Source organism: Salvia splendens, chromosome 16, assembly GCF_004379255.2.
Source record: "Salvia splendens isolate huo1 chromosome 16, SspV2, whole genome shotgun sequence".
Classification (NCBI taxonomy): domain Eukaryota; kingdom Viridiplantae; phylum Streptophyta; class Magnoliopsida; order Lamiales; family Lamiaceae; genus Salvia; species Salvia splendens.
The window spans coordinates 9,601,430-9,671,094 of NC_056047.1; the positions used below are offsets into that span (position 1 = coordinate 9,601,430).

At 39.5% G+C, this 69,665-nt stretch overlaps 8 protein-coding genes across 14 annotated transcripts in view; 4 read left to right on the top strand and 4 right to left on the bottom strand.

The window, feature by feature from the left end:
* Nucleotides 1-2,589: 2,589 nt before the first annotated feature.
* LOC121770560 (E3 ubiquitin-protein ligase RHA2B-like) lies at nt 2,590-3,773 on the bottom strand. The gene has a single exon (XM_042167293.1). It carries the CDS (start codon nt 3,579-3,581, stop codon nt 3,078-3,080), a length of 504 nt encoding a protein of 167 aa, XP_042023227.1. The 5' UTR covers nt 3,582-3,773; the 3' UTR covers nt 2,590-3,077.
* A 456-nt stretch (nt 3,774-4,229) lies between these two features.
* On the bottom strand, nt 4,230-10,674 carry LOC121771812 (nuclear poly(A) polymerase 1-like). Its single transcript, XM_042168701.1, has 12 exons — nt 9,971-10,674; nt 9,167-9,244; nt 8,980-9,087; nt 8,409-8,471; nt 8,176-8,337; nt 7,414-7,527; nt 7,265-7,327; nt 6,811-7,140; nt 5,812-5,976; nt 4,841-5,704; nt 4,605-4,678; nt 4,230-4,491 (listed from the first exon to the last, which is right to left on the bottom strand). Exons 1-12 carry the CDS (start codon nt 10,085-10,087, stop codon nt 4,446-4,448), a joined length of 2,184 nt encoding a protein of 727 aa, XP_042024635.1. The 5' UTR covers nt 10,088-10,674; the 3' UTR covers nt 4,230-4,445.
* A 14,678-nt stretch (nt 10,675-25,352) lies between these two features.
* Nucleotides 25,353-30,851, top strand: LOC121772476 (CDP-diacylglycerol--serine O-phosphatidyltransferase 1-like). 4 transcript variants are annotated; one of them, XM_042169594.1, is made up of 13 exons: nt 25,353-25,662; nt 26,771-26,959; nt 27,202-27,267; nt 27,390-27,449; nt 27,746-27,836; nt 28,315-28,369; nt 28,483-28,562; nt 28,661-28,777; nt 28,886-28,970; nt 29,298-29,389; nt 29,888-30,141; nt 30,226-30,314; nt 30,482-30,851. In XM_042169594.1, the coding sequence occupies exons 2-13, from the start codon at nt 26,796-26,798 to the stop codon at nt 30,607-30,609; spliced, it is 1,281 nt and encodes a 426-aa protein (XP_042025528.1). In that variant the 5' UTR covers nt 25,353-25,662; nt 26,771-26,795; the 3' UTR covers nt 30,610-30,851. The 4 variants fall into 4 exon arrangements, with proteins under 4 accessions (XP_042025528.1, XP_042025530.1, XP_042025532.1 ...); XM_042169596.1 differs by lacking the exon at nt 25,353-25,662 and adding an exon at nt 25,701-25,795; XM_042169598.1 differs by lacking the exon at nt 25,353-25,662 and adding an exon at nt 25,805-26,105.
* A 1,493-nt stretch (nt 30,852-32,344) lies between these two features.
* On the bottom strand, nt 32,345-36,939 carry LOC121770722 (origin of replication complex subunit 4-like). Its single transcript, XM_042167485.1, has 16 exons — nt 36,758-36,939; nt 36,261-36,351; nt 36,111-36,167; nt 35,968-36,015; nt 35,259-35,309; nt 35,132-35,175; nt 34,957-35,020; nt 34,774-34,860; nt 34,397-34,488; nt 34,233-34,314; nt 33,848-33,933; nt 33,670-33,779; nt 33,074-33,166; nt 32,948-33,012; nt 32,703-32,846; nt 32,345-32,533 (listed from the first exon to the last, which is right to left on the bottom strand). Exons 1-16 carry the CDS (start codon nt 36,865-36,867, stop codon nt 32,498-32,500), a joined length of 1,260 nt encoding a protein of 419 aa, XP_042023419.1. The 5' UTR covers nt 36,868-36,939; the 3' UTR covers nt 32,345-32,497.
* Nucleotides 36,940-44,698: 7,759 nt separating this feature from the next.
* LOC121771527 (sec-independent protein translocase protein TATC, chloroplastic-like) lies at nt 44,699-48,136 on the top strand. Its single transcript, XM_042168331.1, has 4 exons — nt 44,699-45,031; nt 46,248-46,552; nt 47,112-47,402; nt 47,621-48,136. The coding sequence occupies exons 1-4, from the start codon at nt 44,776-44,778 to the stop codon at nt 47,828-47,830; spliced, it is 1,062 nt and encodes a 353-aa protein (XP_042024265.1). The 5' UTR covers nt 44,699-44,775; the 3' UTR covers nt 47,831-48,136.
* Nucleotides 48,137-48,208: 72 nt separating this feature from the next.
* LOC121771526 (protein DETOXIFICATION 16-like) lies at nt 48,209-50,974 on the top strand. 3 transcript variants are annotated; one of them, XM_042168329.1, is made up of 8 exons: nt 48,209-48,321; nt 48,850-49,154; nt 49,241-49,785; nt 49,884-49,970; nt 50,035-50,091; nt 50,184-50,541; nt 50,620-50,706; nt 50,835-50,974. In XM_042168329.1, exons 2-8 carry the CDS (start codon nt 48,915-48,917, stop codon nt 50,868-50,870), a joined length of 1,410 nt encoding a protein of 469 aa, XP_042024263.1. In that variant the 5' UTR covers nt 48,209-48,321; nt 48,850-48,914; the 3' UTR covers nt 50,871-50,974. The 3 variants fall into 3 exon arrangements, with proteins under 3 accessions (XP_042024263.1, XP_042024264.1, XP_042024262.1); XM_042168330.1 differs by having other exon boundaries at nt 48,210-48,321; nt 48,878-49,154; XM_042168328.1 differs by lacking the exon at nt 48,209-48,321 and having other exon boundaries at nt 48,375-49,154.
* A 10-nt stretch (nt 50,975-50,984) lies between these two features.
* Nucleotides 50,985-52,737, bottom strand: LOC121771528 (probable histone chaperone ASF1A). The gene is made up of 3 exons (XM_042168332.1): nt 52,359-52,737; nt 51,645-51,760; nt 50,985-51,570 (listed from the first exon to the last, which is right to left on the bottom strand). The coding sequence occupies exons 1-3, from the start codon at nt 52,465-52,467 to the stop codon at nt 51,232-51,234; spliced, it is 564 nt and encodes a 187-aa protein (XP_042024266.1). The 5' UTR covers nt 52,468-52,737; the 3' UTR covers nt 50,985-51,231.
* Nucleotides 52,738-66,190: 13,453 nt separating this feature from the next.
* The window catches only part of LOC121771667 (vacuolar-sorting protein BRO1-like), a 9,677-nt gene continuing 6,202 nt past the window's right edge, over nt 66,191-69,665 (top strand). The window contains exons 1-3 of one of the 2 annotated variants that reach the window (XM_042168500.1): nt 66,191-66,708; nt 67,100-67,407; nt 68,216-69,169. In XM_042168500.1, coding sequence (XP_042024434.1) covers nt 66,339-66,708; nt 67,100-67,407; nt 68,216-69,169 — 1,632 coding nt within the window. In that variant the 5' untranslated portion in view covers nt 66,191-66,338. The remainder of the gene's footprint in view (nt 66,709-67,099; nt 67,408-68,215; nt 69,170-69,665) is intronic. The other variant, XM_042168501.1, reaches the window with a different exon arrangement.

Genomic DNA, 69,665 nt, shown 5'->3' on the forward strand with positions numbered 1-69,665 from the left:
GATGTAGAGGCAGTAAATCTAAGCGGTTGACGAATTAAACGATGTCATTTATCAATTAGCCTACAAATTATTGAACTTTGACCAGACTGACTTTGGACAAACACTTTAAAATTTAAATATTTATTTGGAAAAAACTGAACTTTCAATTTCATCTACTTTTGTTAACAAGTTGCATTATGCCCAGGTTAATGTTGAAATGACCTCTTAAAAATACGAGATGGCCAAATTAGTACTCCACTAGATTAATAACATATAAATTTCAAAATCTTGGTTTTGTAATAAGCCACCAACTGAACAATACATTCTCGCAAAATCACAAAATCTAGTTTGGTAGAATTTGAACCATTTTTCATTGACTCAACTATAAATTTAGTTAAATGGAAGAATGCATAAATAATACTACTACTCCACTAGGTGTTGTAAAAATCGGACCGGACTGGCCGAACCGCGAACCGGCAGTTGGTCCGGTCCGGTTCAGGCCCAAAAACCGTTAGTATGTTAGGCCGCCTTGAATCGGAAACCGGGAAACAATTTTTATGTTTAAAATATGAGACCAACCTAGATCTCTAGGTAAGATACCAACATCTCTACCACTCCGCCACATGATCTTGAATGATATATTGTGAACATTAATTATTGTTATATATTAAATCTATAACTTTTTGTCCACACAAATTAATAATTTGTATTTAGTTTTATACTTTTAAATGATTGTTAGTTGTGATATGTTTAATTTTAATTATCAGCCACTAAATTTTATTTTTATTAGTATAATATATATATATATATGAAAAAAAATTTACCTAAGATCTAATATTATATATATTATTAATATAGTTTATTACTCCATATTTACTAAATATTACTCCAAACTTACTAATAATTCAAGTTTCATTTTATGTATTAACTAATAATACTATTATAGTATATATTTATCCAAATTAACTAAAAATTCATGTTTAGTTTTATATATTGTCTATAATATTATTTCACCACATAAATGTTTTCGAGATAATATGAATTTTATCTATTTATATATGTAAAATATGTACTTTTTTTCTACACTAATTAAAAATTTATGTATTTAATAATTATTTAAATTTTACCATTCACTTATTTTAAATACTCTCTAATATTTAATTTACTTAAAATGTTTAATATATATTTTTGTTATATATTACTATTAATTATAATATATTACTCACTAAATTTAATATATTTTGTTATAGTATATTTAATTTTATATTTGCAAGGTCAAACGGTTCGATCATTGATTGAACCGGTCGGACCGGTTGAACCGTGAACCAGTAGCCTCGTCGGTTCACCGGCCGGTCCGGTTTTTAAAGCATATTCTTTCTTTTTTCCTATTTCTCCACTCCATCCTAAATCGTAAGTCACGGCCTAAAATAGTGAATTGATGATAGCGTAGATTAGGTGGGAAGATGTTTTCCGCCAACTAATTGGTTGGAGGTTCAAGTCACCACAACAAGGGGTAAATGAAGAGCTAACATTGATAAAAATAATTTAAATCCTAAAACCAAAGTTAGACAAATTTGTAAGTCAATATGTAAAATCAAAACTTGGTCAAAATTCAAGATTTTACAAGCTAGTATTCATACATTTAATGTGACGTGTGTGTCACACCACCACAAATGTGCCACATTAGCGATATGTCATTTTCTGATTTTACTAAAATCTGATCTAGTTAGCAAAATCATGTCATATTAAAAATTTCATGATTTAATAAGTATTTCATTATCAAGTCTTATAAAACCTATCAAAATTCAGTTACATTTATGATTTGAATTACTATTATCCGAATTTTCAGTTGGCATGCAAAAATTGTACTCCTACTACTACTAGTAGTAGCAATGGCATTTGCTTCAAGTTGCATCTAAAAATACTTTTGATTGATGCCCTAGCAAAGAGGGTCAAATAATTCACCACAACATACCTTACAAAAGTGGTCCACCACGCATATCACAATCACTAAAAATTAAAATACCAACTATCTATATCTATTGGCTTTTCACTTGGCAACTTGCAACTCTTTCTATTCGTCCATTCCAAATTTGAGTGTTTATGGCTATTATTCCAACTCAGGCGTTGAAATATAAACAAAACAATTTACCTACATAAAATTCTTTTGCTGTTACGCATCTAGTGGAGCAAATTGAACTGGCGAGTAGCATAGCCTTTATTTATACCCCTATGTTCCTTGTTAATAAAGTCAATTTTTATTTTAGAAAATTTCAAGTTAGTTGAATACTACTTATCAAATAATAATAATAGTATTATGTCTTAATATTGAATAAATAAAAATTCATTAATTTGGAAATTCATCCTAGGCAAAGACATCACGGAGGTCCCATAAAATTGGACATAAATTTAATACTCAGTCTTGAACAGTTCAATGCACCTGAAATACGTCACCACTAATATTTTCAATCACCAATTGGAATCCAGTGGATAAAGCCATGGCTATAAATGATAGTAGTGGCCAAATCTTAAATTTTCCCAGTAATTACAAAAATAAGTTAATCACTACTTCTAAACCTTATTTATACAGTAAGTTATTGCACCCAAAAATCGGACAAAATAAATGCATAATGATCCAACAACAAATATACTTAACTAGTAAACACAGTTATTCATATTAAAAAATTAAAAGAAAACATATTCCAAAGTCGGAAAAAACAGTTGCAAAACCAACCCACTTCCAATTGGAAAGGCAAAAAGGAACAAAGTGCCCGCACGGGCTTAACTCAGTTGGTTCCTGGGTGGTAGATTGTCCCTAAGCAGACAGGATCGAATGCTGACAGCCGCAGTGGGTGAGTTTCACCACTGTGGTGGCTCCTTGTGTGCTGGTTACCAGTGTAAGTTCCTCCCACCTAATGGGCCGCTGAGGTACCGTGTTTGAACCCCTCCATAGCGATGTCGGGCCGGGTTATGGGGGCGCCTGGGGTGAGCGAATCACCTTTTGTCCCTAGGCAAAAAGGAACAAAGCAATGCAACTAAAAGGGGTAAAAAGTCTAATGTACCCCCGAAAGTGAAGAGAATAAACGATCACAAAAAAATTAGGGCAAAAAAGGGGGGGAATTCGATTCACGCGCCGTGAGGTGGGAGCCAATCCAGCAGATGGTCTGCCGCGCGCAGTCGACGTGGTCGTCGGAGACCACAGGAGCGCGGCATAGTGGGCAGCTGAAGTTGAGGTGGTGAAGCCAGCCGTCGAAGCAGTCCTTGTGGAAGACGTGGCGGCACGCGAGCCTGCGCACGCGGTCCCCGCGAGCGAGGCGGTTGAGGCACACCGCGCAGTCGGCGTCCGGATCCTGGTAGGAGCAGCCGTGGTTTAGGGCGAGCTGGTCGCAGAGGACGGCGAGGCCGGAGCCGACGACGTGGTTGAAGGCGGAGACGAAGTCGCGGTCGGCGTGGAAGGGCGGAGGCCGGGAGAGGAGGCCGAGGTTGTGGAGGAAGGTGAGGATTAGGGAATGGAGGTAGCTGAAGCTTTTTCCGAGGAGAACCACGGTGATTATGAGTATTGATTCGGAGGAGAGGTCGGAGAGGTGGTTCTGTAGGCCCATTGATTGGTGGAATTGGAATTGGAATTGGTTTTGGATGTGCGATGGAGAATGCGTGTATATATGTGAGAGGAGATATATACGTGGGAGGGAGAGGGAGGGAAGGCCATTGTCTCTGTGTGGGAAACAGAAACACACACACTGTTTTATGTAGAGTGAGAGAAGACAAAAGTGCCGAAAGAGTTGGAGATTTTGCACTTTGCTCATACGTACTACTGTAGTCGGTATATTACTAGTATTCTCACTTATTTTATTCTCAATCTCTTTTATAAATTTATTTCATTTTTATCTAATCCACTATATCGATCACATATTGAGCCAACTAAATTAGAGTGTGTGTATCAATCGATGAATTAGATTCTATAAACTATAAGACCCTAGTCAAGATTAACATGATGGTGATAGCGGTAACTCATAAACTCGTTAATAACCATAATTATGCTAATAAATAAAATAATTATTTGATTGCAAATTCGAGACAATAACCTACAAATTAAATACTAGTAATTTGATTGCATGCAGCTTTATTCATTTTGATTATAAAATTCTAACTTGAAACATCTTGAAACGCAAAATTTTTTAAAATTTGTATTCCCTAAACCTGAATTGTGTGGAACGGACGGTAGAATAATTATAACAAAGAGCATTCAATTATAAGAATTTATTGGATTGCATTTTTAAGGCAACACATTCCGTTACACAGTTGAACATGAAACTGTATAATTTACAACAACATTCCGCCACAACCAATCCAATCTCAACAAAAAGGACTAAGTTTTCGATATTTTATTATATATAGCAACAAGACCTCCGTCGTACCATTCTCCCTTCCTCAAGCTCAAGAGGTCGTTTCATGATTGCACGGACTCATGCACTGTTACCAGTTGCCTTAGGCAGAGAGGTGAAACTGAACCTGTAACATAAGCAGTGATATTTGCTTTTACTAACCACTACAAGCTGCTGCTGCTGCTGCATAATAGATCATCATGATTTGGGATAGAATCATCGAGTTCCATAGATGGATACCTGATAAGCGGCTTCTGAGCTGATACTTTTGCTGATGCAGACGCGATTGCAGTTGATACAGGCAGTTCCAGAGGCTACATACACGATGAAAATGTCAGAAACCCAAACCTACACTTCCTAATGCATCAAGAACATCATGACCTTCAATTGCAACTTTAAGCCAAAGATATGTAACCATGCATCTTCAAACATGAACATGAAATGCACAAGAGCATAGAAAGGTTAGTTGCCAACACCTCTAGCTCCTCTATGTCAGTCTTGGGTTGAATAATGGAGGCGGTGCCATTCCCTGCTATTGCTAATTCTACAGCTTGCTCGTCTGGGAACAACTCTGGTTGTGCAACTCCTTCTGCCTCCGCATTGTTCTGGGCTTCGCTCTTCAAAACACCTTCGAGCCCATCGAATACTTCTGAAGAAGCTTGGTTTGTGAGAGGAATCTGTGCAGAAGACTGCTCAGTGACATGTTTCTCCGTTGCCATTGGAACAGGGAAAGCACCAGCAGAAGCTGAAGGTTCAGCAGCAAGTTCGCTTTGATCAAGTCCTGGAATTTCCTGGGCATGTATAGGGAGGTTCTCAGCAACTCCATCTTCACTTTTGGGGGCACTAATATCAGGTTTGGGTTGTTTACTTAAAATTCTTGGATCAAATGAAGTTGCATCACTGGCACATGCACCAGTGCTTGAAGACTCAGTCAAGCTAGTTCCTCTATTGGGTTCGTCTAGTTTCTTCCTCTTTCTGCTCACAACAGCATCAGACTGAACAGGGTAGGATGCAAGTGATCTCAGAGTCGTACGACTCTCAGAGTTTCTTTGGGGGGGAGATGGTCGGACTCCACCAGGAAAGACAAATATAGGTAGGTCCTTCCGTTTAACATGGCACACATGGATCCACATTGCCGGCTTCCAGAACGAGTATGCATATACATCACGCTTAAAATCCTCGACTGTCATCCTTATATCAAACTGCTGAGCTTCTTGAGGGTTAGCACCTTCCTTCCTTCGCAATCCCATGAAATAACTATGGTGAAATGGCTTAGATTTATCTGAAAATTCACCAGGGTGTGGATGGCACTGAAGTACCCCACTTGTGTCCCTTTCAATCTGAATTATTGACAGCAAATTTATACAACAGATGGAAAACAACAGCCAATCAGAATTACTGATTTAGCATCAAACAACTACGAGAATCAAAAGGTAGAAAGCAGTACCTTCAAGGTAAGCAAACGTTTCCGGGACTCAACCCAACCTTTCCAGCTCATCAAGTCATCATCAGTCTCTGCTGCTATGTCAATCTGCAGATAATTTTTGTATGCTTCAAAGAAAGCAAAAGGCTCAAAGAGAGTCTCCCACCTAAGCTTGTTTGCTTCTATATCCTGCCATGCACGATTAGAACAGTTAAGTGACCAGTAAATTAGAAGAATGCATGCTGAAATCACAAAGCAGAACCATCTGCCTAATATTTCATCAAGACAGGAATCTAGAAGCCAGTTTTAACAAAAGCTAAAACTAAATTTATTTCCAAAAACATGTACAGTATGTCAGTATTCAATACTGTATAGTGTATACGAAACATTGTTAGGTGGAAAGCACAATTAAATACCTTCAGCAAAAAATGTAATCCAGAAAACATAGCAATCGACATATCATGAAATTAAACACCAAGCGTGAAGCATACAACCATAAACATGAAGAAAAACTAAGACGTCCAATTATAACGAACTATTTACTGACGAAAACACTGGATTGGACAACTATGCTCCTTAAGTCCTTACTCCTTATATTCCTTATATCATCACTAAAGCTGATTCCAGACAAATTACTATATTACAGAAAAGTGTCTCTTCTTTTCACTTCCGGATAGGAACCTTTACTGAGGACTAACCATGTGGAAGAATGTGGTTTTGGATTTATGGTTTCCATAGAAAAATATCAGAATTCAGCTCTTATCAAACTGGACCTTTGCAGCATCCTGAGTAATCTAATCAGCCTAGATGAATGACTAGTAGATAAAAGATGAAGTAGGCCAACTCTTTATGAATAGAAGAATTAACAACTATCCTGACTTCCATGACACATGAGTCATATCTGCAGACCTACATTTGAGTTAATAACTTGGAGTCAAGAAAAGAAACTATCATTAGGAAAACAAGCTAATCTCGAATAACAATCATCCAAATATAACTGGGGGGAATAAGGAATTATAATACCTCGCATATCTCATTTCCCCGATTAAATTCTTCCATCATGACTCGCAATGTGCTTGTTGAGACGTTGTAGCTGGAGTTCATGCAGGGATATGCAGGAGTTATTATGGGCATCAGGTGTGATCTGTCCTTATAATTTCTTCTAGGATCCCAGAAAGAAAGTCCTAAAGATCCTTCTTGAATTGGACACAACATTACAGGATTTGGCCACCGCCACAAATTGTAGACCCTAAAAAAGCGGGATACCAACATGCTCGGCAGAGCATTTGGGTACAGCTGGCAGATGCGGGCAACAAGCAATGCCCAATTGATACCACCAAGGAAACCAGTGACCTGGCTAGCAGAAAAGCAGTTTAAAAGAAAGACTGCATATTAACTAAAATGATTGCATACATTATATAAAGTTATAAACACGAGAGAAGAAGCCAAACATGCAAGCATAATTTTATTTCCTCACATTTGAATAAACTCCACGCCGCTTTGCCCACAGCCTCATACATCGCAGTGTAGTACGAAAACTCTATGGATGAAACATAAATTGATATTAAAAACTATTTTCAAGGAGATCATAATTCAACAAATAATTCAAAACTGTACAATTCACACCTGAATATTTGGGACCAGGCGCAATATATGGTCTGTTACTCTACAACCATTGAGACTTCGAACAGTCTGGTCGTCCACATTTTGGAGAATAGATTCTTGTGAAATATCCAAATCCTGAATTAGCATGAGAAAGAAAAGGATCAGACTAATTCAGAAAGGTACTTCAGTAGTCTTTCAAGAAAGACCATATCAAATATTTTAGATATCACCAAATGCTGTTCACAACAGTCTCATCACCGGAACAAACACACACATAGAAAACTGATTGCAAGAACAGATGACATGGGGAAAAAATTTAAAACAAAAGACAAAGGGTCTTCTGGGAAAGCAAATAGTTCATACTGAATCTACTGACTTAAATCAGAGTTGCTTCAATGCATCAGGTCAGTAAATACTAAATATACCAATTGAAGGAACCATATGACGTGCTAGATTGTATCAAATCAGCACTGGCAAATTTACAAAGGTTTGGATTCAAGGAAATCCCCATATAGGATGCCAACAATTAGCTATCATGGATGATAACTGACAATAGTCACAATACCACAATCGAGCAAACCCAATTCTAACTGTTTAGTCATAAAACTTCACTTGAACTTAACAGGAAAATGATAAGGAAAGAAACATAAGATAATCTCAAAGGCAAACATATTGATACATTTTCTATTATTGTATCATTGTACGTAAAACTTGAAGAAGAGAGGAATCAAACAAAAAATGTGTACATACTACAAACTAGTTATGCAAAGAGAAAATCCATACTTCAGGAATAATCCACAGGGACACGTTTGCATAAAGTAGATCTATAGAGACACCATTGAACTTGAACCTCATCACCGGTACATGAGCATCTGGTACAGGATGCAGCTCTTGTACTTCAGGCATATCTGAAAGCATTCTGTGAAGTTCGCCAAAGAAGTCTTCCTGTATATGAAAAAGGTATCATCTTCCTTTCATAAATCATCCGTTAACAAGATGTCAACCAAGAAGCTTACATTTCGAGTAGCATATTTAGGTCCGACGCATAAGGTATCAATATCAGCACCAGGACCATGTACCTATAAGTAGAAGAAAGATGATAAATTCAGTCCTCAAAGGCCTGCCTGTTAATCTCTATAGATTGCAACCGCAATCTCAATAATAAGACTTGATAAAAAAAATCATACTCTATCATATATTCTTCTGGGGTCAATAATGTAATTTGGCTTCTCCAAAGTCATGTTTAAAACCTTACCAACTTATCAGTCATGAAAATCCATTGAAATCACCACTTAGCCATAGAAAGATCAAATACCAACTCTGTTAACACTTTGATGAAAATATAGCTTCAGCAGAGAACTTTTACAATTCTAGGTGATCATGTTCTTAAGATAGTTGGTAATCAGAACAACATCCATACAGAAGATTACATTTACTGACTTTATCTTAACTACTAAAGACTCCATCTTGCCCAAACAATTGAAGGAACTTTGGACTTTTAACTCTTTTACCAAAAAAGTCATCTCAGATTATTGAAGGAAAATTTTAAAAAGTTAAACAAGCATGTAAAAGTGATGGAAATCATACACCAAGCCGGTAAGAACCGAATGTGAAAATCTTTGCATTTGCCTCTTGAATTACTGATCCATTATAACCTCTAACACGGCTAACATTCTTCACCCATGTCTTGACAATCTGTGAAATAATCCAATATCAATATTCATATTTAACAACTGTAAAACAAGTAAACCATTTGAAGTTTAAAACAGGTGACCTGGTCTAATCTACCAAGAACTTCCTCTCTTTTGATAGCTTCATCATGACTCTCATACAATCCCGCATCTACAAGAAACTGGCAACCCATAGAAAAAGAGGGAGCAGTTAGGCTACATTAGTTAGAGAGAAAAGGTAAAAGAGAAACAAAAAAAGTATATGACGTTAAAAGAGTTATTAGAAGTTCTAGAGTATAGAAAAAGCTGCCAACAACAAGACCAGATGAGCTTTTTTCTTTCTACCCCAGAACCCCCTCAAAACAAAATTGAGCTCATCACAAGAAGCACTTGTGCAGAGTTGGGCTGGTAAGCAATTTTACTACACGATGAACACAAAGAAGCTGCTATTACTACGCTAGTACAGTGATATGGTCATCAACAAATTAGGTTCTACTAAGTAGCAAAAGTTCAAGTTTCCTACCCTCTCTGATTGCTAACTAACCATCTACTGGGGTTTGATAAGTTTGATTACTAATGTAAGGTAAGAGAATAAAGCAAGCAAATAAGAAACAACAAATTCTCAGGTTGTTGTTCTCTAAGTAAATTTATAGGCAATGGCGCCAAGAGGGGGGGGAATTGAGGAGGTAATATCCCTTCATTGCCTTTTTTTCTTCTTTGTCGAACAGTTTGCATAAATTTCCCCTTTAGTTATCTTTTCTCCTGTTCTTTCAACAAAACAACCAAACTATTCTTTTCAATTTTCCCCTTGGTCCATTCTAGCAATCATGGCAATAAGAGCAATAACCTCTCAAACAAAGTACAGCTAAATAGTGCATAACTAATGTTGAAGAACGTAAATAACCAACCTTTTCTAACTCACGAGTCTTAGAAACGTCAGATTCTGAAGGGCCACCAGTCGAGATGGGCTCGGATAATCCGACACGAGTTGCAGTTGCCAAAGCACTTGATCCAGGGCTACCCATTAACTATACCCTTCTCAGCAATTCAACGCAGTTCCTTCTCTTTGCTAATAATTTTTATTTCTTTTCTTTTTTTCACTCTCTCAGAACATCAAAGTGAAATAACAAAGAAAATAGCCACAGAAATCTCTCTTTCTTATTTCGATAACAGTTAACAATCAGCTCTCGTGAAAAAATAGACAACAATTAGGTTATCGAACAATCAATCAACTGAAAAAAATAAAAATAAAAGCAGTATTACTCAATCTTTTTATTGAATTCCAGATTCGCAACAGGAAAGTTACAAACGAAATTGGAAAGGCAGAACCCTTGAGCAATAGATAAACCTCTCCCTCAAATTTTGTCTCTCTACTACACAGCTACGCTGTAACTAAAATCGAAAACCCAAAAGTACATCGAGCGAGACCCCGGTAATCGATTTTTTTTTCTTTTTTTCTGGATTTCGTTCTCGATGAGGCCTTTGGGTCTTCTGGAAACAGTATAAATCCCTAACGTCAATGAAAACGCTGGAGTTACCCGCAACTGTAAACCAATTAACTCGTGAGAGGTGAGCGTGTGTGCGCGCGCGTGAAGAGAGAGAGAGAGCTTACAGGAGGACACCTAAAAAGAGTATAATTCGCTCAATTAGAACTTAAGATACGTTTGATTTTATAGATAAAATAATATTAAGATATAATTTAGAATATAGTTATGAGAGTATTTTAGTTATATAAAGTAGCTATGACTAATTATCTTATGATTATTCATTTATGTCTGAGTTAATAAATCTCATGAACCAAACACTATATATTTATCACGAGATACGATATTGCAAACCGAACATTCCATATAAGATCTGAATCATAATAAATAAGAGAATTATACATAAATTATAATAATATCGCATATTAGATAATTCTCTCTATTTGTCATTAAAAGTTCTACTATTTCTTTGAAGAAATGTAAAAAGTGGGTAGAACAAAATTAGCGAAATATGGGATCTACTTGCATTTATATATTAATTTTTTTAAAATGTGAGTAAAATGATTTAGTGGAATGTGTAATCTATTACCATTTATACTAGAAAGAAATTGGAATTCCTATTTGCAAATGACCAAAATGGTAAAAACATAATTTTAATCGCGGACGGAGGAAGTAATATACATTTACAAAACATGAAGGTAATGACGTGAAATGTGGAATTTGTTTTTAATATGTTGACTATTTTGACATCTATTATGCCGTATCTCGTGCTAAATATGCTCTAAAAAAAGATGATAGAAGCATCTCTAATCTATACTAGTTTCTGAGATTCAGTTTACATAATTTAGAATTATATTTCTTGAATATGAAGGAAAACATTATTGTAATATTTTTTAGACATAACTTATCCCCCATAAATTTCAACCAACTTGTTTATTTGGCATATTACCCCTAGAAACGGTTTTTATGTATTTCTCTCTTAAAGTATAAAAAGGTTCATAACAGATCATCAATACCACCATTTTATCTTTTTCTTAGATATAAATGTAATGCAATTAACTGCTTTTAGAAATAATAATAATTGAAAATACAGATTCATGTATATAACCATGTTAAATATAATAAATAAATTCCAACTTATAGTTATTCATTATTATTCCATGTGCAAATCAAAAAAATTCTACCCAAATTATAATTGTCTATACAATTGCAGAAGAGAGGATGCTAGAAAAGGTAATATGTTTGTTAAGGGCCACACGTACTAAGGCCTTTTTCTCAATTTTGTCTTTTCCCTCTCATATCATCAAAAATTATGGAGAGTGTTTTTCATTATCATTGGAAATCAGTGACTTTGTTTTCCCAAATGTTGGATTCTTGTCGTGACTTTGTTTTTTGTCACTCCCCCTCGCACTAACACAAGATTATGGAAGAAAAATGCCCAACATTATATTGCATGTTGTCGAATGGCCTTTTATTTCTTTTTGCACAAAGACATTTTAGAGGCTTTGTCCGAGACTATCAATGAAGAGAACTCATTCTTGCTTCTCTTTATATGCAATGCAATCTATTTAATTTTAGGTTAGTTATTAATTTGCCACCTAATCTTAAGCTAACCAAACAATGTATTTTGATTCGTTCCATTTTTAAACCATAGATTGATAGTTCATTTATTCAACCCAAGGAAGTGGCTGTGAATTTATAGCAATGGCCCAATATACACAGTCCAGTAAGAAACGCATCAGAAGCCCACTTCAAATATGTTGAGTTTTATTCAAAGGAAATGATGACTTTAAGCATAGGTGGCGCAGCATTACACAATCATTTCAAACACAAAAAGGAAATAATAATGAAGAAAATTATTGTTAAGAAGTGATTCAGAGTTGATGCACCAACTTTTGGTGGTAGTGAAACATTTTTATTTAAGAAGGAATATGGAAAACAAAAGCAATAAAAAAAAAATAAACAGACTTGGTAGTGCATGATTGATATGGCTGTCGGAATCATGCAAATTGATTAGGTAAATAATGTTGAGAGAAATCGAATCTGACCATATCACATCCAGACAGCTCGGGGACCTTTGCTTCATCCTGTCCTCAAAATTAATGTCTCATGTATTAGTGAAATTCTATTGACAAACAAAAGTTGCAAATTTTGATCTTGTGTTGATCAATTTTAAGATTGTCTAAACGAAAAACAGATCGGTTTAGAACTGATTTTGAGAAGTTGGGTAATTTGACTGGTTGGTTTGATTTGCATGCATTAAATATTAAAACTCCCAAGTCATGGGCCTTATGGTTAAATGATATACTACTGTCTTTCTTGCTTTTAAAATGGGTGGGGAATATAAATTGCAATTTTCTTATCCTTAGATTAAATTATAGTAGTAATTGTAACTTTATGTACTCGTAATTTAATTTGATGCCAACCACACACCCAAACTCTTCATTTAAAAAAAATCAGGATGGATCTTGGAGAAAATAAACAGCATAAATTTAACTATATATTCAGAGACAATTCAATAACACCACTTAAACCGTTGGGATGATAGTGATGTACATCAGAGCATCCGCAGCGGTGGCGAAAGACGCCACCGCCGTCCGCGCCGTTGGCAAGGCGCAGGACCGCCGCCGCTGCAGCCGCGCCGCTGGCACGGCGCTGCTCGATGTATCGAGCACGTCCGTGCCAGCGGACGCACACGTGGCGCGCTCCCATTCGTCAACGGCATAGCCGTTGTGTTTAAACTTTTTTTTATTTTTTTTTTTTAAAATCGGTATTTAATTATAAATAATGCTAAAAAATAAAAAAAAAATATTTTCCAAATCCCAAAAATATGGCCGTTTTTTTCCCGTTTTTTCTGAATTTTTTTGATTTTTTTTTATTTTTTTTTCCCCCAAAATCATCTATAAATACACACATTCATCATCCATTTATCACATCAAATCATCTCTCATTCATCTCTCATTCATAATTCTCATACAAACTATCAACACATTCATCCCCCACTCAAAATCTCAAATGGATTTCACCCATATTATGGCGGAAGCGGAACGCGAAGAACAAGAATACTACGAACAACATCGTGCCGCTTACGAAGCATATGTCGCGGCGAATACCCCTGCTCCTCCTCCTCAACGAACCAGATCAAATCGACGGTACATCCATCGTGACCGGGAGGGAGCCCACGAAAGGCTCGTTGCCGACTACTTTGCCGACCAGCCGCGGTTTCCGGCAGATTACTTCAGGCGCCGTTTTCGCATGTCAAAGCGCTTGTTCATGCGAATTGTCAACACATTGTCCGCACGTGTTGAATACTTTCAAACAGGTGTAGATGCAGTCGGCCGGCAAAGTATCACGGCGTTGCAGAAGTGTACGTGTGCCATCCGACAACTCGCTACTGGGCAAACGGCCGACATGTTCGACGAGTATTTGCATATCGGTGAGTCCACTGGAATCCTATGTTTAAAGAATTTTTGCGAGGGCGTTCGTTCTGCTTTTGGGGATGAATTCCTTCGAGCACCCACCACTGATGATTGCCAACGGTTGCTTCGTCTTCATGAATCAGTCCATGGCTTTCCCGGAATGCTTGGCAGCATTGACTGCATGCATTGGAGGTGGAAGAATTGTCCGACTGCTTGGAGGGGGCAACACTTGAGCGGTCACAAAGGCGGCGGCCCAACGCTTATCCTTGAGGCGGTCGCCGACTACCGCCTATGGATTTGGCATGCATATTTCGGCGTTGCTGGATCCAACAACGACTTGAATGTGCTATATTCGTCACCACTCTTCAATGATGTGATGAATGGTGTAGCACCGGCGATCGACTTCACCATCAACGGAAATATATACCGCATGGGTTACTATCTCGCCGATGGTATCTACCCAAGGTGGTCGACGTTCGTGAAGACGCTCCACAACCCGCACGACCCGAGACGGGTTCTTTTTGCGCAGCGTCAAGAGTCAGCGCGGAAAGATGTCGAAAGAGCCTTCGGGGTCCTTCAAGCTCGATTCAACATTGTGAAGGCCCCGGCTCGGCTGTGGTACGTGAATAATATCGCCGACATCATGTTCACGTGTATTATATTACACAACATGATTATAGCCGACGAAGGGCCGAGGGCGGCTAGCTTCTACGACGAGGACGAAGCCGGAAGCTCAACAGCGAGGTCTCCCCTACGCCGAGGCGAGCATACGACGGTTGGCCAGAGGATCGAGACAAGACACACAATGCGCGATACTCGAATCCACAATCAACTACAAGAAGACCTAATCAACCACATGTGGGCAAAATTCGGCAACGAGTAGTGTCATTTTTAATTTTTAGGATTTTAATTATGTAATTTTTAATTTTTAGGATTTTAATTATGTAATTTTTAATTTTTAGGATTTTAATTATGCAATGTTTAATTTTATTTGTCATTTGTAATATTTATTGTGGGTTTTAAATGAATTTTAATATTATGGAAATGATTTTATGTAATTGAATTTTATATTAATTGTGCTCGTCCTTGCGGAAGAGCACAGTTGTGGGTGTTGTGCTCTTGCCAGAGAGCAGGCATGAATAGTACCGCCCGGGCCCACAACCGTGCCGCTGGCAAGAGCACGGTTGTGGATGCTCTCATAAAGTTTGATAAACTATATTCCAACTCTCATAAATTTAAAAACCAAATAGTCTTAGATAATAAGTTTTCAATTTTCCTTACTTAGTACATGTATAAAACGATGACTTTTGATTATAGTCGAAACAAAGTTGTTTCACTAAATTAAAAAAAAATAATATGAACGAAAAGACAAGAAAATTTACTTCTTTAAGCAAATGAAATCATTTTGACTTTTGAGCATTATCAAAGACACTGTTTTATACTCAAACAATTGCAAAAGATAATTTTTTGTGACTTAATATGTTCTTTTCAAATTACTTACAATTTTTTATAGTTTAAATGATTATTATTCTTGAATATTTTTTAAATAATGACGACAAGTAATAAACACATACACCCATGGCTTACGTTATCATCACCGGTACAACAACTAGGGCTAGGGCACACCATTTTATCTAACCCAACACTAAATTGTTTTGCCCACCATAATCTCAACACACTCACACACACACATAGCTTGAAGTTAGTGTTCACTTTTTTCAACTAAATTGACACTAAAGTTTAGGGGGCATTTTTCAATATGACAGCTTCTAGTGTGGAGTATAAATCACTCCCGATCATAATTTCATAGTAATAAATTAAGTTAAAAAATTATAAATATAGAGATGAAAATTAAGAATTTGGTTAAAGATCGATAATTTAAGAATTACTAGTACTTCCCTATTTTAAAAATCCAAATACGATGTGATTGTGAATCATGATATTCCATGTTCTCTTTTAGGTAGGGCTGATAATTCGGTCATCGGTTAGTCGGTTAACCGATGACCGAACCGAACACCTCGGTTCTCGGTTAACCGAGAACCGCCCCATCTCGGTTATCGGTTAATTTCGGTTCCCATCTTCAAGTGTTGATCGGTTATCGGTTAGAACCGATAACCGATCGGTGTGACCGAATTTAGGACCGAAAAACCGATTAAATACCAAAAACGCAATATAGCGCAAGTGGTGGCTAGGCTGGGAATTTTTCGTATGAAATGTCCAGGGATCGACCCCCATGAACTGCAAAAACTTTTTTTTTAAAATTCGGTTCCGGTTCGGTTAATTGGAACCGAACCGACCCTATTCGGTTAGGAACCGAACCGAACCGAGGCCAATTCGGTTTCGGTTCCGGTGCTTCAATTTCGGTTTCTTTTGATTTCGGTTAACCGGGTATTCGGTTCGGTTAGAACCGAACCGACCGAATACCCTGCGCTACTTTTAGGCCATCCACAATAGGAATAGCCCAGCCATAGCTTAGCCACAAACTCCTCATGCCACATCATCAACACTAAAAATCCTCATGCCACATCATAAATAGCCCAGCCATAGCCTAGCCACATCATAAGACCATCCACAATAACCGCCCAGCGACCGCCCAGCCGAGCGCCGGCGCTGGGCGGTTCGCTGGGCGGTCTATTGCAGCCGCCCAGCCGCTGACTGGAGAGAGAAACCGCGCAGCGCTGGGCGGTCGGCTGGGCGGTCCTTTCGGCGCTATTGCAGCTCCCGGATCGCCCAGCGCACCGCCCAGCGCGAAAATTATTTTTTTTTTCCGAAACACTATATATACGCGCTTTGCTCGTCATTTTCATTCGCACCACTTGTTTTAACGAGTACTCTCTCTATCTTTCTTTCTGTTCAAGATCAACAACGGGAAATGGATCTCAACAACGAGCCTAGTTCAGGGAGTAGCGGGTCACAAACTCCGTCGATCCCTGTGGGAAGTGGATGGGGTCAGGTGCCCGGGTACTACAACATGTACCCATGGCAGCAGATGATGCCCGGGGCCCCAATGGGGGGGAGTCCGCCGGGGGGGTTTCCGCCGATACCGGGGTGGGTACCCGGGATGCAGATGATGCCCGGGGGAGCACCGGCGACACAGTGGACTCCGGGGGTCGTACCGGCGACACAGTGGACTCCGGGGGTCGTACCGGCGACACAGTGGACTCCGGGGGTCGTACCGGCTACACAGGGGACTCCTGGGGGGTCCCCGGCGACGGCGGGGGATGTCTATCGCCCTAGTTTTGATTTTTCGACTGGGTCTTCGCACACATCGACCCAAACACCCTTGGGGTTTGATAGTTTCTCCTTGGATGAGTTGGGGTTTGATACTCTCGGAGCTCCGGAGACTCTAGTTCAGGGGGGGCAGTGCCGGGGCATGGCGCCCCAAAGAAGAAGGTCGGCGAGTCGTCGCAGCCGGGTGAGGAGGAGGTACGGAGGAGGTGGACGGACGACGAGAACGTCGCTCTCAGCAAGGCGTGGGTGAGTGTTTGCGACGATCCTCTCGTTTCGAACGAGCAAAGGATCGTCAACATGTGGGGCAAGATAGCAGCAGCCTACCAGAGATTTTGCCCGGAGGGGAGGCCCCGCAACGGGGAGGATTGCCGGAAGGGCTGGAACCGAATCAGGGCGGCGGTCTCCCGATTTTCGGGTTTGTACACCAACGCACTCCGCATGATGAGCAGTGGCCAAACGGAGGATGACTGCAGGAGAATAGCGGAGAAAGCCTTCCCACTGAAGGGTTTATACAAGGACTTCACCTACTGGAACTGCTATCTTGTACTGAGCGAGTCCGAGAAGTTCCGAGTAGGTGTCGACTCTGGTTGGCCGAAGAAGCAACGACTGAACTACACCGGCGATTACAGCGGCAGCAGCGGAGGTTCCCACGACCTCCCCGAGACGACGCAGGAGTTCCCCACGCCGCGTTCGGTCGGTGGCCGACCTCGCCCGATTGGGCGCAAGCGCGCTCAGCAGGTGGCGAGAGGGAACGCCGGAGCTTCCCAGGAGGTCCAGTCGGCATCCCCCCTTGGCCAATCCACCCAGGAGCTCAAATTCTTCGCTCGCGCCCAAACGCGCGCTCAGTTGATCAAGACGATGGCCGAATGGCGGGTGGCGACGGATCCCGTGGAGAAGAGCGTGCTTCAAACCTTGCTCATGAGCCTGCAGGACGAGTTGGAGGCTATACGGAGGAGACCGGTGGCGGCGGCGGCGGCGTAGGCGGCGGAGGTGACGGCGATGGTGGCGGCGGCGATGGTGGCGGCGGCGATGGTGGCGACGGAGGCGACGACGACGGAGACGAGGAGTGAATTGTCACTCTTTTTTATTAATGTATTTTTTTTTAAAATTAATGTACTTTTTTTAAATTATTGTACTTTTTTAAATTTTAATAGTATTATTAAACTTTTCCCGTATATGTCTCGTAAATTAAATTTCGTATATTGTGTGATTGTTAATTATGTCATTTTATATAATTGTTATTAGTGATATGGCTATTGATGTGGCTGGGCTATTTATGATGTGGCAGGAGGATTTTTAGTGCTGATGATGTGGCAGTGGCTGGGCTATGGCTGGGCTATTGCTGGGCTATTCCTATTGTGGATGGCCTAAATAGCCCAGTCACACCAATAGCCACATCACTAATAACAATTATATAAAAATGAAATAATTAACAATTACACAATATACGGAATTTAATTTACGAGACATATACGGGAAACATTAATAATACTATTAAAATTTTAAAAAGTACAAAAATTTAAAAAAAGTACAATAATTTAAAAAAAAAATACAATAATTAACAAAATTAAAATAAGTTGAAAAATTATTGTAGATCAATGGATGGGAGCACAAGAAGGCCTGCTTGTTGACGCCTCAAATACTACTATTGTATAGTAAAAGTTGTTGTTTTTTTATGATGTGAATGTATATAATATGATTAGACCTGTAGTTCGGGTTAAATGTCAAGAACTATGTGTGGTTCGTCTTAGTTGCGTCAAATCATAATATTCTAATTTTTTTATTAATAATCAATATAATGTGTACACTTTTTTTTATTTAACCAGCACAATTATCAAATAGTAAATGGTTATTGGCATGTAATATCACATATTTTTTAAATTTTAATTTTATCGCAAGTTTCAAAATTGACAAATAATATCACGAACTTTAATCGGTGAGTATTTTTTCACTTACTATATATAGATTCCAGCTTATTAAAAATGACATGGAAGACGAGTTGTCATTTAATTGATTACGTGCAACATCACTTAATATTTATTTTTAAAACAATGACATATCATTAATAATTACTAGGATTTTTCTCTTTCATTATCATTCATCTCCATCTCCACCTCATTCTCTATGTTCTCTCTCTCTTTTCAATATAGTTCTCCATAGCCAGTATCAAACTTCTCAACAAGCCCCAACAAGCCACCTATGCAAAATTTTGTTACATTAGCTAACAGTTTGGAAATTGACACATCATTCAAGGTTTCTGATATTATTTCTCTAGTTTAAAGTTTTTGGAAAAACAACCATGCCCTAATAACTCATTAGTAAAATGGAGTATAGGACTAATTTCCTTTCATCTATTGTATATTTTCTCAGTTCACATGAGATGGATACATTTTCCACTAATAAATTATAGATATATAAGAGTAGTAGTAACTATTTTTGTCATTCATTACTATAATTATTATTTGCAATGGATACAAGAAGTAATTAGAAGCTTAACTAATTACTTAAAAACGTTGATGTAAATCAAAAACTTGTAATTCCCGTGTGGCCCACTTTGCCGAATAAGATTAGGCCATTCGCAACGCTGTCTCTTATCCGTCTCTTAACCGTCTCATCTCTTCACTATTCATGGACCCTAGTGTACTTTTCATCTCATTTCTTAACTAAAAGACAACACCTGCAACCCTCCATTTCTTAACCATCTCATCCCTTAACTATTCATTCAATTTCATTTTTTATTTTTATTTCCAACAAATTCAATTAATAAAAACACACTTCATTAAATAAAATAAAATTACAACTTAAAATTATAAAAAAAATTAAAAAACCACATTAATAAAATCCTAAAAAAATAAAAATTACATAATTTAAAATATTCCGCTCACTCTCTCTAAATTCAAAATCTCAAAACTCAAAGAAGCAGAAGAAAGAGTTGTCTAATGGCGATCATGTGCGTCTACTTGTTGCCAAATTTTACCCAAATGTGCTCCATTAGATCCTCCTGGAGTTGGGCGTGGGCGGTAGAATCACGTGTCCTTGCCCGAACAGACAACCGATCTTGCATAGACGGATGCACTCCACTACGAGGCAGTCTACTTGCGGTAGAGCTTCCCGAGGTTTCAGGGTCGAACCAATTTCCCGCCTCAGGTCCTTCGTCGGCGACAATCATGTTGTGCAAGATTATGCACGTATACATGATGTCGAACATATTCTCCATAAACCACGTACGAGCCGGGGTTTTGATAATGTTGAAGCGAGCTTGGAGAACCCCGAACGCTCTCTCCACATCCTTGCGAGCAGCCTCTTGCTTCTACGCAAAAAGAGCATGTTTTTCGTTCATCGGCCTGTTGAACGTCGTCACGAAGGTTGGACACTTCGGATAGATGTTGTCGGCAAGATAGTACCTCATTTTATACTGCCGGTTGTTACCGATGAAATTGATGACCAACGCTTTACCATTCAAAACTTCGGTGAAGAGGTCGGATTGGTTGAGCACGTTGATGTCGTTGTTCGATCCGGGGTCCCTAAAACACGCATGCCATCAATGCATAAGTATTATTTGTGGGAATGATTTGATATTTATAGAAGTGATTGGGGGCTTAAAAAAATGCAAAAAAAAATAAAATTTGTAAAAAACGGATATAAACGGCTAGTATAATTTTGGGATTTTATTTATTTATTTTTCGAATTTTTTCTGAATTTAAAAAAAACAAAAAAATACATTTTCAACGGAAATAAACGACGCCCACTCGCGGGTCGGCGAGTGGGCGTCACAGACGAACCACAGCTCGTCACGTGGCCAACGCGCGTGGCGAGACAGCTCGCGGACTGCCTCTCCACGACGAGACACGGGACGGGATGGGAACGAGACGGAGCCCGCAACACTGTCTCGATGCACGCGTTGCGGATGCTCTTAGAAACTTTATGTCCGTATGTAAAACTGATGATGTACTAATAAAATGGAGTTGTGTTATTAAAGAGCAAAACACAGTGTATGAAATTAAGGTTAGTTAAAGCCGAATACATTAATTTTGTTTAGCCTTTTTGTTATGGGAGAGATGTAACCCACCTTCTGTTTGTTATACATTTATGAATTTTAGGTACTTCCGATAGATTAAAGCTGCCTAATTATAGTCAATCACATCATCATCCTATAAAAGTGGACAACTAACATTGTTTAATTGTATACAGAGGATATAACTGTGCATGTCAGTATATCACTGTCTACTCAAAGTGATAAGTACTTTATTCGTTATGAAATTTTATACTCCAATTTAATCAAGTGAAAAAAAACAGAATAATACTAGTATATTATTTTAAATAGGATAGAAGAAGTAGTACTTCTTAATATATGTAAATAGTTAATTTATTCCATTATATTTATAAAATAATATCGGTTTGGGTTCTACTTCATTTTTGGACTAACTCTTGTTTAGATGTTACTCTATTAGTAATTAGATTTAAATATTAACACCGTTAATTCGTCGGAGAGTCTCGAGTTTTTGAATTTTTATCCCAAATTTGTTACATATTTACTCTTTGAAGTGTAGCTAATTTACACTGTGTTTACACATATCCGATTGGTACAATATTCATCGCTTAATTAGCAAACACTATAATTTCTTTTTTATTTTACTTTTGCTCTTATAGTAGTACTACTACATCTTAACGGATTGGTTGATTGATATCATCAATTTTACCAATAACTATGTAAAGGTTTACAAAACCCAGTTTATTTATTTTGTTAATTCATTCATCCCTCCCTCCCGTGAGAAAATTAAAGAAAATCACGCTTTTAGTTTCATTTTAATTTGAACTTTTATAATTGATCGCAAATAAGATATACGGAAAATGATAGTACATTAATATTTAATGACAAACAGGCAAAAGTGGAACATTTTTTTATGGACGGAGATAGCAAATGAGTAATCAATTTGTTGCCGTCAAGACTAGACAATTGGCCTAAAATAGTGATTTTCTTGTTCGTTCAACTAAACTTGAGTTTTAGTTTAGTAGCAAAACTGTCAAGACACATACACCCCCTGCAGTTTCACTAGGTACATTGATACTTACTAACCTAATTTTATTTTGGCAGTATCCCTTTAAAATTAATCAATGAGCAACACAATTATTTTAATGACCTATATTTAGTACCTTTATTTAGTCAACTTATATCACATGGAATTAAATCATTTTCAAGATTATAATCATAATGACACATCCAATTATTTGGTCAAAAATCCTTATCTTGAATGCATAGCTGTAATAATGAAAAAGCATACAAGATTAGTCCAAGATATTAGCAATCATAATTTTGCAATTAAACTATCAAAATGCAGAGAGCTGTCAGCATCTTGTTAACACATTATGGTTTTACAATGTCTCAATCAATTTTGCGCATGCCAACCATGATAATTTCAATTTTAAAAAATAATAGTAGAAAATTGATCGTGTGGTTTCAGTCAAACCTCGATAATTTTAATTACTAACCCACATCTCGAAAACCATACATTTAGTCGATTTGCCACATAAATAGGTAGAAACTTTTGAATTTATAACATTAACCCACATAAATATAATTAAGCAAGAGTTATCTACAATCAAAAAGAAAAGAAAAGAATATCACCCTTACTCATTTAAAAAAGCTTACACATAGAAGCATTAATTAAAAAGTTTACAAAATAATATTAAATTCACGCGTTGATGTTAGATGAGTAAATAATATTAATATATACATGATTTACTTTAATTTTGAGGGAACGATATTACTATATATGATTAAGCAATATGAGTTGTAAAAGTTTGGTAGAAAATAAAGAAATGAAAATAGGGTAGAGGGTAATGATGAAAATATTTGGAAATAAAATGGGAAAAGGTCAGCTAGCAAAATTAAATGTACGAGGCAGGCATATATCCTTATCATTAAAGCTTATATAATCCTGTAAATAAAAATTGTCTCGTGCTGTGTAGAATCTTTATGATGAATTTGGTCTTTCACTTTAATTGTATTATTATTATTATTATTAATATTATTATTATTATTATTATTATTATTATTATTATTATTATTATCATTTCACATGGCTTTTCTACACTTTCTTAAATACTTTTGGCCTTTTGGGCCCATTTTGCATTTAATACTTGAAAATGCGTCTCTCTCTAGGATTTATTTTGTTGGGTGTTTATTTGAGTGGAACATACCACTTTATTAATTTTTATTTACGTGCCAAATTAGTATGGCACACTAGCTATTTATTATAGATAAATATCTCACCTATTTTGGAGTTATTTGACTTATACTATAATTTAAAATGTACACCCTCCGTCCGCCATTAGGAATTTCATTTCTTGGCGGCACGAGTTTTAAGAAATGTTAAGAAAAATTGGTGGAAAAAAGTTAGTGGAATAAGGATCTCACTTGTATATATTAATTTTAAATGAAATGTGAGTGAAATGAGTTAGTGGAAGGTGGACCCTATTACCATTTATGGTAAAAATGAACCGTTACTCCTATTTGCGGACCGACTAAAATGGAAAAACGAGACTCCTATTCGTGGACGGGGGAGTACTAGCTAGTAGTTTATTTTTTGTATTAGGGTTTTCTTGTATGTTATTTTTTAAATTATAGATTTGTCAAGAAGTGATCCGTCCGAAAATATTGGTTCAATTTAGTATTTTTTTTAGCTTAGGTCACTTTGTGTATAAATGTTTTTTCAATTGGGGTCAGTTTTTTTTTTGTTTTTTTACAAAAATTCCTGACCAATCGACAACTCCAATTTTTTTAATGCAAACTTTTTTACGAATTCGTCTTTTGTTGGCGATTCTTTATTAGATTGAATTTAACAACTCAAAATTATTAACTAATGATTCAATATGGGAAAAAAAACTAATGATTCAGTATGTGTATTCTTTTAATTAAAAAATTGTACTTGCATGATGAGTGAACGAATAATTAAACAGCTAAAACTTGCTAATAAATGATTGAACTGCTTCGATAGTACAATATGAACGATTTCTTTCTACGGAAATTCTTTGATTATCGCAATTATATTTTGATTTTATATGTTTACATCAATTCATAAACTAGTGTAGTACTAGTATATTACATTAGGTACATCGCCAAACCATTTTTGAAATAACAAATAATTTGATTTGAAATCTTAAAAATCCGCCTAATATGGCCATGCCGCCAAATCAAATTGTTGTAACCCAATAACCTTACCAAACACGTGATATATTTCTTTGATTAATTTGATTATATGCCTAAACTTCAAAGATTTGTTTAGATCTCAAAATGTTATCTTTTTCTAATGTTGAAGACAAAAATTGACATCAGTTTAATTAGCATTTGAATATTTAATTAATAATATTATTTAAGTTACCAATCAAGTCAAAATAGTTTTGATCTTCAAAATTAATGGCAGTCACTTTTAAGATAAAAAATAAATCAAATCACAATGTTAGTGATTCGAAACTATCAAGAATTTGTAAACGATAGAAAAGAACATACGAAGTCTGTCAAATGCCGTATCAACAATGATATCTACTATTTCAAGTATTAAATCGACAAAACATGTAAACATTAAACACCCCAAGATTAGGTAAAGGGGTAAATTGGTCGAACCAATTAACTGTAATATTTTAATCTACGAAATCTACTATCTAAAATAAAAAGTACAAGTAAGTAATCAATAGTATAATTTTTATTATAATAAAATTTATTATAAATTGTACATAGGTAAAAATATCTTTGTTCTGTCAACTAAATAAAATAGTACAAAATTATTAAAATATGAATAATACAAAAAGAAAAAGTTATTTGAAAAAAAAAAACTTGTTAAAAAGTTAACTAGTTAGAAAAACAAGATCATTAGTCGCGGACGAAGGTAATATACTCCTTGCATCTCAAAATAATTGAGTCATATTATATTGTTGGATGGTTCTAAATTAGCGATGAGTATATTTTAAATCTTGTTGAAATTAGTAATAAAAAAAATATTTTATTAAGGAATAAAATTAGAGGTAGTTGTAAGAAGAATATAGCTTTGGGGGCGTGACAATAAATCGAAACATTAATGTGAAATAAAATGGAATATCCCCACTCGATTTCAAAGCAGTAACCTTAATTGATTGCCCGCCTTTACTACAGAATTAAACTCACCCACTCCAGATATTCAAAATCCCACTTTCTCTCTCTAAAACATTTGCCCTTTGACCGCCGTACCTTTTTAAAACGTCACCGCCTTTTCGCCGCCTCTTCTCTCTCTCTCTCCTTTTCATCTGAGCACTAAATTTATCGGTATTCAGCCGCACATTTATACGTTCCCGACTCTCACTTCTCTTTTAGTACTTCTCTACTCATTCTGCTCTTCCTTTTCCCCCTCTCTCAAATCTCGATGACCTCATTTCCATCCCAGGGCTCAGATCCTTCCCTCGCCCCAATCCCGCCATTCTCTATATAATTGAGTAAGTGAATGTCATTATTTGATTCATTTTGTTTCCTGCTCTTCTCCTCTCTTTCACCTACCTGTCAAATCTTTCTTCTTTTTTTCTTCCCTTTTTTCCCTTTTTAGGGGAATAAAATTGGCATTACTCCAATGTATGTATTGATTGGCTTTTCTGCTTCTCATATGCAAGCAATGTGTGTTTCGACTGTTTAATCTTCAGGGTGAATGCGGAATCGGATTCTTAGCATGCACTGAACTTAGTGTTGGATATTCTCGAATTGATTTTTCCACGTTTGTATCGACGAATTAATCGGTTGAAAACGACACTCGAAGTCGTGGATTTTGATTCTGCTGCCTCTTCCATTGCATGCGACGATTCACTCTTTTGATTTTTTTTTTCTAGCTTTCATTTGATTCCGCGTCTTCAATCAATGTTTATTGACTGAAGTCTACGCAGGATTGGTACTGTTTAAGTTGAAACTTTTTCACTGTTTATGAATTAATTAGAGAGGCGTGTGATTAGGGTTTATAAGCCGCAAGGTTTTGTGAATAAACCGGAGCCTTTTATTTAGTAGCAGTATTATATTGTGTTATGGTAGACGATTGAATAAAATTGGTAGGTGTGTGGAAACTTTTCTTGTTGTAGGCTTGTAGCTACTTTTTTTTTTGGTTGACTATTACTTTTATGCTCAAAGGTTCTGTAGCTCAGTATATGTACTAGTACTAATATGTTTTACTCGGAGAAAATTTGGAGGGTGTGTTTCGAAATTTTGATACTTGTATATTTTTATCAGCTTTTGGCGTGCCACTAAGTCTACTTTGCCTCTCTACTTGAACTCTGAGCTTAAATAGTTTTAGGTGTATATTTGTAACTCATATCGTTGTATGCATGGAAAAGGCTTGGACTTGCATTAACCAATAGTATTATCTTTGCTGTGTTTTTTTACTTGTTGAAGTACCTTGGAATTTATCCGTCGGATGCTCGGATAGCATTTTATGATGTTAATTTTTTTGTTTATGTCATGGGGTGGTTGGCAAAGTTTTCTTCTTATTATTGATAACTTTTAATGTCCTCTATCTTGTAATTATGGAGGTCTTGAAGCTCATTCTTTGAATTGTTCTTGCAGTGAGAAGTATCTTATATCATAGAATATGGAATTTAACGACCATTGGAGAGCTTGGCAGACGGTTCATGTGGCTTATCAAAATGGTGATTTGAGCACATCAAGTAGTGAAGACGAGCATGATCCGTGGACTGCCTGGGCTTACAAGCCTCGCACAATTACATTATTACTAATTGGTGCATGCTTTCTTGTGTAAGTTGGTTAAATTTTTTGGTTCTTTCATAAGTTTTGGTGGCAATAGAAAAATGGACATGTTAATAATTATTCTTTCTAGTGTTTTTCCTTAACGTATTTCTAGTTATAAGTTTAATATATGAGGTTTCACTTGGAGATGCTAGGAAGCATAATAGTGAAACAGAAGAGAAGCACTTCATGGTATGAGCAATTATTTTTCAATAGTCCTGAAATAACTTCATTTTGGAAATATTCCTCAGATGGGCAAGTGGAGCTCTTGATCCTGAACGTGGTTCAGAAACTGAGCTTGTTACTTCTGTGAAAAGGTGACTGCTAAAACCTTTGAATACCACATAAAAAAGTGCACATATGAGAATCGTATTGTCCTATTTGCGCATCCTCCATGTAAATTTTGAAGGCTAAGTATTGCATTTATGCCTTTTGATAGGGGTTTATGGGCGATGAGCGCAGTGTTCCTTGCTTATTGCTTATTGCAGGCTCCTTCAACGTAAGCTATTCTCAACCTAACCTGTGAATTCTGCTTGTCTTTGCATGAGCTAATTGGTTCTGTAAAGTTTCTTCTCTTGTTGAGTGAAGAACAATTTTCTTAAATCATCAATTTGACTTCTCTAGTATTTAGCATTTCAGAAGGCATTAACTTCAGTCAAAGCTAAATGGCTTAAAAAATATAGTCTTGCCCCGTGATGTTCTTGGAATACCTTATGTATATTGAACCACTCAAAACTCTACTTTTGACATGCTCATGTGTCTGGACAAATTATCATGGACCACATTCTTTTTCAGGATACTTATCCGGCCGCATCCTGCAATATGGCGACTTGTTCATGGAATGGCTGTAATATACCTCGTTGCCTTAACATTTTTATTGTTCCAGGTAGCCCTTTATGTTTTTGTATACAGCTGTATTTTTCTTGGCCTATTTTGGGCTTAAGTTTAGTTTAGCTATATGGCAAGTGTCTCTATGTTAATTTAGTATTTTCCTGATAAAATCAAATAATTTACTCCATCAATTCAGCATACTGAGTTTGTTGGAGAGACAGGCTAGAGATATTATGCATAGCTGAAATTATTTTACATGTTGTGGGCATTGCCATAAGTAGCCTGAATATGGATTCCAAAAACAGAGACTATTGAAGTGTTATTCATAATGTTCAGAATCATTTTTGTTTGGTTAAATCATAGTATGATTCTTTTAACACAATTTTTTAAAAATTAATATCTATACAGCTTTACTCATTATTTTATAGCTCTTTTGTGATTTCTTCTTGACTGCGTCATAGCTTGGATTTATCACTCTTTATGAATTTTCTAAACAGTTTCTGATATCTCTTCTCAATTTTTCGTTTTTGTAGAAGCGTGATGATGCACGGCAATTTATGCAATTCCTCCATCCTGATCTTGGTGTTGGTAAGGTGTTTCAACTTTTACTGCTCCATTGAACGCAAGCTACATGTTTTCCACCATTATACTCATTAGTGGATATGAGTTATTACTGATATATTCTATTGTCATAAATGCAGAACATCCAGAAAGATCATATGGCGCCGATTGCCGAATTTATTTACCTGAAAATCCTACAAGCAGGTTTAAGAATGTTTATGTATGTTATCTTTGTATTTTTAGTGTTTATTTTATGTACTTGTCAAGTAAATATGCCTATGCAGCTAGCACTGAAACTTTGATTCATGTTGTTCTTAGGACACACTTTTTGATGAATTTGTTTTGGCACATATCCTCGGCTGGTGGGGGAAAGCTATAATGATTCGTAATCAGCCACTTTTGTGGGTACTTTCTATCGGATTTGAGTTGATGGAGGTCAGTTTTTATTCTTGCCTACTAAATTTACTCTGTTCAGTTCCGAGCAAGGACTGAGGACATATTTCTTTGTTCATTAAAGGTGGTTTTTGTATCTGGTGTTTTCAGCTGACTTTTCGCCACATGTTGCCGAACTTCAATGAATGTTGGTGGGACAGTATCATTCTTGACATATTTATCTGCAATTGGTTTGGTAAGCTTTTAGTTGCTTCAACTCTGGTTATCATTTTTGGGTTTTTCATATTACTCGAAAATATTTTACAGGCCCCTTTTTTTAGAGAAGGTAGTAACACCTTTTAGCTTAAATATGATTTCCTGTTACAACTCTCGTCTGCCATGACATATAGTTGGTTTATTACCTGTGGATCTTATAAAAAATTTTTAGCCATACCAGTACCCGATTTTCTTCTATTCTTGTATTTTTCTGCTGGCTTATCTTGGTTACCTACTTACCTTAGATATTCATTTTTACTTCTTGTGGAAAGAGGGCTGTCACTATGTTTCTTTTTTTGCTTCACAGGTATCTGGTCTGGTATGCGCACAGTTCGGTACTTTGATGGAAGAACTTATGAGTGGGTTGGGATAAGCCAGCAGCCTAACATCATGGGGAAAGTACGTCAGTTTGCATGACCTTCAAATTACATAAAGTAATATCTTTAAAGTTAACTGCAGATTGGCATGTATTCTGGTTGGTTGTCTAAGTGGGTTGGATGTTATTGTTATGTATATATTGTTGTGTCCTGGTGTTTAGCTGGCAGGTTGTCTATCATGCTGCTTATAACTGAATATTTTATAGAAGTCTCTGGTATGTAGGAGAACTTTAGATTCTAAAGTGACGATATGTAAAACATGCACCAATTGAGATGACCACCCACATATGATATTCCAGCAGGGCATTGTTCTCTTCATTTCTGAAGATCTAATTTTAAGCCAATTGGGTTTCTTTCATCTGGATTGAGTTTGAATGTATTGTATTGGTAACTTCGCTATAAGTTGTTTATGTCATGCTACACCGAGGTCTAGTTAGGATGTTTTATTCTGTATAGAGCCATTTATAATGTTGCACCATCACTGTAAACAGAAACTTATGGCATCCTCTTTGATTTTCAGGTCAAACGAACTCTTGGACAGTTCACCCCTGCCATGTGGGATAAAGACGAATGGCACCCATTTCTTGGTCCATTCCGCTTTGTTCAAGTTCTGAGCCTTTGCATTGTCTTCTTGACCGTGGAACTCAATACTTTCTTTCTGAAGTTTTGCCTTTGGGTTCCTCCTCGAAATCCTATAATTGTATATAGGTTGGTGTTGTGGTGGCTTATAGCAATACCAACAATTCGCGAATACAATTCTTACTTGCAAGACAGGTAATTCATGTTTCCCAGTTTCTGGGGTCTAAAGTAGGAAAGTTTTAATGTTTTCCAACGGTCTGATCTTTGCTTTGTTAACAGAAAACTAGTGAAGAAAGTAGGTACCTTTTGCTGGCTCTCACTTGCTATCTGCATCGTGGAACTCCTCATTTGTATCAAGTTTGGACATGGTGAGTATCCGATTCAGTTGGCATCAACGCTCTCTGTCTAATATTTTTGCTCCTCAATCATCTTGTTTCAACTTAAATATAATGGTGTAGATTTATGTTTGTTTTAGTTTGAAACTCACATTTTCATTTGCTAGAGGCTTATTGAATGATATATTATGGTCAATCAGGACTGTTCCCTAATGTCATGCCGAGGTGGGTGGTTATATTTTGGACGACTGTCGGAATTGGGCTCGTCGTATTCTTGGCTGCATGGTCGTATCAACTACACAGGTCAATGAAGAAAAAATGGCAATAGGTTCATTTGGGGGGGGGGGGGGATTCAACAATTTTCTTTGAGATCTCCATGTTTTCTTTGGGTAATTTGAGGTTGTGTAAATACCCACTGCAATTTTAATTGTAAATGTTTTACTTTTTAGGTTAGATCCTACTCTTGTTGAATTTATAAATCTTAATTCTTTGTGGGCAAATGTTGCCAGTGCCACATTTTTTTTTCTTCATTCATATTTTAACATTTAAGGAGTTTTTCGCATTGTGTTATTTAGAAACTTAGAAGAGATTTTTGTTCCTGCAGTTTGAATATCTTGTCTGCTGATAACTAACAAGTGCTTGTGGGATGGTTGAAATAAAATTTAAGAAATTGAGTTTGAAGGTTATACGGAGAAAGAATTGAATATGAAAGATAATGAGAGATTAAAATAAACGATTACATAAAGTTTTTGTTAAAAAAATTATTGCTTAGGATGACCTGAATGGAATATAGTGCAAGTAATTTGGAATGGAGGAAATTCTATAATTGTAATCTTTTTGAATAAAACAATGATGTGGCTTAGACCTTAGTGATGGTAGAGTATTCCGTTCATCACAGATATGTATGGGTTTTTCTTTTTTTGTTCTAGACCACAGATAACATTCCTCGAGTGTACTGGATTTTTTTTTATTCCGCCTTTGGGAGAGACGCATGACCCTCATGCGTCTCCTTTTAATGAAATACATGACGGAGATGTGTCTTTTATAGAGACGCATGAGGGACATGCGTCGTTAATTTTTTTTTCTTTATTTTTTTAAAGACGCATAAGCGTCATGCGTCACAGGCAAAGAGGCATAAGCGTCATGCGTCTTTCATTTTTTTAATTTTTTTTATATTTTATTTATTTTTAATAGTAAAATAAAAAAAATGAAAGACGCATGACGCTTATGCGTCTTTGCCTGTGACGCATGACGCTTATGCGTCTTTCAAAAAAAATAAAGAAAAAAAAATAAAAATTTAACGACGCATGTCCCTCATGCGTCTCTATAAAAGACGCATCTCCGCCATGCGTTTCAGTAAAAGGAGACACATGAGGGTTATGCGTCTCTCCCAAACCCGGAACAAAAAAAGTTTATTCTAGAAAAAAAAAAACCAGATATGTATCATTGGACTGAAAAGCAAATGATTTTAGTATGACATCTCAAAAATAAATGTACCATTTTAATTTGCCAGTTGTTTCATTAATTTCGTTTTTAATTTTACACGTGAATTCAAAATCCACCTCTCTTATTCAAATGACTCAACTGTCATCAATTTTGATTTCAAATGTGTGATAAAATCCCAAAAAAATCAAGATTATTTTAAAGTTTGTGTAAAATAAAAGACGGTACAAAATTGAGCATTTTAAAACATTTGATCCGTATTAAAAACAATAGTACTTTTTTCTACTATCTAAATAATCACAAAATTATCACTATCTTTCATGTTGAATCCAAATATAGTTTAGAGCAATTCCAAGGAAAGAGGTGAATTAAAATGTTAAAGAGAAATAATTGTTGTTTATCTTTTATTCATAAAAACTCATCCAGGAAAAGTATTTGATGAAGTCTTATACCTTCTTCATTTTTGAAATATATATTTACCTCTTCTCTACACAAAAAGGAAATTTAATAATCATTTCTTTTTATCTTGCCATTTACATTCTTCCCTTAAAATTCATTACTAATAGGAGTACTTTTTAAGAAGATATTTTTATCTTTATAAATTGTTAATAAGGCATATATCATCTCAATTTAACACTTTCCTTTACGGTTGCTAGTCTTGATAGTTCAAGTGGTTTCATACAAGATTACAAGAAAAGTAGAATGACGAGGAGAAAGGGAGGAACAAGAACATGGGAAGAAGATTTCAATGACAGTTGTCCCTGTTGACCTGCTTAGCCTTCGCGAGCCATCAATTTATGTAGGAGTACCTGTCAACACAAAATTATAATATATCAAATTCTATATAACATCTGCTGCATGAATCAAGATGTAAGCTAACTTTGCATGATTACATTTGAAGATTCAAATTTGGCATCATCAAAATATAGGAGAAGAAAAGATATTCATATCAGCATTTTAGATTTTTGAGAGACGCACCGGGCAAGAGGGGAAGGATTGCAACCCCTGCTGCAGTTCATGCCACGATATCAAAAGCTTCACTGGACGGAACTCAGTGGATTGTCCCTGCCCTCTGTTGTCCTGGAACGAGACCAGCCCACGTTGCAGAAGATGCTCAAAGGCCTAAAAGAAGTCAATCAATGTCACTGGTGTGCATAGAAGGTGGACAGATAGCAAATATTCTATTCGAGATGTGCACGGTTTAGACAGGAAGTGATACACACCCGTAAGCAGACATTCCTTGCAAAATTGTCGCACGTTTGGAAGCTGTCGGGTATGCTTTTGTACTCTACAATGAGAATAATGGATCAGGGAGGGAGGTGAGAGAGAAAAGAGCAATTTCAACGCACCTTTCATTATAGAATTGAAGTTGCATAACTCCACCTCTTTGACTTCCAGCCTCTTCATGCAAACTAGAAGATAAAGTTGCAAAACAGAGCAATCTGCACACACGAATCAGATTTTCAATTAAGATAAAGAGCAAGAAAGAGTTCAGGTTGGACAGTACAACTAATAAGCAACTCCTAGAAAACTAAGTTGCCTTTTTCACTTCTTTGTCAGTCAGAAAGTTCATCGACTCATTTTTATCATATTTCATTTTCCTTATCTCTCCACATTTTATGTTACTCATAAGTTGTGTTTTATTTTGAGGTTTTTACTAAAGGATCTTGTCCAGATAACTGAAGAGCTCAGTACAACAAAATCATAAGATGACAAAATTAGATGGCCAATATAGTAAGGCATAAGTAGTTTAATCCAATTGAAAAAATTTGCTAAAACTCCGGTTCTATTGGCACCAGACATTATGGACCGTGTATTAAGTACTCGTAAAATTCAGGTAGCCCCAAAAATGGAAGTTCCTCAAGAAAAAGGAAATGTCTTAATTTATGACAGTTAGTGCCTCAGGAAAAGATGAAACCTAGACAATGGCCAAGTATGCACTCACCTTTTAGAGCCTCCTGCTTTGGCTGCCTTTGTATGCTTGGAAGTGCTGATTTAAAATTTTGAATTGATAGGGAACCAGAACTCAAGTCCATATGACAAACAGCACAGAACCTAGTGATAACGGCCACAAAGTTATTGAACAGTAATTAAAAATGCATTATACATAAAATAACACTTACAAAAATCTCAATAGATGGCTGACAGTTGAATCAGAATAACATAATTGATCGACGACCCCTTTGAATTCTTCACCAGCTAAAATGTTCTGGACACGTCAAGGAATTGTAACCATATATACTAAATGCAGAAGATTCATGAGTCAAGCAAGGAATCATTGTTTCATGAGCTGAGATTTTTTGTGAAGGGCCCTATTCTCATATTTTCTTGAGATGGAAATTTTGAATGTAGTAGAAAAACATAAAGGAGCAAGAGGGAAGAAAAGAGGAAGAGCAAGCAGGTTAAGCCCTTCAGCATATTTACTGTTAACTTAGTGCAACTTCCATTTCATTTTTAAGAAAATAACTTGAATAGAAACTCGTGAGGATGACTCCAAGGAAAGGATACGAGTAGTTTTTCGTTGAAAGAAGCTCTGAAATCGTTAGGAAGCCTTGAATCCATTGGTAATAGTAAAATGTGCTCTGCAAGTCTGCATGTTAACACTGAAGTCATCATAATAGAATATCATGATACAATCAGCAGAGTAATTAAAACAAGAAACAATAATTCACCTTTGAAAATCTTCTCCAGGGGAAGAAAGAAACAACAGCTTCCTGTGAGAAAAACGAGATCTAACTCTTTTCTCCAACAGCTGGTCAGCATCCTACAAACCACAAAGCAGGTTCAATCCTTTTATTATTGACTGGAGTACTTTTCAAATGAATAAAGTTTCTTATTGGGTCATTTTATAAATGGATGCATCAATATAAAACAGAAACAGAAAAGAATAGAAAAAGTTAGAATTATGGGTGCTAGTATCAGACACAGAAAAACTAAGCAGCTATAGTAGTCACTATTGTACAGGTAAGAGAAGGGAAGTCATATTGAACATAAATATCAAAGAAAAAAAAGATTGATATATGTATATTGAGAGAGAGGACCAGCTTACCAGTCGGCAACTCACTCCAACTACAACCGCTTGTGACGAGACAGATTGCATTGCATCAAGCAAACTATAAAGCAATCGTTGTTTTCCCTGCATATATAGTTCAATAACATAAGTGATTGGTACATAAATGAGCAGCAACTCGGCATACTTTGGGAAATTTTCTTCTTCACTTGAGGGCATTACCTCTGTAAAAAGATCAAACTCTTCTAGCACAAAAACAATTGTTTTATGTGCTAACCCACACTCCCTGGTCAAAATAAATGTATGGATCAATACTCTCTTGCATGAATAGAATATCAAGATTCAAGAACAATCTGTTCATTGAAGACGCTGACAGAAACCAAACCACCTTACGTACCGTAAAATGGATAGCAAGAATTTAGAGTTCTCGTCAAATGAGGCCTGCCAAGTTATTTTTGTAGACGCAGAAAACTTGTGAGACTAGAAGGGTATATCGAAACTTAAGACTAGTACAATAATTTTACCATTTTAGAGAACTGCAACTGATGCTCCATACACACTTGCCTAGCTATCTCCTGCATGAGAAATTGCACAAAAACATGAGTCCCTAACATAATGTTTACTGGTTTTGGTATATGAAGAAGCATGGATTGTAAATACAAATTTCGAATGACATTGTGACGTAATCACCAGATAATCCAACTACACCAAATGATCAAACAGAGGAACGGACCAGAATGCACTAGTTATAAGCACTTTTGATACTTATGATGAAAAAACAGAGGCAGTAAGGCTTCTGTAACCGCTTTGATTTTGCTATTATATAGATAGATATCGACAAATATGTTTCCTTTTACCAGAATTTCAAGTTTCTAAGGACATCTTTAGTAGAGATTTTGACTCACATCATTGTATAAATTCCAATGAGATACTTCTGCAACTGCAAGGCTTGACAGGATTATTAGCTAGTTTGGCATTTAGAATCATTGGTGATATGACCTCACATACTTAAGAAACAAGTAAGCTAAATCTAGCGTATCTCAAATTATACACTCAAAATTTTATAAGAGTATAACTAATTGACCAATGTAGTTGATCAAATTGCAACGTCTCTATTTCATTGGCCAGGCTCCAGACTTTGGGTTATATACCTTATCCTAAAAATTTGTATTAAAATCATATGCACGTTGCACAGAAACACTATTATAGTAAGTGAAATAATGGTAATTTGACCTTCAATGCGCAATTGTTATCGCTGTGCAGGAGTCCATTCAACTTAACCTGAAACATTAGAACAGTGCTTATCAGGAAAGAATGCAGACAACCTTTTTCAAAGACATCGATATTTGAATTGATTAGTAACTACAAATTTATACCACAGAAATCATGTCTGGATGCTCTTTAAGTAGGTCTTCAAGAACCAACTCCAGCACCTAACCAAAAAAAGGGCCAAAAGCTCACGAACACAGACCATTGGCATCACCAAATACTCCAGACAATCAAAATAAATGTGAAATTTGACGCACCGCAGTTTTCCCACAGCCTCGAGGACCCAAAAGCAGAACTGAGTTGTTACATGCCTCGGTCACTGAACTTGATATTATATACTTCAACTTGCTGAAAAATAATCGAGAACAAAAAATTAACTTTATGCCTCCGATCTTTTCTACCAATAAAAACAAGTCCTCAAAGTCCAAGAGATAAACGAAATACAGGCTTATTATAAAAGCACAGCACGTCAACGTATTTTTCAATTAACCCGACCTGTGTCAAAATCGAAGCAATTAAGTAATCAAACTAACTTCTACTGATGAGATGGATCAAAACCGTAGCGTAAGCACTTGAAACAACAAAAGGCACCGCACCGATTGACTCTGGGAAACGACAGTTCTCGCTAAATTAACTCCGCCATTCCCACGAATTGATTGCGAATTTTGTACTCCATTTAGAACAAAGTAATTCACATTCGGTTTCACGCTTTTTTCATACACAATAGAAAATACCATAGAGAGGGATAGAGAACCTGTAGTTGGAATCGGGTAATTGGGAGAAATAGGAGTAGACAAATAAGGGATCGGCGATTCTGCTTCTGATGATGAATTTAGCTACCTCCGCTGGATTTTCCACGCCCATTGCTGCTATTGCGGTTTCTTCTTCTTCGTTTCAGAATGCGCTGAAATAAAGATATTGGGAATGGCGGGAAAATTAAATCTGCACGGTGCTGCGCTGTGGCACGGTGCATTACGCTATAACTTCCAAGTTCTAAGTACATTCCTGTTCCCATTTATCCATTTTAGTCCGTCCATAAATAAAAGTTCCAATCATTTTTACGGTAAATAGTAATAGGTATCACATTCCAACAACTCATTTCACTCACATTTCATTTAAAGCAGTGACAGACGCAGAAATAAATGTTGGCAGGGGCTTTACTAAATTTTTTTAGTACTACCTACATTCATAAAAAATAGAAACTTTTGAAACGGCATGCTGCACAGATTTTAATGTACAATTGATAAAGTACAAGAGAAGAATTGATAAAGTAAGAGAGACGAAAAGAAAAATAGGTAAAGTAAGAGAGAGGAATAGAAAATATAGTGAAAGTAGTGTTAGTGGATTGTGAGGTCCACAACCTAAAATAGAAAGTATTGAAAGTTTCTATTTTTAAAAGACGGTCCAAAATGAAAGTTTCTGTTTTTAAGGGACGGAGTAATATATATTTCATTCGTTCCATAAAAATATGCATTTTTGGTTGGGCATGGATTTTAATGCATAATTTGTAAAGATGTAGAAAGAATAAGTAGTTATTAGTGGAGAATATGTCACAACTCATTAGAGGGAAATTTTTTTCAAAAATTAAAAGGTGCATACTCTTGTGGGACGGAGTGAAAATGATAGAGTGCATACTCTTATGAGACGAATAGAGTAGTATATTATAAAAATTCCCAATATTAAAAATTATAAAAAAAATTCAATAAATAGTTCTTTTGAATAAAAAACGTTGTCAAATTTAGGAAGCAATTTATAAAGTGTTATAGTAATTATATTAAATGTAGTGACACATTTCATAATAGTAATTGTATAGCTAAAAATGTGCCATCCGTTTAAATAGGGAGTACGGATTTACCTTTTCTATTACTACTATTAAGTTAAAAGTTTAACAGCTATTATTTTGTTCATCTTCTTCCTCTTCCCTTATTCCCAATTATATGCGGCGGCCATTGTTGTAAGTAGTTTGCTCTGTAATTTTAATTTTCAGCCCCTCCTTCCCATTAAACTTCTAACAATTTAGACATCAAAGATATTAACTTGGCGAGGGCTGAACATAGTTTCTGAAAATTTTGAAAAATTTTGAAGTAGAAATTTATTTTTTAAAAAAAGTTTGGGAGGGGCTTAAGCCCCTCACCTCCTCCACCTGTGTATGCCGCTGATTTAAAGCTAATATATACAAGTGAGACTCATAATCCATTAACTTTTTTTCCACCACTTTTCTTAACACTTCTTAATCTGTGCCGCAAGGTGCCAAAATATGGAACTCCTAATGGCTGACGGAGGGAGTACATTTGATGGGAAGTGGGGTCGCTCATCGATCCAATAATACCTACACTTCGGCCCATTTGTGTAAAAAGTGAAAGTGGACAACTAATGAGGGATGAACAAAAACGGCAAAAGTGGACAACTAATGGCATACAAAGGCTACATAAGTCAGATATGGTTATCCTTAGGTGGATTTTGTCGTTAGTGAAAAAATTCAACAATTGTTTATATACGTTAAGTTTAAAGTTTGTGAAGAAAAAACTTAATTTTCAAAAAGTTTCATGATATTAAACATCAAGATCTAGGTAGTATTAAATCAAATTTAGGGTTTTCGCTTTATAGGCCACCAATAAATACAAAATTTGTTTGCCACCAATAAATGGCACGTTTTTGTAGTGTTCGAACACAAAGTTTAATTTTTCCTTCTCAAATATTGCAAGAAATTTATTTCTAACATGTTAGTAGTAAACTTTAGCCACAAAACATGAAAGATCAAAATACTCGCTCCGTCATCAGAATATGCACTTTGGAGTCAACACAGTTTTTAATGTAAAATCGATAAAGTAAGAGAGAGGTAGAGAAAAAAAGTAAATAAAGTATTGTTAATAGATAATGAATCTCACATGAGGGTTCAAACTTTTCAAAATTAGAAAGTACATATTCTTGTGAAACGAACCAATATTAGAAAGTGCATCTCCTAATCAATATGCAAAATAAAAATTATTATTAAAATGTTTAATTACACCAAAATTTTAATTCACTAACACTACCGGCGGTGCACGTTAGAACACCCGGATAAAATTGCACCGAGCTTCGCACCCAAAATATCGCCCATCACGCTCGACTCTAAGAGCATCCCCAACCATGTTCTTACCAAAGAGCATGGATGTGGGCCCGACCCTACATTTATTAATTTTTTACTCCATGCTCTTCCCCAAGAGCACAACACCCACATCCATGCTCTTCCGCAAGGGCATGCTCAAGGGTCCCACCATTCTATTATTCAATTTAGATAAAAACATTTCCACAATATTAAAATGCATTAAAAATATCCAAAATACTATTACTAATTAAAAAAAATTAAAAACTATATAATTAAAAGCTTAAAAATTAAAAATTCATAATATGGTCTAAAAAATAAAAATTACATAATTTAAATCCTAAAAATTAAAAATTACATAATTAAATTCATAAAAATTAAAAAACCCCACTACTCGTTGCCGAATTTCGCCCAAATGTGTTTGATGAAGTCATCTTGTAGCTCAGTGTGAGTTTTGGTATCGCGTATTGTGTGTCATGTTTGGATCCTCTCGCGCACCGTCGTATGGATACCTTGGCGTGGGGGAGACCTTGCGGTTGAGCTTTCGACTTTATCCTCGTCGTTAAAGTTAGCCGACATCGGTCCTTCGTCAGCTATAATCATGTTGTGCAAGATAATACATGTGTACATGACGTCGGCAATATTCTTAACGTACCACAGCCGAGACGGGGCCCTCACAATGTTGAATCGGCCTTAAAGGACCTCAAAAGCTCTTTGGACATCTTTTCGAGCAGCCTCTTGACGCTCCGCATAAAGAACATGTCTCGGGTCTCGCGGATTGTTGAGCGTCTTCACGAAAGTCGACCACCATGGGTAGATACCATCGGCGAGATAGTAACCCATGTGATATGAATTTCCGTTGATGGTGAAGTCGATCACCGGTGCTACACCATTCAAAACATCATTGAAGAGTGGTGAAGAATAGAGCTCGTTCAAGTCGTTGTTAGATCCGACAACACCAAAATATGCATGCCAAATCCATAGACTGTAGTCGGCGGCCACTTCAAGGATAAGCGTTGGGTTGCCGCCTTTGTGACCGCTTAAGTGTTGCCCCCTCCGAGCATTCGGACAATTATTCCACTTCCAATGCATACAGTCAATGCTGCCAAGCATACCAGGAAATCTGTGGACTGTTTCGCGAAGATGAAGCAACCGTTGACAATCTTCGATGGTGGGTGCCCGAATGAATTCCTCACCAAAAGCAGAATGAACGGCGTCGCAAAAGTTTTTGAGGCATTCGATTCCAGTTGACTAACCAACATGCAAATACTCATCGAATAGGTCAGTCGTTTGCCCAGTAGTAAGTTGTCGGATGGCACAAGTACACTTCTGCAACGCCGAGAGACTTTGTCGACCAGTTGCGTCTCTACGTGATTGAAAGTATTCGACACGGGCGGACAATGTGTTGACAATACGCATAAACAACAGTTTTGACATGCGAAAACGGCGCCGGAAGTAATCTTCCGGAAACCGCGCCTCATCGGAAAAATAGTCGGCAAGGAGCCTTTCGAGGGCTCCCTCCCGGTCGCGAGGGATGTAGCGGTGATTTAATCTAGTTGGTCGAGGAGGAGATGCAGGGGTAGCGGCGGCGACATAGGCTTCATATGCGGCACGATATTGTTCATAGTATTCTTGTTCTTCGCGCCCCGCTTCCGCAATGATATCGCTGAAATCTATTTTTGAATTTAGAGAGGATATGAGTGAGAGAGAAAGATGTAGATGAGTTGTATGAAAAAATATTAATGAAAGATTATCTGATGTGAAAAATGGATGATGAATGTGTGTATTTACAGATGATTTTGGGATTAAATTTTTTTTTAAAAAAATAAAAATAAAATAAATAACGGTAATAAAACAGCTATATTTTTTGGAATCCAAAAATATTTTTTTAAAATTGTTAATATTATTTTCGATTTAAAAAAAAATAGAAATTGCAACGGACGGCGTCCTTCCCCAAGAGCACCGTAGGGGATGCTCTAAATAGCAAAATCAATACTCAATAAATACTAGTATATAAATTCAACAGCCTAAGAGCATCCACAACAGCGGACGTCCGACCGGCGTGCTGGACGTCCGTGCGGGACGTCCGCCATTAGACGTGGAAGGGACGGATACGGACGTCCGTTGCGGACACCGGAGTTCCGTTGACGTCCTCCATTACGGGTTCCCGACGGACGTCCCTAATTTTCATTTAAACAAAACTCTGTATATACTGCTCGTTGAACTTCATTTCATTCGCACCACTTGTTTTAACGAGTTTCTCTCTCTCTCTCTACGTTTCTTTTATATATCCAGAATGGTTAGTGGTAGTGGTGCGGGTGGTAGTCGTGGACGATGTACATCGGCGAATTAGAGAACAGTTGTGGGCCGTTACGTCTAGGGAGATAAATCGCGTGATACAAGCGTCCTTGCAGCAGCAGCAGCAGCTGGCGGTACCTCGACCCATCCATCGTCGAACTATAGTACCCCGGGACCACATCACTGCACACCGTCGGTTGTATGAGGACTACTTCGCTCCGGAGCCGCGGTTTGGGGAGAACATGTTCCGGCGACGTTTTAGGCTGCATCGTCCGCTATTTCTGCGTATCGTGGGCGCTTTAGAGCGTCGATACGAGTATTTCAGGATGGGGGAGGATGCGGTTGGTAAACCCGGTCACACGCCCATACAGAAGTGCACTGCCGCAATCAGGCAGCTGGCCGACATGTTCGATGAGTACCTCCACATCGGCAAGACGACTGCCCGCGATTGTCTGAGGTATTTTTGTGAGGGCGTTAGGGAGATATTCGGGGATAGGTGTCTTCGGAAGCCTACCCCCGAAGATTGCCAGGCTCTGATGGATATGCACGGGAGTCAACACAGGTTTTCAGGAATGTTGGGCAGCATAGATTGTATGCATTGGGAGTGCAAGAACTGTCCCGCCGCCTGGAAAGGGGTGTACACTACCGGTTTCAAGGGAAAGAATCCCACGATGATTCTTGAAGCGGTACCTGACTATCGGTTGTGGATTTGACTTGTGTATTTTGGAGTAGCCGGGTCGAACAACGACATCAATGTCCTCCAGTCATCGCCCATTTTCAACGACCAGTGTATGAGTGGTGGTCCGACCGTCAGTTTCGTCGCCAACGACAACCAGCACAACATGGACTATTATTTGGCGGATGAGATATACCCACGTGGTCCGTCTTTGTAAAGACGATCAGATGCCTCACAGAAGAAAAGAAGGTCTATTTTGCGGGTCTTTAGGAGGCAGCGCGCAAGGATGTGGAGCGGGCATTTGGTGTGCTACAGGCTCGATGGGCGGCAGTGAAGGGTCTATCACTGCTGTGGTATATTGACAGCATCGCTGATATTATGTACGCATGTGTTATCATGCACAACATGATTGTCGAAGATGAAGGTCCAGCACTGACTGATTGGGCCAATGATGATGTTGACGCTGCCGGTCCAAGCCACGGCGTGACCACTGCCAATGTACGTATGGGGATACCCCATGAAGAGGCCGATCGAGTCCGTGCATTTTGCCGACATGTGCCAACGACAAGCCCATATTCGACTCCAGAATGATATTATTGAAGAGATATGGACGCTGATGGGTCGTCGTTGATATTTAGAATGTAATTTGTTTAGACTTTTTTTTGGTTGAAATGTACCTTTTTATTTTTTTTATTTAATGAAATTATCATTGCACTTTCTCCGTCTGTATCCGTGTCGAAATTTTAATTCCATAAATTGTTTAATTTGGTGAATTTGTGAATTTTTATTATTGTGGATGTCTGTCGGAATGTCCTTGGGAATGTCCGCCATTGTGCAGTGGGATGTCGTTAGAGCATCTCTAATGGCTGCGTCGTCACCGGCACGCCGATTTTTCGCGGACGCCGGTGCTGACGCCAAACTATTGCGAGCGGCGTCGGCGAAATCGGTGTCAAAATCGGCGTGCCCACGCCGATTCTTGGGCTGACGCCGATTCTCACGCCAATCCTCACGGCGCCATTGTAGGCCCCGGATCGGCGTCAGACCAGCGTCAGATTTTTAATATTTTTTTTAATTCTTTGAAACACTATACATACGCGCTTTGGACGTCATTTTCATTCGCACCACTTGTTTTAACGAGTACTCTTTCTATCTTAATTTCTGTACAAGATCAACAACGAGAAATGAAGAACAACTACGAAGGTACTTCAGTGACGACCGGGTCTCAGACTCCCCCGACTCTCGGGGGAGGGTCTCAGACTCCCCCGGTTCCCGTGGGAGGTGGTTGGCCTCCGATGACCGGGTACTACAACATGTACCCGTGGCAGCAGATGATGCCACCGATGGCCGCCGGGGGAAGTGTGCCCGCCGATGCAACCCCCTATGCAGATGATGTCACCGCCGCAGCGGATGATGCCACCGGCGCAGCGGACGCCCGGGGGGGAAACGTCTATCGGCCGGCTTTTGATTTTTCCACCGGTTCTTCGCACACATCGACCCCAACGGATGCACAGTACACGCAGTATGAGACCTTCTCCTTAGAGGAGTTGGGTTTTGATATTAACGAGGTTCCGGAAACTCCCATTCAAAGCCGGGGAGTAGGGCGGGGTTGGAGCGCCCCTAAGAAGAAAGGCAAGGCCAAGAAGGTCGGCGAGTCGTCGCAGCCGGGTGAGGATAGCCGGGTCCGGAGGAAGTGGACGGACCCGGAGAACGTTGCGGTGGCCAAGGCGTGGGTGAGTGTCTGCGATGATCCTCTCGTTTCGAACAACCAGAGGATCGTCAACTTGTGGGCCAAGATAGCCGCAGCCTACAGGGCATTTTACCCTGAAGGGAGACCGCGCACCGGGGAGGAGTGCCGGAAGTGCTGTGACCGAATCAGGTCTGCCGTCTCTCGATTTTCGGGTTTGTACGCCAACGCCCTCCGCATGCGGACCAGTGGCCAAACAAAGAAGACTGCAGGAGGATTGCGGAGAGAGCCTACCCGGATCCCGGGAAGTACTATGAGTTCACCTACTTGAACTGCTACCTTGTGCTCAACGAGTCGGAGAAATTCCGGGCAGGTGTCTACGCTGGCTGGCCGAAGAAGCAGAAACTGAACTATACCGGTGATTATAGTGGCAGCAGCGGTGGTTCCCACGACCTCCCCGAGACGGTCCAGGAGGTCCCGACCCCTCGTTCGTTCGGTCGCCAACCTCGCCCGGTTGGCCAAAGGCGGGCGCAACGGGATGCGAGGGGGGCACCCCTAGTTCCCAGGAGGTCCAGTCGGCATCCCCCTCGGCAGGTCCACCGAGGAGCTCAAATTCTTCGCGCGTAAATTTTAATAGTATTATTCAATTTTCCTATATTTGTCACGTAAATTAAATTCCGTATGTTGCTACGATTGTAAATTAAATTATATAATTGTTATTAGTGATGTGGATAGGCTATGGGAGGGCTATTGCATGTCCAGTTGCATGTCCAGATGATGTGGCAGGAGGATTTTAGTGCTGATGATGTGGCAGTGGCAAGGCTATGGGAGGGCTATTGCATGTCCAAAACCACTGGAGATGCTCTTATGACATGGCAGTGCAATGGAATGTCCTTATGACGTGGCATGGGGTATTTTTGGGAAGTCTGTCGGGATGTCCGCCGAGACATCCGTCCCACTGTTGATGCTCTAAGCACTGCAAGTCGGTGAGATCTTCTCACACAACACACACTAGCACCAAACCAAGTAATGGGAACTGCAGGAGCCGCCGTCTACAGTGCTCATCTCAAGAGTAACACTACTTGTTTTAATTGCTTGAGCTCACATCCCCAGCCGAGAGCGCTATTGCGCATTGATCGGAGGAAATCAAGGTCGCTAGTCTTCTCGAGTAGAAAAGTTTTGAAGAAATTAAGCAGAACCGTTTGCTCAGCTGTGGAAGATGTCACGAAGAAGCAGATGGATATCAGCGGCGGCACCTTAAATGGCGCTGCTGAAGATAGAGCCGGTAAAGTTGACCTTTTTTGAAAGATTACATTCAGAAAGGGGTATTAAATTCAGGCTTCTATTATGTGCGTGTGTGTGTTTGTAGGGATCTTGATATGGCGATTGTTGATTTTTTGCTATGTGAAAGGAGTTAGGTTCAAATGGTAAGATGACAATTATTTAGGCATAGTTGAGAATTAAAATTATCCAAAAAATGTTGAAGTAGAAGCATTGCTTGAGTTGCTGATTTTATAGCTTGGTTATGTTTCTAGTTTAAATTTAAGCAATTAGAGCTACCGCAAACTAGTATTCGATGTAAATATTGGAAGGCGATCGATGTTTTGTGAAATTGGGAAAATGTTCACCATTACCTGGTTTCATGGCTCTATTTATTCCACCTCTCGCATTTAGATTATCCCAAACTCATGAATTTGGTGTATTGAAACACCATGGCCATGTACTGAGGATCTAGAAACTATGGATGCAATCGAAAGTAATGAAAATACTTTCAAGTTATGGTAATTGTGCTGCCTAAGTTGCGCAATGAGAATGTCTTCAAAGAGGGGTAAAAGATTCAAACTTCTTTTTAAAACCAACTCATTGAGTTCAATGAGAGGATCACCCACCCAATTTGAAGTTTTTGGAAGATATGATATGGTATCAAATGTTGTGGAGCAGGCCGCTCCTGGGTTTTGGCAGGCTTCCATTCTGCTCACTGATTATTGTCTCAAATGAGCTGATGTCGGACAACGAGTCGGCTTCGTGTGACTAATTTCTGTGCATATATCAATTATCTAAATATCTAACGATCTCTGTTTCATTTGGCTAATTATATCTGTATTCGCACATTGTCGTTTGCGTATGTTTTTCTACATCTCGACTTGGTCTGAACGTTTTTTTTGGCTATCAGGTTTGTGTTAGATGAGAAATACAATTGTGTTATTAGATTATAACATCAGCTTTGCAAATATTGGAGCTTATAAGCTCCTGTAAATAATCTTAGTCAATCATCTCTTAGATAAAAGGTCTACCTCAAACATCTCGTTTTCACTTGATAATTTTTTATCCTTTAGATGTCCACCCATATCACTTAAGATCTCCATAATTTTGTGCTCTATTGTGTGTAGTTGTAGGATATTTCTAATTTTAATTGCTTTGTGGTTTTTTAACTGCCCTAATTGAATATCTGTACTTTCCCAAGGCACTTTTGGTTCTAAAAGATGCTTCTTGTGCTACAGAGTCTAGTGATAAGGCTGAGAATCCTTTATTGGACAATGAGTTGGATGATAAAGGAAATTTTATTTACAATTTCCTTTACCCTAGTAAAGAGCTTCTCCCAGATGATAAAGAAATGAGTATATATGACCATCTAGAGGAATTGAGATCGAGACTCTTTGTATCGGTTTTGGCTGTTGGAGGTGCTATGGTTGGTTGTTTTGCATTTTCAAAGGAACTCATTATGTTTCTTGAAAAGCCGGTGAGCGCGCAAGGAGTTCGCTTTCTACAGTTAGCTCCTGGAGAATTTTTCTTTACATCCCTGAAGGTTTGAGATTACTTTACTCTGTCGTCCGTTAATTGAACCACTTAGTCTTAATTTATTCTTTTGTCTTCAGTTAATCGAGCCACTGTCATAATTTTACTTTCCTGGGCACTAAAAGTAGAACATAAGATTTTTCAAATCTTTTATTCACTTGGTCATATTATAAGATTCTAGTTTGCTGAAATTGCATCGTATATTACACAAGTCACACCTCATCTAGTCATCTTATTGTATCATTCTTTTATCCTTAATGGAACTCTGTGTTTTTTTTTTCTTTTATCATTTCTTTGTAATGTTTAATCATCTCAATTTTGAAGTCAAACTAATTATTCCCCCCTGAAACATTTTGTTATGGTGTTATGGTTCATCGAAGGGGGAAAACGATTACACTGACTAATTTCAATCGGTCTTGTGCAAACTTGATTAAAACCAAAGTTTACAATTTTCCATTGTTTAAACCAATGTGACCTACTATTAGTCCAAGAAAAGTTACTCGTAGTAAAAAGATTTTGCAGCTGAGTCACAGCTTTTGTGCACTAAGACAACATCATCTTCCATGCAGGTATCGGGATACTGCGGCCTTCTGGTGGGCAGTCCCATAATCCTCTACGAGATCATAGCCTTTATACTCCCAGGGTTGACTAAGGACGAGAGAAGATTTCTGGGGCCCATTGTCCTAGGGTCCTCAATTCTTTTCTATATAGGCATCGCCTTCTCTTACTACGTCCTCACCCCAGCAGCCTTGACATTCTTTGTTAGTTACGCGGAAGGAGTTGTTGAGTCATTGTGGTCCATTGACCAATACTTTGAGTTTGTCCTCGTGCTCATGTTTAGTACGGGATTGTCTTTCCAGGTAACATCTTTTTTTATGCATCATATTTCCTTGGCAGTAGGGACAAATGGAGATTATAGCTTTATGTGCTTCTTTATCATCTTTGTGTTAGTAACTCTAAATGCTTCCACATTCTGACATCTACTCCGTTCTACCATGTTCTCGTCTGAATCCTAAAAAATTGAGCATATTACACGGTTTTATTCGCACAAAGCTGAGAGTCGAGTCTGCATGTTCAGGTTCCGGTCATACAACTGCTTCTTGGGCAAGTTGGGTTCGTTTCGTCCGGGCAAATGTTTTCGATATGGAGATATGTGGTGGTGGGCTCAGTGATTGCAGCAGCTATACTCACGCCATCGACAGATCCTCTTACTCAAATGCTCTTGGCCGGGCCCCTTATGGGTCTTTATTTAGGTGGCGCGTGGACGGTTAAGCTTCTTGGCCGATGATTTTTCAGCTCACACAACTACCCGTTAGCAAGATATTGGTATAAAAGTCCCAGAATTCAGCTATGTCTCTAGTTCCAGTTGTATCGTGCTGTTCCTCTGCTTTTGGTTCAGTATTCTAGTAGTGCTATTATGAGCTTAGAATTGCACTTGATCTTGTTAAATTGGAGTACTCTGTGATTCAAATAATCTGTCTCCAAATATTGTATCTTTGGAGCCTCTGTTTTTGCACACTAGTTTTTTTGTATCAAATTTTTATCTCTGGTTAATTTTAAAAATGGTGGTATGAATTGTTAAAATTTGAAATTACTATTAGTTCGCGAAATAAAATAAACGGGTACTAAATTTCAATATTTAACCCAATAAAAATTTGGTAGAGAGAATCTATGGTTGCCAATTGGCATTCTCAGTTTCACTGCGTTCTGCCCTCTCCTCTCCTGAAACCCGAACCCTTATCTCGTCGCCGCCTCTGGTCTGTCACTCCTCCGCTGCTGGTAAATTCTTAAACCCCCTTTACTTTGGTTAGTTGTTTAGAAGAAAATTGAAGAATCCTAATTATACGCATAAAAGAAAATTGGTTGGAAAAACTAAGATAAGAGTTATTGATTTGGTGTGTTAAAAATCAGACAGCGAGCTCTACACTATCAAAATGTGCTTGATTCCAATCCTCGGATGCAAAATCCAAAATCTGGAGTTTATTGTGCAGTGCTACTGCGAGTTTTAGATGCTTCCGAATTTTGTGTGCGCACCAAAAGCTGTTAGAATTTGGACTTTTTAAGCTGGAGTAGTTGCGAAATGATTTTTTAATCACTCTAAGCACCAACCAAACCCCACCAATAATAGAGCATCACATGTCACCACCCTACATAGCGTAAGTAGGACAAAATATAGACTTTTGTTGCACCATCTTGAATAGACTTATTAACTTGCTTCCTATTGGTTTTGCATTTCGAATTCGATTTTCCAATGGTACTAATTCAGTTTGGTTTTTCAAAAAAATTTGAATAATTATTTTGATTCAGTTTCGTCACCGCGTCATTGCAAGAGCAGGAATCTAATGTCTAGTTGAGAGAGAGTGGTTTTAAAGATGAGTGAGGAAGGGTCAAAACCTCTTATTGATCATGATCATGATCAAGATGAAGATCAAGATTTTCTGGAGGAAGTAAAGCATCAGCTGCAATTGGCAGTACCGCTAATAACAGTAAACATACTTCTCTACTGTTTACAAGTGATCTCTTTGATGTTTGTTGGTCACCTTGGTGAATTGCAACTCTCCGGCGCTTCTGTAGCAACTTCTTTCGCTGCAGTCAGTGGCTTCAGCGTCTTGGTTAAGCCCTCTATCCCTTCCTCTCACTCGCTTTCGCCATCACTCGAGATTTCAACTGATTTTGTAACTGACCTCAAAACTTGTAGCTAGGAATGGGGAGTGCGTTAGAAACTCTGTGTGGCCAAGCTTATGGTGCGAAGCTGTACCAAATGCTCGGTGTTTATACTCAACGAGGCGTTGTGGTCGTTCTAGCTTTGAGCGTTGGCCTTGCAGTTGTGTGGTACAACACCAGCTTCATTCTGGTTGGTCTAGGCCAAGATCACGACATCTCTGCTGAAGCCGGCGTGTTCAATCGTTGGATGATACCCAGCCTCTTCGCATATGGCATCCTCCAATGTCTCATCAGGTTTCTGCAGACACAAAACATTGTACTTCCAATGGTGGTAACCTCTGCAGTTACTAGTGTGTTCCATGTGTTCTTGTGCTGGCTGCTTGTGTTCAAACTCGAGTTTGGAAGTCGAGGGGCTGCAATGGCGACTGTTGCCTCGTACTGGATCAATGTGGTGTTGCTGGCATTGTATGTCAACTTCTCCTCAGCCTGTGCAGAGTGTTTCACTGGTTTCTCAAGAGAAGCTTTTCATGATATAGTTGGGTTTCTGAGGCTTGCAGTTCCTTCAGCTCTCATGATATGGTATGTCTAAAAAGTCTATAAAGTTTAACATATGCATCATAACTAGACCTATACAAACATGGTTAGAACACTAACTCTGTTGATTCTGTGAGTTGCAGCTTGGAATACTGGTCATTTGAAATGGTCGTTATTCTATCTGGACTTCTTCCGAACCCAACTCTGGAGACATCAGTACTATCAATAAGGTTAGGTTTGTGGCCTTCCATTTTAAGACAAAAAAACTCAAATTTTCATTTACTTTTTGGACAGCCTCAATACCTGCTGGATGGTGTATATGATATCTGTTGGTCTTGGAGGTGCAGTCAGGTTAGTCTCACCACACACCACTGTTACTTATGTTCTCCCATTTCTAGATAATCTCAATCCAAGATTTTAACATTCCTGTAATGAACTCCTAGCACAAGAGTGTCAAACGAACTGGGAGCTGGAAATGCAGCTCGCGCTCGTCTTGCTGTATATGTAGCAGCAGCAATTGCTGCCTCAGAAGGAGTGGTCATCGGAGCAATCACAGTTTTGGTTAGAAATGTCTGGGGAAAGCTGTACAGCGACGAAGAGGAAGTGATTGTATATGTGGCCAGAATCCTGCCCTTGTTGGCACTATCGGACTTCTTGGATGGTTTCCAGTGTGTGCTATCAGGAGCTGCTAGAGGGTGTGGATGGCAAACTTTGTGTGCAGTCGTCAATCTTGGGGCTTACTATGTAGTAGCCATTCCTTGTGCTGTGCTGCTTGCCTTCGTCTTTCACCTCGGGGGCATGGTAGGTATCTGCATTAGACTGTTTACAAACAAGAAAATCAAGCTACTTTCTCACTGAAGCTGAAAATTGTGGTTGCAGGGCCTTTGGATGGGGATCATATGCGGGCTTTTAGTTCAAGCTGTGGTTTTGATCGTAATAAATATACGCACTAATTGGGATGATGAGGTGAGTTGCAAATAACATCATCTATTTCCTTGACTGTTTCAAATATTCAAACTTGGAACAGAGATCTCTGTCTGTACAATCTCAATATGCTTTGTTTTGAGAGTGATATTTGGATCTGATAATTTCAGGTGACAAAGGCTGTAAATCGAGTTCAAGCAACTTAGGGAATGGATTCATATTGAAGCTGCAATGTCCCAAGCCAAACATTATGGAAGAATTTATCCATTATACACTGTAATTAGTGTATAGCACATGTAGAATTGCTGGAATAACAAAGATAGTCATTAGAAATCTATTTTTTCAATAATAAAAGTAGCATAAAAAAACAGTACTAAATGTAAGTGTTCTTCACTATTGACAAATTGTTTAAACAAATTCAATCTATTTCACTTCTACAGAATAAAGCATGTTCTTCCAATTAAACAGGCGCTCATATGGCAAAATTTCTTCAACTTCTGAATGCTCATAGTTTCCTTGCAAACAGTTGACAGAAAATAACTGTGACCTCGTCGCTTCTGACTAGGTTCAAGAGCACTCGATGGAAGACTCGTCTGCCTGCTTGCTGGCTTCTGCAACATGCTCCGGTGAAGGACAAGGCTGCTGTTCTTCATTTTCATTCTTTTCTGGACAGAAATTGATTGGGAACTTCGTAACTCTGGGTTTATCATGTAAGATGTTTCTTTGGACTTTATCGATTAGAACCTTCTGAGGTGGCTCTGCTTTTAGCTGCTCGTCCTCGTAGTCATTGTTCACATAGTATCCCACTCTAACAAATTCTTGACCCTGATACGAGCAAGTCAGCAGTAGCACAGTGACTCCAATAATATCCTCCTCTTGAATTTTTGATGGGTCCGGTGAATCAGCCTGGAATTAATCAAGTTAGAACTAATGCATGATTGAATTCATAAAATCAACAATTTAAATGTCCAACTCATTACCTGAAATACAAAACGGTAATTACCAACATTAACAGGTCCAACAAGCACGCTTTCTAGGACTTGGTCGTATGTTTCATCCTCAGCTGATCCAACGTAGATGAGCTTCCACTCCAGATCTGAAACAGATGTGAAAATATTAGACGTTTGAATATGGCATGGATTTGAGTTTGTTGCAAAAGCTCAAGAAGAAAAGATGAATACATGATCTGAATCACTTAATCATAAAGCAAACAAATTGATCAATAGCAATGTAATGCTCCATCTTTAATGAAGAGATATTCTGCTCCATCTTTAATGAAAACAAAACCAGAATTCTACCTGCACCTATGAACTTGTAACATAACTCTGTCAAGTTAGTTTTCCAAAATCCAAACAAACGTGTCATGGTTAAAGATTCATCACGATTAGCTAAATATCCAATGAATAAGAAAAATAAAAGGATAACACTATAATTGGGTTTCACATCAATAGCCATTTACTTAACATCAGAGTCTATCTAAATGCTTCTAGATTCGACTGAATTCCTTGGTTTTCGTTCTCATTCTATTCAGATTCCAAGTGAAATCTATGCAATGCCACAACATATTAAAGCCTAAAACCAAATTCGTCAACAAACCCTATGGATCAACCTATTAATTTTGAGAATAAAGAATTTTCAGTGGATTTACCGAAGGAAAAAAGATAGACACAAAATATAATCGAAAATTGGTTTACCGTCTTCAAGGGGAGTCAAACATTCGTACGAAATCTCGAATTGGAAGGGGTCAACGAAGGGAGCCGGATTGGCCAAAACGGTGACGTCTTTCAAGTTGACGGCGCTCATGGTTTGTCGACGGCGAGTTAAGCTTCAACCCACGCGAATTTGTGGGTGGATTTGGAACACTGATATACGGAACCCTAGAATTTGAAAACTGAACGAAAGCTAAGCAGCAAGCTGAACGTTAAGAATCTACGCCTTATACGCAACGTAGCGGATTTTGTGTTTGGCGGGAAAATTTCAAGCGAGAATTCAGGCAACCGCGAAAATCAAAATCGAGATTACATATTTTCTTCATCTGCCAAGAGATTAAAAAAGGAAAATAAAGGGAGTAATAAATTTGGCGATAAATGATGACAGTATTGCGTTGGCTTAATATTGTATTTGTAAAATATGAAATCTCTTTTTTTTTTAATTTTTTACTTCTTCTGCCAACGGATTAAAAGGGAAAATAAATACTAAATGATTTTGGCAGTCATGACCATAATGCACTTCCAATTTATGAATTAGAGTTTCATTCTGCAAAATATGGAAATAAGAATAACTATGACCCAATAGTGTATTTTTTTATTTTTTTTAATTATCAATGGTATCCACGTGCGGGTCTAGTTATTATACCCCGCGTTGATTTGTAGGCATCTTAATGGGTGAGATAGTTCTCTTATAAAGTTTAATTTCTTTTAGTTTATTATTCTATCTTTCCCACATAGCATGTGTACTCTTTACTTCTTAGTTCGTCCTACAAGAATAAACACTTTTTAATTTTGAAAACTATTTTATCTCTAATAAGGTGGACTCATTATCCCCTAACGTTACTAATTACTTTTCCTTTTATTTTTTTCTTACTTTACCAATTTGTGCATTAAAGTTGCCCAACCAAAAGTACATACTATTAAGTCTTGTGGATCAAAGGGAGTATGATTTTATATTTTCTATTTATAATGCATTTAAAAAAATAATATATTTATTTTACTTATATCTTTCTCAATTATTTTATAAAGTATTTTATTTCTCTTTCATTTTATGAAAATAACTAAACTTTTCTAAATGAGCTAAAATATGATTTGTCATTAAAAATAACAAACTCTACAAAAGCTTAGATAAATTATAAAGTAACAATTCATTTGCTCCATGTTATTCACACTTTTCATTTTAAGTTAAAAATTTGGGATTGATTTTTCAGCATAATTAAATTATTAGTATTTTAAGTGTAACGAGATTACAAATAATATGAGATTGTTCAAATAACTCTAACAGAGGAAGTACATGAATCTAACAACTAAGACGGAGTACCAAAATATTCATTTGAATACATTTTCGACAAATCACGAATGGACTGTATTAGGTGTTGTCTTATTGTAGTTTATGTATTCTATGGTATAAACTACGAAGACATATTCTAAATAAGTTTAAACAAAAAAATTAGTCACTAAAATTACGGACACTGAAATAGGATGATGATAAAATGCAAACTCTAAATATTACAAACTTCAAATTATGATACGGACTGTTAGAAAATATTTAAATGACAAAATATTAGCAACAAAAAATGTCAACGCAGTTAAACACAATACCAACACAACATTAACCGATGACACTGTGCTGACATTTTTTGTTGTTATTATTTTGTCATTTATTGATATTTTCTAACAATTCATATCATAATTTGGAGACCGCACAATATTTAGAGTTCACATTTGATTAAATCCCCGCTGAAATAAGTCTAATTCTTTCTTCAAATGTGTACTTTCTGCTATAAGTCTACAAATGACGATAAGATATTCTCAATAAGTTTAACTAAAAACAATTAGTCACAAAATTACCAACATTGAAATAACGTCCAATTCGTTCTTCAAATATGCACTCATATGAATGATGACCAGACATTCTTCAAAAACAATTAATCACTAAAACTATATATAGACACCGAAATAACGTCTATATTCAATGCGGACTACTCCAACACTTGATATAATAAAATAATAAAATAATACTTGTAAGCGTTGGAATAGGAATAAAATAGGAATGTTGGAATAGGAGATCCGGTCTATATCACTAGAAAATGTAATCTCAGAAACCTATCAATAGCCGCCACGTCAAACCTACCGCTCCTCGAGTACACCCACACGCACCTTAGTAAGGGCATCCACTATAGGGGCGGCGCGCCGGCCGCCCCCAATCCGCCGCCATCCCGCTGATCTATAGTGCATGGAGCGTCCGCATCGAGGCGGACGCCATTTTTGGGGCGGAAGGCCCTCCGGAGATAAGGGTGCGAGGACGTGCCGGTCACGCCTCGTCGCGCCTATAGGCGCGCCGGCCAATAGTGCGCAGGTCATCAGCGCGCGGGCCACCCCCGGAATTTTTATTTATTTATTTTTAATTATTTTTGAAAATTGTATTATAAATACCACTCATCCACCACCCATTTTACACCATTTTCAAACATTCTCCATTAATTCACTCTCTACACTTTCACTCTAAAAAAATGCACAGTGGAGACGACGAATAACCCGACACTGACGAATCGGGATATGGCGGCTATCCTTCCCAGCCGTGGGGTTGGAGTCAAACTCCCCCTCCGTGGGGATCGAGTCCAACTCCTCCTCCATCTCAGCCGTGGAGGTCGAGTCCCACGCCCCGACCTTTTCAGAGGAATTTGAGCCGCTCGGCGTTTGGAGATTACGGACCCAGGACGCGCTTAACCATCCGCGGCCGGAGACCCCTTTCCATTCCAGCCAGTCTCCTTTCACCGATGCAGATCGAGACGCACTGGAGACGATGATGGGTCTGCTCAGTCCGGGCGTACCGGATACGCCGGCAGCAAGCGTGGATACGTCCGTTCCGACGATAGTCGGCGAGTCCAGTGGGGCGGGTGGAAGCAGTGGCGGCGGGGGCGGCGGAAGAGGTGGCAGCCGCGGTGGCAGCGGCGTCGTCAGTGGCGGTGGTGACTCGGGCAGCGGCGCGGGTAGCGGCGGTGGCGGTAAGGACAGCGGCGGCGGCAGCGGGCGGCGGAGTCCATTGTTGTGGCGCGGGCGTGGGATGCCGTCACATCGGACCCCATAGTGGGCACCGATCAGACCGAGGGGAGCTTTTGGATGCGCGTCATGTTGGCATACAACGAGTTCAAACCTCGAGGCGCCAAACCGCGTGACGGGGAACAACTCCGCAAAAAGTGGTCTAGGATTCTGCATGCCACCAAGCGGTTCGCGAGCATATACGAGAACAACATGCTCAGTGCTGAGAGTGGCCGAAGCGAAGCCGACGTGAAGGCGCTGTCTATGACCCAATTCAACACGGATGGCTGGCCGAAGTTCACCGTGTGGGATGAGTATCTTGTTCTCGAGCACTGTCTGAAACTCAAGGCCATCTGTGCGCAAGAGCGGGCAGGAGCTCCTGGGTCGAAGCGTACTAGACACAACATAGCAGGGGACTATTGCAGCGGCAGCGGCTCGCAATCATTCGACCTCAACGACGAGCAAACCGAAGAGCCCTCCGCTACACACTCTAGGCGCCCACGCCCTCCGGGACAACATGCCTTTATCCGAAGCGCTAGAGTTGCTGGAAGTTCCTCCCGCATATCGTCGATCGCGTCTGGATCGCGCATCCCGCAGCCCGCCCCTATACCGCAACCCATGGTGCCTGATCCCCACGAGGTCTTGAGGGAGAACCTAGATGTGCAGTTGATGAAACAACTGCAGGAAAACTGCCGTTTCTACGAGACCGCAACCGACCCGGTCATCAAGGGTATATACTGGAAACTCATAAGTCGGATCCAGCGCCGGCTAGGCTTGTCTGATGAAGATTTGGCAAGGGCGGCCGGCGGTAGCGGGGGATGCGGCGGAGAAGAGGAGGAAGAATCCGACTCCGCCACCGAGTAGAAGGTGACGGCGTTTTTATTTGTATTGTTTTTAAATGTTTGTTGTATAATTTTATCGTTTCCAATACAACGAATATTCGGTCTCAATTACCTCGTTTTCTAATTATTTAATTCTTATAATTTTAATTATAATTGATTTAAAATAAATGAAAAAAAATAAAATGAAAAGTGGCTAAAAATTTTGGGGCTATTGGAAGTGTCCATCTTATAGCTGCAGACACTTTTTTTTGTAGGTGCGGACAAATAAACTGGAGCTGTGGACAAAAAGGGGGCGGAGCTATTGGAAGTGTCCGCCTTATAATGGATGGATGCCCTTAGTTCTTATCAAGAATTTTAAACAGTATTTTGCCCTTTTCTGTTATTATGTCAATTCATTCTTAGTAACAAGTCGTATTATAGCGCCGCGTCAATCAGGCTTGCTTTGCTAGTCCCTTTGGATCTTCAGACCCCCTTTTGTATCTATTTGGATTTGAAGAAACATTTAGGGCATTAGCAATAATAGCCCATGTCAGAGCCTATCCCCATTTTTTCTTGTCACATTAGCAGGCTCATTCCAGAGCCTATCTCTCTGCAATGAGAGTTTATCCCACAGCATATCTAAGAGTCTATCTCATTTCCACATCATTACTATTTCACTCTTTTAATTTTTGTTGATGTAATAATAATTAAAGACAACGTAAAATATAAGACAACAAACATATTTCATGTTAAAAACTAAATAAAACATAAATGTCTAAGTAATATAAATAAAATTACATAATAAATTCATTTTTCGATGTATTACAATATTGGAAAACAGAATACAACGAGAAACGAATTTAAATAAAACATCTGCCCCTCTGTGACCAAAGTTCTTCAATCATATCACGTTGGAGTGCATGATGGGCTTCGGCTTGGTGCATGTCAACAAATGCCTGAAGACGCTCATCATCGTTGTATGGTAGACCCTGGCGATGAGACTTGCTTGCAACACCGTGACTTGGTCCAGCAGTGTTTTCATCGACGACGTCTGTGATTCCTTCACCTTCATTTTCGACTATCATGTTATGCATGCATACATGATATCACCGAGATCTCCAAGGTAAAATAGACGCGATGGGCCTTTAACTAATGACCAACGCGATTGGAGCACACCAAAAGCCCGCTCCACATCCTTTCGAGCGGTCTCTTGCTTTTCAGCAAAATAAGCTCTCTTCCGTGAAGTTGGGCATCTGATCGTCTTCAAAAAAATGGACCACGACGGGTAGATGCCATCAGCTAAGTAGTAACCCATCTTATAGGGATTGCCATTGACAATGAAGTCAACGATCGCTGGGCCTAAACCCCTGCACTGCTGATTGAAGAGTGGCGAGGACTGCAGGACTGATACGATGAATCTCGTATCTGCGATGGCGAAGACAATTCGCCGAGGAGTTGATAGGATCGTTCGCGGAAACCTTCCGTCGAGCGCCTAGGGTTTTCGTCCAGCCGGCGGCTTGGGCGAGAGAATTCTTGTCGAGGAAGAAAAGTGCAAAAAAAGATCAGGAAAATTATGTGTATTGATTCTTGAGATCTCAATTTACAGAATCCCTATTTATAATTCTACGGACCCTAGGTTTGGTTCGACTCGATCATTCCTGGAAAGAACCAACAAGAAAACCCGAAACAGAGCTTATAATACGCTCGACGCAAAAAGTTTAAAATAAATAATCCAACAAAAATAATAATAAAAATAACAAAAACTCAAATACTATATCTAACGTGAAACATAATCGTCGAGCCAATTCGGCTTCTTTGACAGCCTCGAGGACCTTCTCGGCTCATCCATCGTGTTGCCGTCTTCGTCAGAACTGTCCGTTGGTGTAGCGTCTCTCAACTCCGGTAAGTCCTTGGCCTGTTCGTATGTTATATCCGTATCAACCCCCCTCTTGATAAGAAGCTCCTTGTCCGCAAGGAGGGAAGGAAAATGGCGAGCGATAACCTCTCGCGGCTCCCAAGTCGTGGCCGCACCTTCCTCGTCAGACCATTTGACCAAAACTTGCTCCACCGGCATGCCATTCTTCAACGCGACACGACACTCCAGAACCTCCATCGGGCAAACGACCGAACGGCCACCAACAAACTCCTGGGGCAGTAGCGTCGCTGCCTCCGACGAGCCGCCATCAACATAAGGCCGAAGTAAGCTCACGTGGAAAACATCATGAATCTTCGATCCAGGTGGCAATTCCAGCCGATAGGCGACCTTACCAATCTTCTCGATGACGATGAACGGACCATAGTAGCGGTGAGCGAGCTTAGCCGACAATGGTTTGGCCACCGAATGTTGTCTATATTGTTGTAATTTGAGAAGAACTTTATCACCAATATCAAATTGGACGTCAAGCCTGTGCTTATTCGCCGTATCTCGTATTCGTTGTTGAGCTCGTTACAAGCTCTTCTTCAAGTCGACCAACAAGGCAGAACGTTGAGCGATCAACTCAGCAACTGCCGGTTCATGCTGAATCCTCCCCGTAGAAGGCTGCATCGCTACGAGAGCAGGGGGCTCGCGACCATAGAGAGCCCGATAGGGTGAAGTGCCGATGCTCTCGTTGTGGAAACAATTAAGAGCCAATTCCGCCCAAGGAAGAAAATTCGCCCACTTCGTCGGGTGGTCCGAGGCAAAGGCCCGTAAATACTGTTCCAAGCCCCTGTTCCTCACCTCCGTTTGACCATCGGACTGAGGGTGATAAGCGGTCGAAAAGTGGAGCTTCGTGCCACTCAAACGAAGCAAATCCTTCCAAACATCCCCCCAAAAAATAGGATCACGATCAGACACGAGCGTCTTAGGGAAACCGTGATGCTTGACAACCATTTCCACAAATAAACGGGCAACTCGGAGGGCATCAAATCGTGCCGGAAGCGGGGCGAAATGCGCGTACTTTGACAAACGATCGACCACCACCATTACAGTAGTATACCCTTTCGAAAGTGGTAACCCCACAATGAAATCCATTGAAATGTTCTCCCAAACTTGCGTCGGTATCGGTAAAGGTTGAAGTAAACCGCCCAGCTTTTGCGTGGAGTACTTCGTTGTCTGGCAGGTGACGCAAGATGCCACAAATGCCTTTACATCGCGCCTCATATGCGGCCAATGGAAGAAACCGTTCAAGCGACGAAGAGTCCGGGGTGGCCAGCCTGTGGCGTGCTATGATGCTCATACGAAGAGTCCTTGCTTACTACAATTCGACGTCCCCAATATATCAAGCCATCCGCCACCGAGTATTTAGGATGAGCTTTGCCATCCATTATCTGCTTGCGTAAGAGGCATAAATCATGTATCACCGCCGTTTCCTCCTTTAACAACTGAATAATATCCGGAATAGGCTGGGCGAGAGCAGTCAGCAGAGCTGTGTCGGCTACTAAATCCTCGTCCCTTCGAGATAACGCGTCTGCCACTCGGTTGGCTGCCCCGGCCTTATATTCAATCGAGAATTTGTAGCCCATCAATTTTCGCACATAGAGGTGTTGTTCCGGAGTTTGGATGACCTGTTGCAGGAGCTCCTTCAAGCTCTTCTGGTCACTTCGGATGACAAATTCACGCCCCAACAAGTACTGTCGCCACTTCTGAACAGCCTCGACAATAGCGTAGAGTTCTTTGTGGTATGTAGAGGCACTACGACGGCGTGGTCCCAGCTTCTTGCTGAAAAAAGCCAGAGGGTGCCCATCTTGCATGAGGACGGCCCCAATACCAAAATCAGATGCATCAGTCTCTAAATAAAACGTCTTTGAAAAATCCAGAAGACGGAGAACCGGTGCCGTAGTCATGGCTCGCTTCAATTCCTCAAAACTCTCAGTTGCCGCCGCGGACCACTCAAAAGAGTCTTTCTTAAGTAAATCGGTCAGTGGCGCCGCGATTACCGCGTAATGGGCGATAAAACGCCTGTAATAACCTGTTAGGCCCAAAAATCCTCGCAGTTGCTTCACGTTCGTCGGGGTGGGCCAGGCAAGCATTGCATCAATCTTGGCGGGGTCGGCCATGAGGTCCCCGTTGCTGATCAAGTGTCCCAAATAATCGATCTACGTGCTGCAGAAAGAACACTTAGATAATTTCACATAGAAACGGTGGGTCTCCAAAATCGATAGAACCTGATCGAGATGATCTCCGTGGGTCTCCAAAGTAGGGCTTTAAACCAAAATATCATCAAAGAAAACAATCACTGATTTCCGCAGTAATGGTTGGAAAATGCAATTCATTGCCGATTGAAAAGTTGATAGGGCGTTAGTCAAACCAAACGGCATGACCAGAAATTCAAAGTGCCCATCATGTGTCCGGAAATCTGTCTTGTAAGTGTCTGAGTCGTGCATCCGAATCTGGTGGTACCCTGAACGTAGATCAAGCTTTGTGAAAAAACGAGCTTCACCCAGTTCATCAAACAACTCGTCCGCCGTGGGGATTGGGAAATGGTCCGGAACAGTAGCCTTATTTTAGGCTCGATAGTCTATGCAGAAGCGAAACGTGCCGTCCTTTTTCCGAACCAATAGAACTGGAGAAGAGAACGGGCTCTGACTGCGTTGAATTACGCCCTGATCAAGCATCTCCCGAACCTGCCGCTCAATCTCATTTTTTTGGAAGTATGGGTATCTATAAGGCCGCACGTTCACTGGTTTGGAGTTTGGAAGGAGGTGAATCCGATGATCAAATTGGCGGACCGGTGGCAGTCCACTGGGCATATGAAAGACCGACGAATGCTTGGTCAGGATGGTGCCAATGGCCGTGGGGAGGGCCTCGGGAAACTCGACTATGGCTCCGGAAGGCTCTGCCGGCGCCGTCGGGTCCATTGGGATCATCTCATAAAGCTCAAAGAGGGACGCGTGCGATATCAAGGAAGCAAGAGATGCCAGTGAAACCTGCGACGGTGGCCGGTTCGCGCCATGGAGAACAACCAGCTTATCATCGCGCATAAACTCCATTGACTTCGTAATAAAATCGGTTGTAACCCGGCCCAAGGACTCCAACCACTCTATACCCAGGATAATATCAGGGCCATGCACCGGAAGGACGTGCAAGTCGATCGAAAACTTTGTATCCTGCATCACCAAGCAGGTTGCCTTGCACATGTGCGAGCATAGCAGTGACTCGCCGTTCCCAACATAGACCATAAATGGTCGTACAGCGGTAAGTGGAAGTCGGAGCCTCTCCGCAATCCTGGGATGTAGGAAGTCGTGAGAACTTCCAGTGTCCACCAAAACAGATACGGCCTCGGGGCCAATCATACCCGACAACGTGATTGATTTGGAACGGCACTGCCCTCCAATAGTCAATAAGTGCGACAAATCCGCCTTAACGATTTCCTCCTGCGGTGGATCCTCTGAAGGCTCAGTGGGGTCATCCTCATCGTCAGGGACGCCCATGTAAGCCAGGAACCTGTGTTTGCAGACGTGTCCCGACACCCATTTCTCGGGGTAGAAAAAATAGAGTCCCTGTCTCCGACGTTCGGCCTTATCAGCCGCCGAGAGCCGAATGATCGGTGTGGACACGGAGTCCTGCTGACAAGGCATTGTCGAGGCCGGCTTGGGAACCGTAGCCGGCGATGCCTGGCTAACTGGTCCAGGTTGTGGTGAAACCGCCGGCGGTCGACTGTCCCGCTACGGCCACTGGCGACGCGGGTAATTGGGCTGCGATGGAGCCAAATCCGGTATGCATGCGGCTAACTGAGTTGCTAAGGCGAACACTGTGGCCAAACTAACTGGGCGGTGGAGAAGGACCTCGTCCTGGATCGGTTGTTTCAATCCGGCAACATACAAATCGAGTAACACGTGATCAGGCACACCAACAACCTTCGTTTGTAATTTTTTAAAGGCTAATTGATAATTAGAAACAGTACCTGTTTGCTGGAGTTTCTTGAGTAGGCCCACGTGACTCACGTAGCACTGTGGGTCAAAACGGCGCCTGACGTCATCCAAAAATTCAAACCAAGTCACAAATTCATGGCTAGCGCAATAATTCCAAATCCAATCAGCAACATTCGGCTCGAAAAACATGACGACATAGTGCAAACGGTGGGCCTCCGGCGTTCCCACGTGATCGAAATAAAATTGGACACCGCGAATCTAATTATTAACCTCCGTTCCGTCAAACCTCAGCGGTTCCAATTTGACTTTCGGTCTGCCGTGGTCCGTAGGAGCAACTCCAGAGTGATCAATCTACCTCGGTGGGCCCCAACACGAGGAGGCACTCACGATCGGGGTTGCGTGAACGGGCCTCGATCGAATTACCGCCGATCAGGCTGAGATGGCTGCCATGGCTGCGCGCTTGCTTGCGGAAACACTAGGGAGTGGGGACTAGTGTCGCGTGTCACAACGCACCCGTAGTGTTGATTCAAAGGCTGCCCCACCGACCCAAGTGATTGAAGGAATCCGGCGGAGAAAGGCGGAAGAGCATGCGCCGTGGTGTGCGAGGGCTGTGTCGACGCGAGGATGGTGGGCATGGTGCAGGCTGCGGACGCGCTAGGGTTCGAGTATGATGTGATGAAAGGCGGCACAGGCAGCGGTAGCGTTAGGGTTTGCGTGACGGAACTCCGAAACTCCGCTCCATCCATGCGAGCCGTCAGATCACAAACGATGGCTGTGAGATTAGCCAATTGGGTTGAGAGCGACGGGACCGATGGCTCCGTCGTAATCCCAGATGAAGGCAACGGGATCGAAGCCGCGAAGGACTCCGTCCGGCCAATGCCCGAGGTGCTTGACGACATAGTCGATGAAGTCCGGAAGGAAGAGAACACGTGAAAGCACCAGATGATACGATGAATCTCGTATCTGCGATGGCGAAGACAATTCGCCGAGGAGTTGATAGGAGCGTTCGCGGAAACCTTCCGTCGAGCGCCTAGGGTTTTCGTCCAGCCGACGGCTTGGGCGAGAGAATTCTTGTCAAGGAAGAAAAGTGCAAAAAAAGATTAGGAAAATTCTGTGTATTGATTCTTGAGATCTCAATTTACAGAATCCCTATTTATAATTCTACGGACCCTAGGTTTGGTTCGACTCGATCATTTCGGGAAAGAACCAACAAGAAAACCCAAAACGGAGCTTATAATAAGCTCGACGCAAAAAGTTTAAAATAAATAATCCAACAAAAATAATAATAAAAATAACAAAAACTCAAATACTATATCTAACGTGAAACATAATCGTCGAGCCAATTCGGCTTCTTTGACAGCCTCGAGGACCTTCTCGGCTCATCCATCGTGTTGCCGTCTTCGTCAAAACTGTCCGTTGGTGTAGCGTTTCTCAACTCCGGTAAGTCCTTGGCCTGTTCGCCTGTTATATCCGTATCAAGGACGTTGAGGTCGTTATTCGACCTGACAACACCGAAGTAAGCATGCCAAATCCAGAGATGTTGATCGGCAATGGCTTTGAGTATGATGGTGAGGTGCGTGTCTTTGAACCCGGTTGTAAACTGGCCTCTCCACGCCGTTGGACAGTTATTCCACTCGCGGTGCATACAATCTATACTGCCTAGCATTCCTGGGAAGTTGTGAATTCTCCCGTGCAAATCCAACAAGAACTGGCAATCAGCCACAGTCGGCTTCCGCAGATAGGTGTCTCTGAATGTCTCTCTCACTCCTTGACAGAAATTCTTCAAACACTCGCGTCCAGTCGACTCGCCGACTTGAAGATATTAGTCGAACATATCGGCAGTTCCTCCGTAAGCCAGCTATCGTACGACAACCGTGCATTTCTGCAGCGGCGACAGAGCGATCCTACCGGCGGCGTCGGTGCGGAGTTGGAAGTACTCATAACGCGCCGAAAGCGCATTTACAATGCACAAGAAAAGCTCCTTCGGCATTCTGAAACGCCAACGGAAAATTGCCGCCGGATAGCGTGGCTCCTCGGCAAGTAATCCGTGAACGGCCGATCGTGAGCTTCGGCGTGGTTACGGTGAATCGTCCGACGATGCCGTATTGGCCTAGGGACTGCCGCCTATACCTGTTCCCGCCGCTGTTGTTCAACAATCTCCGATACCCACTCCCACATCTGGACAATGATTGGGTTGCTCTCGCCGACGTCGGAATTTGAATTGGAATCCGAATTGTGGGTGACATTAAACATTTCTAGTGAGAAAAAAATGTGAAATAAGGGAGGATGTGGGCGTGTGAAATGAATGAGAGGAGATTGAGGTATATATATAGGAGAAGAAAATTAAAAAATTAATAAAAAAAATGAAAATTGGCCCGAGCCTCCGCAATGGAGGCCTATCGCAGGCCGATGCGGAGCCGATAGGGGCATCGACTGAGCCCATTCATCGGTGGAAGGGCGGAGGCGTTGCAGAAGGCCGATCAGCCCTCCCTCCGCAATGGAGGCTGATCGGTGGCGATGTGGTGGCCGATCGATCGGCGACCATTGCTAATGCCCTTAGATATCCATACATAAAGATGGAAACCTTAAGGTCCGTATGTGGAAAACAAAGAACCTTAAAGCTAAGAACTAAGCACTTCTGAACATTGGTATGCTTTGTCACCCATTAAAATGTTATTGTAGACAGATTAGCACGAATGGTCACTGGATTTGCAAGATTTGCTAATTCCATTGTCACCTATCCTTCATGCTAAGAGTTTTTCATTTTAGTTTTTTCTGTGATCAAACAAGATGTGTTGCATATATTTATAGCTGGCAAATAGTACAAAGGAAGATTTTACTCCTATTATTGGATTTGGAATTGGAATGCATCTGAATATAATGTTTTTGGTAATTTTGGGGCTTTGCTGAATGCTCTGTTTGAGCATTGATATTCAGATTTACAGTGAGGTAAAAAATTAGAAGTTTACTTGAAAAATGATCCCAATTTAAGGATAATCTTGTTGTTGCAGGAGGTGACCTCTATTGTTGTGGGTGATGGAGTGTCGAGTGAAAAGATTTTGAAGAATTTTTTATGAGGTGACGTGTAATAAATTTTGGTTACTGTGAAATCACCCTTCATCTTCTGCATTAATGTGTCTGATGAAAACAGTAGTAGGATAATATTATTTTCTGATCAATGTATCAAAAATAAAATCAATGAATGATCAGATTGCAGTATCATCTTTGCTTTCAATCTCGTATTTTTATAATGTAAGTTTTATTGGTATCATCTTGCATAATGTATAGGCAAAATATAGGATCTCTTTAATTGGATTGATAGTTATAGAACAATAATGAAAATTCACGTCGTTATTGAAATAATGAAGATGGTGTATTGTAAATTTATAATTGTAGATAAATTAAAATTTTGTTGGTGCTATACACGCATGACAGTGGGCAAAACCTTGGCTTATAAAGTCTAGCATCGTTTTAGCCTTTTAGGTTAACTATATTTTATAAGTTACTCAATAAAAATTTAGTATTCATAAAAATTCAACAATCCTTGTAAACAAGAAACCATTTTTTTAAAAATGGTCTCACTGCGGATGACGTGCTTGCAAATAAAACATTTAAAAAACCCGGATAGGATATACGTGGTTTTTTTATCCAAAAAAAGAGAATAGAATAAATTATCAAAAATAATTACGAAGATTGATATCTGTCCAATAATTTAAAAAAACTATCATAAAATCTATGATATTCAGATTTAAACTCAAATATTTCAGAGTCGAAAAATCATTCGTACATAAACTTTATTGTCAATAAATTAAATAATGAAATTTATTCACAAAGAAAACACATGGAGTATTATTTAGTTGAAAAATATGAACAATAACTATAAATTTTCACTATAAAATAGGAGTAGTACTAACAAAGAATAAATTCAAGCTTATATTTTTTCTGGTTTAAAATTATGAGATGGAACATAATTTAATCAAAATTCATAAGTTTTTTGCAATTAAAAAAAAACTAATACTCCTATAAATTCAACTAAAACGGTTATTATCCCAGGCAAATCAGTCTCTTGCTTTCCAATTAAGCAAATTAAAAAACTTTTGGCAAAATAAAAGTAGAAGATAGTTACCGATTCCCAAAATTTTGCAATTCCCAACCACAACGATATTCACTTGTATTCTGTCTGAACTCTGAATAAGTTTCACTATCACCTAGAGTTCTCCGATCAATCGCCGCCGATCAACCGTAATTAATGGCATCGGCGTCGTCGACCACTCTCACCAACGTCATGCTGGCGATCCTCGAGAAAAAGACCAACTCTCTCGACCTTTACCGGCCGCTGCGCAACTTCATCGCCACCAATTACTCTGAACGCGAGGCGCAGAATCTGGAGGATGATCTCGAGACTCTCAAGCAGCTCCGCTCCGACGTCGAGCGCGGTGCCGGAGCCGACTCGCTCTCAGCTCGCCGCGACCTCCTCCAGAATTACTATAAAGCCCTATGCGCGGTGGAGTATAGGTTTCCGATTTCGCCGGACAAGGATCACGCCAATACGGTGTCGTTCACTTGGTTTGACGCGTTTAAGAACCGCCAGAAGGCTTCTCAGCAGAATGTACATCTCGGTAGGTGCTTGTGTTCTACTGATTGACTGATTGATTATTGATTATGAAGTTCATGTTCTCATCTTGCTGTGAGAGTTTGCATGTGCGATTGTTGCTGTGAGGCGAAATGTTCTTATGCCTATGCGGCATTCTGGAAATTGCAATTCTATCAAGGATTGATGTTCATAGCTGATGGTCTATATTCTTGGTAGATGTAACCTAGACTAAGGAAAGGAGAACGTCATCAATTTAGGAGGTTTTGTTTAGTTCAAGTGTTTTATTGATTAGTAGTAATTCAAGCATAAATAACTTGACTAACTCAATTGCGGGAAATATGAGAACCTTTTTCTCGCTCAAACTCACTATATGCTCATGTGAATTGATTTTTCATTGTCCTAATTTGTCTGTGTAGAAAAAGCTGCTGTGTTATTTAATTTGGGGGCAGTGCACAGTCAAATGGGTCTAAGTTTTGATCGGTCTGCTGTGGAGGGCAGGAGGCAGGCTTCACATTCATTTATAGCAGCGGCTGGGGCATTTGCATTTTTGAGAGATAATGTTGCAATGAAAGCATCGGTTGGTAGCTCAATAACACAAGATATATCTGTTGAGTGCGTGGGGATGTTGGAGAGGCTGATGTTAGCTCAGGCACAGGAATGTGTGTATGAGAATACCATAGCTAAGGGAAGCAGTGCTGGAGTCTGCGTGAAGATTTCAAGACAGGTATGTGTGTCAGCTAAAGGTTTTCCTGATAATCCTTTGCTTGTCTGCGGGCATTATGTTTTAGAAGTGCTTGGCTAAAATTTAGATTATATATATAGGGAATGGAGACAATCCTAAGAAGATCTATTTCCTTATGGTTTATTCTTGGCGAATACACATAAAATTCATCAAAGCTTTAAGATAACCCAGTTTTTATTCTACAGTGTTTGGGTTTGCTCGCTTTGTCACATCTTCTTTTGTTTAGAAATATAGTAGTATATCATAAATTAGGCGTGGAAACTTCTATGTTTTTCTTGGAGGTCTTATCAGCTCCCATGCTTGGTATTAAATAGAAAGTGAGAGAGGGAAAGAGGAAAAATTTTATTTCTTTAAATTGCTATATGTGTTCTTTAGAGGGTCTAGTTGTCCTGGAAATATGCCTTGTTAGGTACCTGGTGGGTTGCTGATGTATCTAGTTCTCAGTGTCTTCTTTCAGTTTTGACTGTTAAATTGAAGAGCTCTCTTCATGCTCCTGCAATGTCTTTTGTCATATAAAAACCAGAAAAGATATTCTTATAATTTTATCCGCCTGTAGTCAATATATAGTATTTGGTTGAAGACTTGGTTGTGCCAATTACTTTCATTAAGTGATAGATTGTTTACCTGAAGGAACTGTTGGCTTCCGAGGAACATGTTTTTTCCATTTTGCTGTATTACTATTGTGTTTCTGTTAGAGAATGTCTATAATAAAATAATTATCTAATCTACAGCAGTTTAAGTCCTTAAGTTTAATTTCATTTGACAATAATTTAAATGACCTTGATTACAGGCTGGGCTATTCTACGAGGAAGCTTTTGCACCGTTGGCTGTTGCCCCTTTAAATCAGCACCTTGACAAAGGCTGGATTGCCCATGTTCAGCTAAAAGCAGCTTTGTTTTATGCAGAGGCTTGCTATAGGTATAGTTTAGAGCTACATGATAAAGAAGAGATTGCAGAGGAAATTGCACGCTTAAAAAGTGGGGTTAATGCCTTATCTGAGGCCAAAAAAACAGCTCCTAGAGGGGCATCCCAACAGCTCTTGGATGCAATAAACAAATTAGAGATTAGTATGAACCACAATCTGGAAAGGGCTATGAAGGAAAATGACAGAGTGTACCTAATGAGGGTTCCTCCTGCTAGTTCGTTATCACCACTTCCCGCATTTGCTATGGTGAAGCCTATGCCAATGGGTGAGGTGTTGGACGCAAGCAGGGAGAGGATGTTTGCAAGTCTTGTTCCTGATAGTAGTGCCAAAGCCCTTTCTAGATATACTGAAATGCTTGATGACATTACTAGGACCCAGGCTGAGAAATTGCAGCAAGGAAGTGAACTAGCTCGAGTGAGACTAAAGGAAATGGATTTGCCCGACTCTATTCTTGCTCTAGAAGGGAACTTCACTCTACCAACTGCACTAAAAGAAGAGGTGGAGGCAGTGCAGATATGTGGTGGCCCAGCTGGTTTGGAAGCTGAGCTTCAGCAACTGAAAGATTTAAGGAGGGTGAACCATGAGATGTTGGTACAGATAGAGGAACAGTTGCAGAAGGAGGAAACAGAAGATTCACAGTTTAGAAACCAATTTGGAAGTCGGTGGACACGACCTCAATCGAGTACCCTAACAAAGAATTTGCAGGACAGATTAAATAGGTTTACAGCTAATCTGAAGCAAGCTGCAGAAAGTGATGCTCGCATCGAAAGATCCATTAGAGAAAACGCAGCACTTTTGTCAATCCTTGACTGCCGTCCAGTAAGCCTTTGAACCTCACTTGGTAGTCTAGTTTTGCAGTCCTTGATATCTTGAAGTAAACTTCTTGAGTATTGCCCTGGGACTTGTAAAAAGGACATTCAGAAAATATTGGTCGACTATGAACATCTTGGCCGCACATCTGTGTCTAAAATACATCATGGTCTACTTAATTCCGCAATATGATAGCCTGATAAGCTCATAGGCCTCCTTGAGGTTTGTGGGATCTTTATCATACACTTAATAAGGAATCTGATAACTCAAGAATGTTCATGGTTGACTGCCTAGGGTGTTGATATAGGATTTGAACTTCTTAATTTTCCAATTTTCTTTAATTAAGAGCTCGTAAGTTTTTCTCCCTGCAATCTAGAATAATATACTAGATCTATGTTGTATTATGCTTCATAGTGTAAAAGAGAACAATGCAACTTGTCTCTATTGTTTTCAAATCCTCCCTTCGTTCTTTAAAACGTGGCCCATTTTACGGGTACATGGATTA

Bases quoted from the DNA above. Each gene is read 5' to 3' on its own strand.
- LOC121771528 (XM_042168332.1), bottom strand. From the start codon at position 52,467: ATGAGCGCCGTCAACTTGAAAGACGTCACCGTTTTGGCCAATCCGGCT. The intron at 51,761-52,358 runs GTAAACCAATTT...CATCTGTTTCAG, and splicing joins TTTGACTCCCCTTGAAGACG to ATCTGGAGTGGAAGCTCATC. The intron at 51,571-51,644 runs GTAATGAGTTGG...GATTAATTCCAG, and splicing joins ATTACCGTTTTGTATTTCAG to GCTGATTCACCGGACCCATC.
- LOC121771527 (XM_042168331.1), top strand. From the start codon at position 44,776: ATGGGAACTGCAGGAGCCGCCGTCTACAGTGCTCATCTCAAGAGTAAC. The intron at 46,553-47,111 runs GTTTGAGATTAC...TCTTCCATGCAG, and splicing joins TTTTCTTTACATCCCTGAAG to GTATCGGGATACTGCGGCCT. The intron at 47,403-47,620 runs GTAACATCTTTT...CTGCATGTTCAG, and splicing joins GTACGGGATTGTCTTTCCAG to GTTCCGGTCATACAACTGCT.
- LOC121771526 (XM_042168329.1), top strand. From the start codon at position 48,915: ATGAGTGAGGAAGGGTCAAAACCTCTTATTGATCATGATCATGATCAA. The intron at 49,155-49,240 runs GTTAAGCCCTCT...CAAAACTTGTAG, and splicing joins TCAGTGGCTTCAGCGTCTTG to CTAGGAATGGGGAGTGCGTT. The intron at 50,542-50,619 runs GTAGGTATCTGC...TTGTGGTTGCAG, and splicing joins TCTTTCACCTCGGGGGCATG to GGCCTTTGGATGGGGATCAT.
- LOC121772476 (XM_042169594.1), top strand. From the start codon at position 26,796: ATGGAATTTAACGACCATTGGAGAGCTTGGCAGACGGTTCATGTGGCT. The intron at 27,268-27,389 runs GTGACTGCTAAA...GCCTTTTGATAG, and splicing joins CTTGTTACTTCTGTGAAAAG to GGGTTTATGGGCGATGAGCG. The intron at 27,837-28,314 runs GTAGCCCTTTAT...TCGTTTTTGTAG, and splicing joins TAACATTTTTATTGTTCCAG to AAGCGTGATGATGCACGGCA.
- LOC121770560 (XM_042167293.1), bottom strand. From the start codon at position 3,581: ATGGGCCTACAGAACCACCTCTCCGACCTCTCCTCCGAATCAATACTC.
- LOC121770722 (XM_042167485.1), bottom strand. From the start codon at position 36,867: ATGGGCGTGGAAAATCCAGCGGAGGTAGCTAAATTCATCATCAGAAGC. The intron at 35,310-35,967 runs GTCAAATTACCA...TTTCTCATGCAG, and splicing joins ATAACAATTGCGCATTGAAG to GAGATAGCTAGGCAAGTGTG. The intron at 35,021-35,131 runs GTACGTAAGGTG...TATTTTGACCAG, and splicing joins TTCTTGCTATCCATTTTACG to GGAGTGTGGGTTAGCACATA.
- LOC121771812 (XM_042168701.1), bottom strand. From the start codon at position 10,087: ATGGGTAGCCCTGGATCAAGTGCTTTGGCAACTGCAACTCGTGTCGGA. The intron at 9,245-9,970 runs GTTGGTTATTTA...ATGGGTTGCCAG, and splicing joins AGACTCGTGAGTTAGAAAAG to TTTCTTGTAGATGCGGGATT. The intron at 4,679-4,840 runs GTGTTGGCAACT...TCGTGTATGTAG, and splicing joins CTGACATAGAGGAGCTAGAG to CCTCTGGAACTGCCTGTATC.